Source organism: Neovison vison, chromosome 6 (genome assembly GCF_020171115.1).
Source record: "Neovison vison isolate M4711 chromosome 6, ASM_NN_V1, whole genome shotgun sequence".
NCBI classification, from domain to species: Eukaryota; Metazoa; Chordata; class Mammalia; order Carnivora; family Mustelidae; genus Neogale; species Neogale vison.
This window is the reverse complement of record NC_058096.1, coordinates 83,826,856-83,887,803: the sequence shown is the minus strand read 5'-3', so window position 1 is coordinate 83,887,803 and position 60,948 is coordinate 83,826,856. Positions and strand designations below refer to the sequence as shown.

General features: G+C 35.7%; 1 protein-coding gene across 1 annotated transcript; it reads right to left on the bottom strand.

Annotated features, from left to right (window-relative positions):
- Positions 1 to 3,448: 3,448 nt before the first annotated feature.
- On the bottom strand, positions 3,449 to 22,819 carry LOC122910088 (serine/Arginine-related protein 53-like). The gene is made up of 4 exons (XM_044254811.1): positions 22,795 to 22,819; positions 12,562 to 12,668; positions 4,664 to 4,816; positions 3,449 to 3,999 (listed from the first exon to the last, which is right to left on the bottom strand). The coding sequence occupies exons 1-4, from the start codon at positions 22,817 to 22,819 to the stop codon at positions 3,907 to 3,909; spliced, it is 378 nt and encodes a 125-aa protein (XP_044110746.1). The 3' UTR covers positions 3,449 to 3,906.
- Positions 22,820 to 60,948: the final 38,129 nt, after the last annotated feature.

Sequence of the window (60,948 nt, the reverse complement as noted above, 5' to 3'; positions counted from 1 at the left end):
TGTCACCTGTCTTGTTCCATTTCCAGCTTTTATTACTATCTTATTTGTACACTTAAAGATTTTCACTGGATGCCCAAATGAAAGGAAAATTTGGGGTAGGATCTAACCAGACAAGTGGACTCTATCTTTTAGTTCCAAATAATGCTTTCTATATCAGTACACAGTGGAAAAACAAAGCGTATCGGGGGAACGCAGAGGGATCCACATGGCTGTGCAAGGCCTTACTGCCAGACATGATGCTCTCAGAGGTACTGGAAGTCTCCTTTCAGTTTTCTTTGCATATCTCGGCTCATGTCATCTTGGTCGTAATACAAGACTGTTGATACCAGTGGCCAAATGAAGGCTTGGCTTATTTATCCAATTTTCCACTGAAAGGTAGAAATGGTCAGAAAAAGCCGAAGGGTAACCAGGAACCTCAAATTTTGCCTGGATTTTTCATAAAATTGAGAGGCAGGGCCATCTAGGTCTTTTGCAAGAGGGATTCTTCTCTGGGTTAGAACTTCCATGGGTTAGATAGTTCCCAACCTTCCAGGGCAACTATTAGGAAGATGGAGGTGGATGGCTGGCTGGGAGTCCTTGCGGCTCCAGATCCATCTTTCTTCAAGTCTTCATCAGTTGTGATTTCTTTCATGAAGACTTCCTTAATTTTCTAACTTGGAATAATTTCTCTTTTCACTGCCACTGTGTTTTCTGCTCTGCCACTAAGTATTGTATATCTTATGTCATATACATGTCTGAGCTACATAACTACACCTTTTGGAGGCAGGATCCCCACTAGACTCACCCATGTGTACTCAACTGCACTTACGGTGCCCAGGACAAACTAGGTATTGAAAAAACAATTAATGAATAAGTGGGTAAATTTGACTGAAGAAAACCTGAGATCCCTCAAGTAAGTGGATGGTATAGGTCATTAACTGCAGAGCAAATAGGGTTTCCTGTGTTCTTGGCAGGGAGGGAGATTAGGGAGAGCTGGGGACAAAGCTGGGATGGAGTCCACCGACCACGGCATTTCAAGCGCATACATAAGGAGTACACCGATGTTGGGGTGCAGCTTTTCACACCATTATCCATGCAACTATCTGTTCCATATTTCCTTAAGCTGGCTACCATGCTAAAATGTTATTTTGGCACACACAGAAAACTTTTTCTATGAAGGGCATTCTTTTATGTTACTTTGCCAAAAAATCAAAGACGGCAGGCCCACTCTTAGCATCCTCATTTTATTGGTGAGGATACTAAAGTGAAGCAGGGGAATGACGTGATGCTCTTATTCCATTTTCCCTAAGAATGTAGTCAGAAATGAAAACCCAACTTATATTACGAGCACTCATCATTCTGTATGAAATCAATGTTTCAATAAACACCAAGGTCTCATGTAAGTCCAAATTGTTATCATTACTCAAGTGACATGAAAGGGATTGTTGCGTTTTATAGACTCATTACATTAGGATATTAAAGAAGGCCAGGATGCATCACCTAGCTTGAGTATGGTGATATATTTGATAGTGTTCTCTGAAGTCTTTCTCATTAAATTTGATTTGGCTTATGTGGTAATATTGTAGTCTTCAACAGGAATGTAGGTAAATGAAGTTAATAATGCATTAAAATGAATCATACTGGAAATCAGGAAGGAGGGGAATAGTCATTGAGTTCCTGCAGGGACTAAAGTTTAGTGAATTAAAAAACAACTTGATTCTCCATGTCTTTGAAAAATTTAGCTTTAAAATACAAATCAACTGTAATTTAAACTTCTGTGTTTGGGTTACTTGCCATAAAGGAACACTGGTGTTAAATATAATTAACACAGATTACAATATTTTCACTAGTTATAAGTAAGGAGTGTTAGGCATACTGGAAAAAAATGCCTAGTCCAGGTTCTCTGGAGAATAAACTAGTGGACAAAATGACAACCCATAGTCTTGTAAAATATACTTTCCAAAGGAGTGAGAGTCCTTTTACTGTTTACAAGTTATGCAAGGAATGAACTACAAAATATTTCAAAAACTGTAATCCCTCCTTTAGTCACTAAAAATGTATTTATCTTTCCTAAAGATCACATGAACCTGAGTTTATGCTGGGCACTTTCACTTACAGCTAAAAAAAAGAAGAGAAAAGAGAAGAAAAGACCACTAGCACCTACTTAGAGTGTGAACCATGTTTATATGAAAACAAGTATTTTGTCATCACCTTATTTTCCATACCTTTTGCAACTGGGATCTTTACATTTTAAAAATCTATTTATTTATTTAAAGATTTCATTTATTTATTTGGGAGAGAGAAAGAGAGAGAGAACATGAGAGACCGGAGGGGCAAAGGGAGAAGTAGGCTCCCCACTGAGCAGGGAGCCTGATGTGGGACTCCAGGATCATGACCTGAGCTGAAGGCAGATGCTTAACCAACTGAGCCACCCAGGAACCCTTTATTTATTTTTTAAAAGACTTATTTATTTGTTTGTTTGTTTGTTTAACAGGGAGAGAAGAGACACAAGCAGGGGGAGCAGGAGAGGGAGATGTAGGCTGAGCAGGGAGCCTAATACAGGATGTGGATCCCAAGACCTTGGGATCATGACTTGAGTTGAAAGCATATGCTTAACTGAGTCATGCAGGCACCCCTATTTTTTTTTTTTTTAAAGATTTTATTTATTTACTTGACAGACAGAGATCACCAGTAGGCAGAGAGGCAGGCAGAGAGAGAGAGGAGAAAGCAGGCTCCCTGCTGAGCAGAGAGCCCGATGTGGGGCTCGATCCCAGGACCCTGGGATCATGACCTGAGCTGAAGGCAGAGGCTTTAACCCACTGAGCCACCCAGGCGCCCCGGCACCCCTATTTTTAAAATTTTTATAGGAATTAGAGTTTTAGTAGTTTCAGAAATACAACAAAGATGGCTTTAAACTGTCCTACATATTGGTAATCCTCGCCCCCAAACTTTTCAGGTTTATACTGTATTCTGAGGAACAGTCTTCACAGACACCAAATTAGAGTGAGACCAGACACAGAACAAAATAGAAGGGAAATATTCATGTCAGCTGTTGAAAACTAGTTTTGTAAGGCAAGGCCTAGAAATCCTTATCTCTGGCAGGTTTAGTATGGAAAGCATGGTTGATTTTCATTCAGCTACTGGAGAAAGGTATTCTACAATGACAAATAGCCTTATCAAAATTACAATTAGCTGGCTTTCTCTGCAGGGACTAGCAGTTGGGTAAGACTGAAGTGAGAGCTCTCACCAGTTTCCTCAGAAATGATTTCCCCATCATGGGTATTTGGTTAACTGATGAGGTCTAGTATGAACATATGGCTCTAGAAGAATGAGCCAGGACCTGCTAATATTTTTAAAAGGAACACTTAGTATATGCTGATCTCTAAGTAATAAATTTTCAATTTATTTAATTTTCAAGAAATGTTTTAAAAAATATGTTTTTCCTTTAAGATTAACATGCTCATTCTGCTTAGATTGTTTAGAGTGCTTTTTATTCTGCTTAAATTTTTACAATAATGTGAAAAAAAAGACTCAAAATGGTTTCATAATACATGGAAGATGAAATCTCACATGGATAGCATATAGTTTGATTCTTACATATGCATGATTAATCAAAATTGTGTCTTTAAATGATGACTTGATATTTTCCGATTTTACTCAAATACTACTGTGTATCATTTATTTTACCACTGATATTTTTATTAACAGTATGACATTTTCATGCATTGTTAAATTTTATACTAGTTTTAATATTCACAATGTTTGGTTAAGTTCAAATCAGCAAATATTCAAGCCTACATGAGAAATGAATGAAACAGTACCTTTTTACATTATCAGCTAACTGCTTTTTAAGAGTAAAAAGTTAATATTGGGATTTAAAAACCTAAATTTCCAATGTTACTGTTAATTCAACCATCTGTATATTATTCAGGCCACAGGACTACCCATTAGCCTTTCTTGTCGGAGGGCAATTAATCTCTTGAACCATTTTTCCTCAGCATCAGCTTTCTCAATAAATAACTGAAATAAGAAAAAGAAAAGAAAAAATGTTACTGTTTGCCAATAATTTGGATTTGCTCTTATGCAACATAAATTATCTTTATAGAATACATCTTTTAGCACAAGATTTGGATGCTATTTAAACTTTTGGTGACTTCTCAACTGAAGATAATCTATTTGGAATTAATAATGTTCAGAAAGTCCTGGAGAAAAGGACTAATATCAACATTGTCTGCTAACAATTTTATGGTGCATTTTGTGAAGTTTATTTCCTACATACTCTCTCAGAGACACAGTGGAATGCCACGATTTCAGAGCAGAGAGCAAAATACGTCGATGACAGGCTCAATTCAATGAACCAATTAGAGCTCAGGCAGAATTAGATCTTTAATGCTAGATTTAAAAAACAACCAAACTTCTTTTTTTTTTTTTTTTTTTTGCTTATTTTTGTTAAGCACAGAAAGAACACTTCTAAAAGTCAGACAAAATGATTTGGGTCATACTGGCTTCAAATCCATGTAACTGCTCTAAGGGACAGGGGTTAGCGGCCTATTTCTAGCCAATAGGAACATATGAATCCATTTCTTCCAACAGGCTTCTTGTCACCAGCACAAAATAACAACAGTTTAAACTCATTTAAGTCAACTAGACTTCAGTGGAAATTGTTCTGATCTAAAGATCTTACATTTGGATGGGCCAGAGAATTGTCATCTTGGTACTTGATGGCCGTGGGGATGCTGCTGGGATCTATTTCTTTCTCACTACTGGGTGGGTCAGCAGCTCCTGGTGCTGGTCCTGATGTCACAGCTGTGTGCTTCACCTCACCAGGTTCCACGGACTGAAACATCATACAGAAATAGTTATATCACAAGATGAATTAAAATTTTGCCTTAGCAATATTTTTTATTTTGAATAGCAATTGTTCATTTAGTCTCTTTGAGATACTGCTAATCATAAAAAGACCCTGGGTGACTGAATAAGAAACAATTCTTAAAACAAGACCACAAATACAAAAACATGGAGACAATGTTGATCATTTTTTTATAATCAGTGTATTTTTCTTGAGAAATTGGGACGTATGAGTCTATCTATAGAAAAACATATTTCATAAATCTAAATTCTATTAGTCAAAACAAGCAACAAAGCTCCAGCATTCATCTGGTCTCTTTAGAGGTGAAAAGCAAATTCAAAGGTTGTTTAGTTTTTGCTTTTTAAATAAAAGCCTCAGTGAGATATAATTCACATATCACAATTCATATAGCTTTCAGCATATCCACAAGAGTTTTGCAACCAATACCACAAGCAACTTCAGAACATTTTCATCATCCTCCCACAAAACCCCATACCCATTAGTACTCGCTAATCCCCATTTCTCCCAGCCTCCCCATCCCTACGCAACCACTCATCTCTTTTCTGTCACTATGGGTTTGCTTATTCTGGACACTTGACACAGAAGATCATACATTAGGTATTTTTTTTGTTGGTGGTGGTTTGTTTTGTTTTCTGTGACTGGCTTCTTTCATTGAGTATGCTTTCAAGGTTCATCCATGAAAGGCTGAAGCATGTATCAGTACATCATTCCATTTTATTGCTGAATGATACTCCATCATTCAGGGGCCATACAAGGGGCCAGGCACTGGGCTCAGAGCTGCAGACATGAGGACTGGTAAATCATTGCTGCTGCCTGGAAGAAACCAGCAATGTTGCGCTCTCTTGGGTTAAGTCCCATGCCTCCCCATCTGAGAAAGGAAAAGGCCAGGAAAGTGGCTAACTAGCAGCAAGGCTGCAGGGATAACATGAAATGGACTAGATGAGAAACTGAAATCGGAAGTTAAAATAACCCAAGATGACTGAGAGATTAATTCCACCTCTCAACCTTTTTTCTACACCCACTGGTTCTATATGTGTAGTTTTTGAACCACCATTTTCTTTTAATTTAGCTACTTCTGAATATCCACTTCTCGGAGTGAAGGGTAAAACATGTCACTGGGAAAAAACACCTAGAAAATGGAATCTATATGAATTAGTTAATCATTTCTTAGAATGATTTATCTTAGAACTGGATTCCATGTTTTCAGTATTTATTGAGTGTTACTAACTGCTAAGCACTGGGTACACAAGGGAGAGTAAAATAGGTATGTTCTCTGTACCACATGGAGATTACATTTTGCTAATAGAACCTACAGATTACTAACAAATAGGTATCAAAATAAAGATAATTGTAAATTTTAACAAGGGACATATAGATACTTAAAGAAATAACCGTTATATTTGGCAGTTTTCTTCTAGTATTTTGAAGCCAGTACTCCCCCACACCTCCATCACCAGGTGTCAAACTTTTCTGTCTTCAACATACTGGGCCGAGAAGGTCTACAGGCCTGTGTGATATTATACTGACCCTTTATAAAACCAAGGATGTAGATCAGTAAAGCCCAACATTCTAATGAGGTCCAGACATCATTTTTTTGGTAGTCTATGCTGCAATCAGAGAATAGAGGAGCATGTCATTCTGCCTGTCTTAGCTGTGCTTTGATGGGGCTTAGACTGGCGGTATTGAACTGCCTCGAAGAATTGTGGAGTGCTGTTATTCTTGTTGTCAAAGATGTGGATCACACATATGTAGGTGGCAGAGGTAACATTCTCTTATATCAGTGAACTGATCTCATTTTGTTTTTACCTACAGTACATTAACATTTTCTTTCAGAAGTGCTTATACACATTTCAGGTAAAGTTTTCAGAGATTAGGATCAGAGCATGGAAGTTATTATTTAAATGGGTAGTTAAAAAATATATGACAAGAATCATCAATTGCTTCTTTAAGTGAGGATAACTGCTGGAGAAATTTTGACTATAAAAAAACTCAACAACAACAACAACAACAACAACAACAACAACAAAAACCTCAACAGAGCCACTATCAAGTATCTGGCTTTGAGTAGCACTGCCACCTGGTGGTTTGGATTGGAAAACTCGTTTTAAAACAGACTTCCAAGGAAAAAAGAGTAAGTTAGACCCTGCTGCTTAAGGTTATTTACCCTCTTTCTGAACATAGGTGGATATCTGCCAGCTACAACCATTTCAGGGTTGAATAACTGGCAATAAGCTTATCTGAGACAGCAGTTTGGAAACAAACTGCATCTTGGTTCCTGAAGCTGATGATCTAGCAGAGGCTATCAGATTATCTACTCACACAAGAGAGAGATGATTGCAGAGAGTTAACCTGTTAAATCGATATGTGTTGACAGAGACACAATGTCTAGAATGTTGTTGGTAATAGCCACTTTCTGGTAACAGCTCTTTAGCTTAATTAGTGGAATTCACACTGGTGAAGACTATCAGTTGAAGAGGTTGTGAGTATAGAGAAGCCTTTTTCAGGGATACAAACTTTATGCCAATGTACGTAGAGCTATCTAGAAGAGAAAGATGTTGAAACCTGGGTCATCAGTAACTTAGTCCTCAAGAGAGTTAGACTTTGCTATGCATCAGGGATAGCCCCTATCTCCCCATGATCTGGATGAAATGGTCCTCAAGATAATTTACCTCCCTTCTAAGTAATCTCCTGATAAATAATTCAGCTTCTTGGGCATCCTGAATTGCTACCTTATATTGCAGACACAGACATTTTAGAAACTGGAAAGGGATATCATTTTCTAAACTAATAAATTGGCCTTCTGTTTTATATTACAGTTGAGTGTAAATTTATTCACTGTTGGCCCATCACTGCTTTTCTGATCATTTTGAAATGCAGTGACTAACAAAAGTCCAGTGTTGGATGGCCAATACTTTAGACTGTTGTACATTCACTAAGGTAAATGCCATTTTTTTTAAAGCATATTCCCCCATTAGTGAATGCATGCTTTCTTTATACGTAATAGGAACGTGCACTGAGTTCACAATTATGAGAGACACCGAATGACTAAAAACAAACATGGGGTCTGGGGCTGAATCAATTTTGTGTGAATGTTCTTTCTTGTCATTTATTAGTACTTTGACCATGGGTTCTAAAATTTGTTGAGCCTTAGCTTGCTTAGTTTTAAATAAAGGTTACTGGGATTTTAGATAAATATGTTAAATGTCTAGCATTAATGGTAGCCATTATTATTTTCATCACTTTAAATTATTTAAATATAAAAAACAAAGTGGGGCTATGTTACAACATTGTTTTACATCATTTGGTTAGTGTTTTAATGTTTCTGAATGCTGTGTTGAAACAAACTGGCCCAAAGCTTCTGTCTGTACACTGAACCAGTAAGCTACTACGTAAGCTGTGAAGTAAATTTTTTAATTATTTGCTTAGTAATACAATAGGTCACCAAGGCTCCATTGAGAATTTTAGGGTCCATAAGCCAAAAAAAATTACATAAAACAAGCTGTGACCCAACCAAAATGAGAATCTTTGCATCTCCAATTCCTTTTAAGAACGCCATAGCCAGGGGCACCTGGGATGGAGCCCCTGTATTGAGCTCTCTGCTCAGCGGGGAGCCTGCTTCTCCCACAGTCTCTCTCTGCCTGCCTCTCTGCCCACTGTGATCTCTGTCTGTCAAATAAATGAATAAAATCTTAAAAAAAAAAAAAAGAATGCTATAGCCAAATGCAGCCCTCAGCATTCAGGAAGAGGAAGAGGTGGAACAGAAGCAGGGAGAGAAAGAGTAATAACAGCTTTTATTTCCTGAGTGTCAGGCACTTGGCTAACTGTTTTATGTAAAGTATCTTGCTCATCCTTATAAAAACTTCTGCCAGGGCTATTACCTCCTTTTAAGATAAGAGAGCCATGGGGTTCTCATGTGGTTCAAGGACACACAGCCAGTCAATGGCAGAATCAGACCTGACCCCACATCTGTCTGACCCTACATTTCATGTTTTTGACCACTGCTTCCCAATGGCTAAACCCAAGATTTATTTTTATTTGGTTTTAATTTTAGAGGAAAGAAATAAAGATGTTGGTAAAATATTTTAATTAAATACATATTAATTAATTAATTAATTAATTTGAAAGACAGAGATCACAAGCAGGCAGAGAGACAGACAGAGGGAGAGGAAGGGAAGCAGGCTCCCTGCTGAGCAGAGCCCGATGTGGGGCTTGATCCCAGGACCCTGAGATCATGACCTGAGCCGAAGGCAGAGGCTTTAACCCACTGAGCCACCCAGGCGCCCCTAATTAAATACATTTTTAAGTGGCCCAGCTCACAGTGCTGCATTAGTATTTCTAGGCTGCTTTTGCTTCTCCATCACACTAGCCAGCTCAAGACTTTCCAGAATTGATTTTATTTCTTTGTGTGAATTATTGTTCAGGGGCACCTCTTTAAAAAGACAGCTGAAACAGTAGATGAGTTGCTCTCACACAGATTCATGAATGTTCCTTTTGAAACTGAGAGGATTTATTTATTTATTTTAGAGAGAGAGAGAGAGCGCACGTGGGAGGTGGGAGAGGCAGAGGGAAAGAGAGAGAGAATCTCAGACTCCCTGATGAGCATGGAGCCCTATGTGGGTCTTGATTTCATGACCCTGAGATCATGACCTGAGCCGAAATCAAGAGTCAGATGCTTAACCAACTGAGCCACCCAGGTGCCCCAGGAGGCCCCTATTTCATCTTAGTCTTCCCTATCCCTTATGGTGGCATCTGAATTAGAAGTGCAAGAAAAGCTGTATTGAAGGTGAGAGAAAATTCCAAATTGGCAATAAAAACTAAAACAGAAACTAATTATTAAAATAATTAATAATGATGATCCCTTTGATCAGAGATATAGGTGAAATTCCTTTATACTGGTCCCATGGAAAGCCATTTAACTATACTGGGTTTAGTTAGAGATTTAGGAAGAAGACTTTTTCCCTTGGATTTAGTCAGTTAGCTTAAGATAAGTAACCTTCAGATGTTATGGGAAATAATCTTTTAAAACTTTTCTAGTGGCTGCAGTGAGGTGAAAACATTATTAATTCTGTAATGGAAATATACAGATATTATTACATTAACACCTTTCAAAAGACTTTAAAGGTAAAATCAGATCTAAAGATTTTCTGTGTTTTTCAGCAAGAGGTCTGCCTTACTGGTGAGCATGGAAACTTGGGGAAGATTAAAAAATGTAAATGGGGTGAGGTGTTGATACTTAGGACAGAATGAGCACCTACAGCAGAAGTTTTTAAGCACTATGCTTAGTTTACAGAATGTACGTAGATATATAACAATTTAGATACTAGAGTATGTTATCTAAAAATAAGCATTTATTGGATCAAGAGCCAGGTTAGATATTTGATACTCATTATATTTATTCCTCAATAACTCCAAAAAGTAGGTGTTTTTGGTTCTATTTTATGAATTTGGAAACTGAGGACTGAAGAGATTGAGAAACTTGCTAAAGACCATAAATCATGGCAGGAAGTTTGCAAGTTAAAATTCAAACTCTCCCCTTGAGTCCTAAGTTCCACCCTCTTTCCTCTATATCAGGTACACTTCTGATCAATTTCCTTGCTCATTGCTGGTTTCGCTAGCAATTTGCTTGCTATTGGAAGAGCTGCCAGTATCTTGGAGGGAAAATAACTGAATTAAAAATAAGTTTATTATTATTTTTTAAAAAGATTTCATTTATTTGAGAGAGTATGAGAGAGATCACGAGTGGGTGGGAGGGAAGGGTAGAGGGAGAAGCAGACTCCTTGCTGAGCAAAGAGCCAGACCTGGACTCGATCCCAGGGCACTTAGATATGACCTGAGCTGGAAGCAGCCGCTTAACTGACTGAGCCACCCACGTGCCCCCAAATAAGTTTATTATTAATAATTATTATCAAAAGGGGAAAAGTTGTTTAGTGGAAAACCTGGTATAGTAACTAGAGAGGAGTAAGTATTTCCACAGAAAGAAAATGCCGTTTATCTTCAGTGAGTCCACTGAGACCTGGGAAGTCAGGGTGAACCTTAGAAAACAAATATTACGTGAGATTAAGAGTCACTTGCTGGGGGGAGGGGGGTTGGGAGAAGGGGGGTAGGGTTATGGACATTGGGGAGGGTATGTGCTTTTGGGTAAATTGGAAGGGGAGGTGAACCATGAGAGACTATGGACTCTGAAAAACAATCTGAGGGGTTTGAAGTGGCGGGAGGGTGGGAGGTTGGGGTACCAGGTGGTGGGTATTATAGAGGGCACAGCTTGCATGGAGCACTGGGTGTGGTGAAAAAATAATGAATACTGTTTTTCTGAAAATAAATAAATTGGAAAAAAAAAGAGATTAGAAATGGGTAGCAATAAATAATGACTAAAATACAAAAAAAAAAAAGAAAACAAATATTACAATTCTTCTAGGACATATGAATGACCTTTAAATATGTAAGATATTCAAGAGTAAGGTATTAAATAAAATGAGCAACTATACTTATGGATGTCCATTTTACAGTTCCACCATTTTTTAGGAGTCGTGGTGGTACACTACAAAAAGTTCAAATGAAATTGACAAATGGAGGCGGGGACCACGACTGACCAGGGCTGGCCAGTGCTGTGCACCCAGGCACGCAGCACATGCGCAAGTCACCTCTCCAGGAAGATTTAAAATGTGTATTGTAACTGAAAAGATGTTCATGTCACTAGCAATAAAAGAAATGCTAATAGAAAAACAGAAGGTCAATTTTTGCCTGGCTACCTATCAGGTCAGTAAATGGGAAAAAGGACTTGGGAGTTAACCAGGGTGTGAGAGGCAGACATCTCCTTGTACTTGTGGGCAGAATCTGTATTGGGACAATGTGGGTGGAGGATGACTTTGGGAACACGTGTGAAAAGAAATAATACGAACCTTAAGCAGATAACTCCATCTTGAAAAACTTGATCTTAAGGGGCTAAGAATGGATATTTACAAACATGTATGTCATACCTTCAGGCTTATAACTACTTAAATATCTAGTATCAGAGAAAAAAAATAGATGAATTAAGATAAATTTGTCAGCAGGATATTTTACAGTCATTAATTCATTTACAGATACAGAATATTTTTGAATAAGTGGTAATAATACCATGTCTTCATTACATGCATGTTATTAAAGAATACATGCAGATTACAGTGAAATGCCTTTTCTGACTAAAGGAACAGATTCCTAAAGGCAGCCCTGATAATAACTGAAAGAATATATGCAATATTCAACGGAAATAAAATGCCAATCAAAACTCCTTTTGAGTTTTGGAGCTGAATAAGTGATACCCATCTGGGCAAAGAGTGTAGATACGTGTTACTATTTGGGTAATAATCTGATTGTTAAAGCTCTCTTCTAACTTTTCTCTAGCAGTGTCAATTCAAAAAGTCGATGCAGACACTTGAAAAGAAAACTATATGTTCATGAAATGCATATTAGTGCTTTAGAACTGTTGACATTTTACTTTGTCTTCTTAGTGAATTTTAAAATAAAAATGGCATCAGATATATTTTTACAAGTTAAACTTGAACTGCTTCTCACTGATTCATTCTTTCTCTCTCAATAACACGCTGACACTCGCTCACCCTACTTCATCTATCTGTTAGAAGAAGCACTTACATTTAAGTAAAATCCATTAATAAAGCATCTCCTCAGTGGGAATCTAAAGGCTTATTCATAATGTCTGGATGAAAACTTACCTTTTTGACTTCTTTACTTGATCTGAATGTCTGCTGAACAAAAGAATCACTTTCAATGGCTTCAATTTCTTTTACTCTTTTTACTTGTTCAACCAGGGTGGCTTGGTCTAAAAAAAAAAAGGGGGGTATAATGTCAGTATATTTTGGTGTGTAAGCTTGTTAACAACACTATTCTAAGCAAGCTTCTTTCTTTCTATGAAGTAATTTTTATGACTTCTGGAATTTAACTGGATGAAAAGATGTTATAGTTACGCTCTAACAAAAAAACATTTTCCTCTTGAGATCCACAAATATCACATTCCTACACACCAAGGCTCTCACCTAAAACCTAATAACACATTGCTGAGAAGGCAATGCTATAATGATCCAAGCTAATCTGGGCTAATCTTGGGGGAGGGCCTTAAATATTAAAAAAAAATTATCATGGAAATACATATAAAAGGAATTAGCACAATGAATCCATTTGCACCTATCACCTGGCTTCTATAGTCAGGAACTCTGTTACTTCATATTTATTCATCCTCACTTCATTTTTTTTTTTTTAAGATTTTATTTATTTGACAAAGAGAGCGCAAGTAGAGCGGCAGGCGGAGGAAGAGGGAGAAGCGGGCTCCGCTGAGTGGGGAGCACAAGGGGCTCAATCCCAGGACCCTGGGATCATGACCTGAGCTGAAGGCAGATGCTTAACCAATGAGCCACCCAGTTGCCCCTCACTTCATTTTCTTGGGTAGACCTGGAGTACTCAAAAGTAACTTCCAGATATCATGCTGTATCACCCCTAAATATTTAGTAGGAATTTCAGATAAAGACTTAAAAAAACCAAACAGTAATATAATTACAATACCATCTTCACATCTGATAATATTATGAATAATGCCTTAATATCATCTTATACAGTTCATGTTTAATTTTCACTGATTGTCCAAAACAAAAGTCTTTTTTACAAGTAGTTTGTTTGAAACAGGATCCAAACAAGGTCCATACCTTAGACCTTGTTGATAAGTATCTTAAATCCCTTTTAATGACTGACTGTCTTCAGTTTGTTCCTTCCACTGCCATTTATTTATTGATGGGAATAGATTATTCACATTTGAAAATTTTCTACATTCTAGATCTGGCTGATTTTATTCTCATGATGTCATTTAACATGTTCCTCTATTCCTCAAATTTCGTGTAAACCAATAATTAGATCTAGAGGCTGGATTACTTCAGGTTCAATTTCTTTTGGTCAAGGATACATCATAGGTGATGTTGTGTAATTCTCATTACACTGTATTGGGATGTGTTTCTCCCAATTTTAAGGATGTTAAAATTGATCAGTGGGTCCAAGGTGATGTTGGCCTGAACTCCATTATAAAGTTCTTCACCAACCTCTCACTTATTGTTTTCAGCAGACATTAATGTTTGTTGATTAGATCCATCATTTCATGAGATGTTGCAAATGGGTGATTTTTCTAATTCTATTATTCTCTCTGCATTTATTAGCTCTGATTTCTCTGTTATGAAGAACTTCCCTTACTGACTGTGAAGTAGTCTGTACAGGAAAGGTAGAATAAATGTTTAATTTTCCCCTTTACTTGTCGATTGTGATCCAGAGGTAAGCATTATGAGTTCTTGAATATTTATATGCTTAATATATTTTATTGTATGTAATCATTTTCATATTTTGTTGCTCAGTTATTCTACCTTTGGGCAGTGGGGACCTCCTGAAGTTGGGCCTTCATCCTTTTGATATGACTGCTTATAGTAAAGGGGTGAGAAGATGTTCTAGGCTCATCTTGCACAGTTCTTGCCCGAGACCTCAACTTAGCCATTTCTCCAAAGGGCTCGGACTCCTTTGAGTGGGAAATGATATTTATTTAAAGACAGTAACTGGGGCACCAGGGGTGTTCACTGTTCCTGGATTGTCACTGCTTCTCAGCTTTTTCAGTGGGTAGGACAGGAAATGCATATTTTAAGAAAAAAAAAGTGATATGAGTTCATGCTGATACTAGCAATCAAATTAAAGATTAGAGGACTTTTAAGGTCTCCGATTTTATATATCTTTGTCTTTTCTCTCACTTTAAAACTCTTAAGTCTTGGGGCACTGAGTGGCTCAGTGGGTTGGGCCTCTGACTTCAGCTCGGGTCATGATCTCGGGGTCCTGAGATTGAGTCCCGCATCGGGCTCTCTGCTCAGCAAGGAGCCTGCTTCCCCTTCTCTCTGCCTGCTGCTCTGCCTACCTATGATCTCTCTCTGTGTCAAATAAATACATAAAATCTTTAAAAAAAACTTAAGTCTTAATGATATGATCAAAAGTATTAGTTGTTTTTTTTTTCTCTCTCTCTCTTTTTTTAAAGATTTGTCACAAAGAGAAGGAGATCATAAGTAGGCAGAGAGGCAAGCAGAGAGGGGGAAGCAGACTCCCCACTGAGCAGAGAGCCTGATGTGGGGCTCGATCCCAGGACCCTGAGATCATGACCTGAGCTGAAGGCAGACACTTAACCCACTGAGCCACTCAGGCGTTCTTAGTTGTTTCTCTTAATATGAGAGTTGAGTATGTATTAGTTTAAAAGTAAAAAGATTAATATCACTATTAACAAGATGAATTAATACAGTTTAAAATTTCTTTATGATTCTTTTTTTTTTTAAAGATTTTATTTATTTGTTTGACAGACAGAGAACACAAGTAGGCAGAGAGGCAGGCAGAGAGAGAGGAGGAAGCAGGCTCCCTGCCAAGCAGAGAGCCCAATGCGGGGCTCGATCCCAGGACCCCGAGATCATGACCTGAGCCGAAGGCAGAGGTTTTAAGCCACCCAGGCGCCCCTCTTTATGATTCTTTTTGATGTCAGGAATTATTCCACTGATGAAATGTCAAACTGTATACTCTAGAGTTACCTGAAATAATTCTCTATGTGCTTAGGCTACCAACAAGATACATAGCTAGGTTCAATTTATTTTAATTCATTTTTTATGGAGTTCTTGCTTTCTGTTTTATTGTTCTTGTGATTAATATTAATAAATTTTAAAAATATTTAACTTATTTATATGTCAGAGAGAAAGAGAGAGAGCACAAGCAGGGGGAAGCGCAGGGAGAGGGAGAAGCAGGCTCCCCACTCGGCACAGAGCCCAATGTGGGACATGATCCCATGACCCCAGGCAGACTGAAGGCAGATGCTTAACCAACTGAGCCACCTAGGTCTCCCTAATATTAGTATTTTTTATTTGAGTATAGTTGACACATAATGTTACATTAGTTTCAGATATACAACATAGTAATTCATATGTTATTATATGTTATATACTATGGTCACCACAAGTGTAGCTACTATTATAATAAAATACTATCATGATACCATTGATTATATTCTCTTTACTATACCTTTTGTTCTCAAGACTTACTCATTACATTACTGGAAGCCTGTACCTCTCATTTCCCTTCACTCATTTTGCCCATCTCCCAACCCCTCTCCCCTCTGGCAACTGGCAGTTTATTCTCTGTATTTATAGAATACAAATCTGAATCTGCTTTTTGTTATTCACTTGTTTTGTTTTTTTTAGATTCCACATATAAGTGAAATCATATGGTATTTTCCTTTTTCTGACTTATTTCCCTTAGCATAATAGTCTCTAGGTCCATCCATGTTGTTGCAAATGGCAAGATCTCTTCCTTTTAATGGCTGTGTAATATTCCAGTGTGTCTGTGTATATGTATGTACACACCCCACATCTTTGCCCATTTGCCTATCCACGTACACTGAGGTTGCTTCCATATCTTGGCTATTGTAAATAATGCTGCAAAAGACATAGGGGTGCATATTATCTTTCTGAATTTGTGTTTTTGTTTTCTTTGGGTAAATGCCTAGTAGTGGAATTATGGAATTACTGGACCATGTGGTATTTCTATTTTTAACTTTTTGAGGAACTTCATACTGTTTTCCAGAGTGGCTGCACCAGCTAACATTCCCACAGTACACAAGGGTTCCTTCATCTCCATGTCCTTGACAACAATTGTTATTTCTTGTCTTTAATATTATTTTTTAGTTGCATAAAACACATGATTCCAAAGTCAAAATGTAAAATATCATTCAGAGAAGTCTAAGTTTCCTTTCCTATCCCATTCTCTCAGGTCTTCCCCTAATCCATAGGTAACCAGTTTTATTAGATTTTGGTTTTTATCCTTCCTTTTTTTCTTTCTGAAAATATAAGTATACATATTCACTTCTTTCTTACATAAAATTAACATACTACACATTATGTCTTTAATATCATTCCACCCTAGTACAGAGACTTTCCCATTCTCTTTTACAGCTGTATAGTTATCTGTTTTATGGCTTTATGATTTTTTTTTCCCACCAATGCCCTATTGGTCGTCATTTGAGTTGTTCTCAGTCTTTTGCTTTTCCAAGTAGTGCTTTAAGAAATGTATTGTTTCATATTTTTCTTTTTTTTTTTCACAAGCTAGGCTCTGCAGGAAAAATGTAACATTATGATTCACACACTCTGTTTAAACTCTTGCTCTAAGCTGGTATGAATACATAGCTGAATTAGGAGCTCCTGTATATTCAACAAACACCTAAAAATTTGGGGGATTTTAGACTTTCTGGACAATAACTAGATTTATATCCTAAGAAACAACCATAAAAAGTGGTTTGACAATAAGGTAGTTGTTTGCATCAAAGTAATTTCTGTATCCCTACAGATCTAAACAGAAAATACTAAGTGTTACAAAGAGTATGAAAAGAAATTTGGTTTAATAATTTCAATAAAAATTAACTATTTATGAAAAATCTTTGTTTCAACTTTTGGCCAATTGTAAATTGTAGTTATACGAACTTATACAACCTCCAGTTTATTTCAGGGAAAGATAGTCTTCTGGAAGTGTGTCCCTGACAGCTCTAACCCGTCCTTTCTCCTGTGAAAAATAATGCATGGAATGTTTGGAAGTAAGAGCTGCTAAAGCCCACACTCCCAATTAAGAAGACTATATTTGCAACATAAAAGAAAGTACTGTCATTGTCATGGTTGAGCAAATAGCTCCACATGCTTTAGAATAAAAGCTCCTGTGCATTTTAATTATGCAATATACTAACTGAGCATATCAAATGAGGAGATTCTTTGCCCAGCTAATTTATTAATGTGAACATATATATTCCAGTGGATGATATTTTTATTACTTACATGTATAATAGTGTTAATATGGCAGAGAAAAGTCATAATGGATGCCATTCTATGTGATCCAACTTTAATTTGTCAATGTGAAGATACACTTGTTTGTATAGGTCTTAGTTAATCTCACTATTATTTTACCATCGTTAATTCCCAATCAAAAGACAGTATTTCAGACTTCAGGATGATGTTTCATATATATCAACTATTTGAAGCTTTGGGTTTTTTCTCTAACATATTCTCTCATTTGGATTTACAAAGCACATCATTAGTATTAAAAGTCAGAGGTGAGCTCACAAATAGTACTTGATGTCTAAAGCTTATAGTGTTTGCAGCTTCAAATATGGACGTACAACTAGCTCCTAATACAAATAAAAGTATTATCATAGAAGCTGGCCCAAGGGCCAGTATGTTTAACAAAACAGCATTGGACAAATTATAAAGGAAGGAAGGAAAAAGATTAGAGAAAACCAGAACGTTATCTTTGTGTTTCTTTAAAGATCACTTCAGGCCTAACAAAGTGACAGGGCAGATAAGAGAAAACCAGTTTGCCTGACTTACAATATGAAAATAAACCAACGTAGCTTTTACCTTTCAATGTGGGAACCATTTTACCAGTGATATTTAAATTAAAGAGTAAGAGAGAGTTATTTAACTTAAAATTTGAAGAATTCACGGGAGAGTTACATTTTTAGTCTTGTAAATAGCTAATCTTCATGCTGTTTGAAAACAGGCATAAAACATGTTTTAAAGGGCTTCGTACTCAAAATTTAAATATCAATGTCCGCAAATATAGGTCTTGAATATAATCCTGTCATTTTGGGAAGCAGAATAAAACACATCAATAAGATACAATAAATTGCTTTAAATTCAGGTTCTTAAGTTTTATATACCAATTTGTCACTGAAAAATTCTTTACCAATTTTAAGAACAGGAGATATGTGAATGAAAACTACTCATCATTTATATGCTTGGAAAGAATGCCTAGCATACAAAGTATCTTTATTCACCAGCTGTGAGGTAAAAATAAAGACAAGGAACAATGTTACGGAGAGAATCAAAATTATAGGATGTTTTAGATATTAACATGGTAAACATGAAGGAAAGATATCTATTAGCATTTCATCCTCTTTTATAAACACATTACTGGTAAATAAAATGACTTTCATAGGTAGTTTGTAAAATTTCAGTAGAAGGGATACATATTTCATGTTAAAATAAAAAATACTGGAGTCAGAAAGCAAAGTCACTACAGACTAAAGACAATCAATACTAACTCACCACACGGAAAATCATTTTGCTCCTTTTGTGATAAAAAATTAAAATCAAACATTTTATTTGTTATATGATGTTATATTATACAAATTAGGCTCACCAACCACTTCAAGTTATATTTGACAATTTTACACAATTTGACACAACTTTCACAGAATTAGAAAAAATATTATCAAATGATACACAAATTTAAGATTAGTGAGTAAAGATGGTAAGGTCCAATATAAACCTTTTATCTGAAAAGGCAAAATTTTACTCTATAGTCCATTTGTAGATTACACAAACCACTCTCTAAACTGGCAGCAATGCTAAGCTGAGGACAGCAGATGGCACTATGACTCAAGATGTAATCATGGGATAACAGCCAACAGGAGTTCCATGAAAGATATCTTACACATGAAAATCTCATCTTCAACTGACTCCTTCTGAATATTAATATTTTATGAATTTCCCCAAAGTTAAAATACATTTTCTGTTACAAAGAGTTTGGGTCAGTTGGCTTCATAGTTACTGAGGTACTCATGCTACTCTTCCAATAAAAAAAAGTTTATATACTAATAGTACTGCTAAAAATACACGAATAACACAAAAGAATAACTTATTTTCAGTTTAAATGGACTCAAATTTTAGCTAAGAATGGGTACATCTATGAAATTCGTTTATGGTAAAATGTCGATACTGAAAGCAAAACAGTCTTTGAAATGTAAAGCATTTTCAAGTTCTGTTGTAAGAATTTTTAAAAAAGCAAACAACAGACGTTGGCCAATAAACAAACAAAAAAAGGTAGTTATTCAGTAAACTCTAAACAAAACCTACCTGGAAAAAGCCACTAAGCTTACTTGAAATTCTAAAGTTATTATACCACTTTCTCATGAACAAAATTTTAACAAAATGCAGCCATTCTTTTCCCTTCAAAACAGTACATTTTAAATATTTTTTTTCATAAAACATGCAGAGCATATATTAGAAATTCATTTAACCTAAACATTTTAAGGTTGTTCATAGGACCCAGATCCTTGGGCAAAAATTCCTAGAACTGATACCCACAAATAATTAGAAAGATGAGAAAACTTTTTAAGTAGAAAGTGGTTGGTCTATTGCTCTTCTGGAAGCTGTTATATATGGGCCAGGTTATATATGTCAATGAGGCTCCTGAAGACTTCTAATAACCCTTCTCGGATAAGGTCCAAGACAGACTAATCTTATTAAACTGCTTTCTGTATCAAATTAAGTAACAGGAATAATTTTAATGTGACTGTACCAGTGAAGAGTTTCTGAGAAACATTTTAATAAGTGAAAGTGAACTGGGTATCAAACTAGGCTTTATTAAAAACAAAATGCATACAGAATACTTCATTTAGCTCCTCTCACCTAAAATGCTCTCACCTCTTCTCAATCTTCCCTATTACCTTCTTTTGCCACCAGTGAGAAAAGGGCCTCTTCCATAATTCATTTGGCTCTTAGCATATGTTGCCTTGCACTGATACTAATCTCTTCATTAGTGAAAGCTTCATTTCCCCAGCTGGAGGGAACATAACTTTTTGTGTCAACTCCAGGACTTAGTGTCATATGCTTTATTACTTAGTAAGCAGTCAATAAACTTTGGTTGAAAAACTGAAAGGATGTTAAAGTAACCATTAAAAAAAATAAAACTTCTTGGGGGGGATGTCAAATTATAAGAAGTTTTTGTAACTTAAAAAATTAAGTGTCTTTAAGCAGTTAGTTTTAATAGCTCTGGGCTCAGACTATCTGGATTAAACCCTGTCTCTGCTATTTACTCTGTAACCCTGGGCACGTGGTTCAAGTTGTAATGGTCTCAGTGTTCTTCTCTGTGCAATGGGAATAAACATCATGGAATAGCTGAGGTTGACTCTCTAGTTCCTCCCCTCCTTTCTAACTCTCCTTTCCTCCTTTCAAGTATTGGAGCACATTCAATGCACTAGGCATTGTTCTACAAACAGGGGTTTAGAAACAAGAGTTTCTTTCCTCATGGAGCTTATACCTTCATGGGAGAGACAAATAATAAACACATAAATAAACAATATAATATCAAGAAAAACAGAGCAGCATAGAGGGCTAGAAAGGAGAAAGAGAACTATTTCAGATGGGATGGGCAGGGAAATCCTCTCTGACATGGTGAATCCAGCAGAGAGTAGAAGCAGGTGAAGGAAGCCAAGAAAATGTAGGAGATATGTGTGCTAGCCCAGGGTGAGGAAACACTAAAAGCACTTAATAAATGACAGACTAGACATAGTACTTGAGTGCTAATTTAGTCAGAGTAGTAAAGACATGGAAGTTGCCTAACAAGTTTACATAAAAACTTTACAATTTCTGGCCATATGGTTTCAGGCTAGCAACCTTTTTTCAGCCCGGTATACTGGCTTTAGCTCACACACCTCATGGCATCACCTGTGGTGTGGCAGGCCTGGGAAGACGGGAAGAGATGACAGGGCTACGCACATCTTTGAGAAGGCACAAAAGGCCAAAGTTCTATCAGCTGCCAAGACACTGGATCCACCCAGATTCACTGAACACTGCAGGCTGAATGGGGGAGCAGTGTTTCCCCCAGACACATGGCCCTCAGCCTCCAATCTCAAGAGATGGGAAAGGCCCTGCCTCTTCCTAATGGTGTCTAGTAACACAAACTCCCCAAAATAGTAGTAGTGTGGTTATAAAGAAATGGGATTATAAAGCAAATGTATTTTACTTACGTGTCTGTCAATATCCTAGAATGCCTTTCCAGAGAGGAAGGTCACAAAGGCTAATTTTTCATTTAAATGGTTGTTGAAAAGGCCGGATGCGCTGTTCTGGTAGAAGGAGTAAAATCCCAGCAGTAACAGAAGCTTACATTATGGCACTCTGCACAAAGCACTACACATGGATTACCTCTGTTAACTCTCATAACTATGAGAGATAGTACTATTATTATTCTCATTGTACAGATAAGAAACTAAGGTGAAGTAACGTGGTCAAGGTCACATAACTAGCTGGTGGTAGAAATGGGGGACCTAGTAATTGTTATCAAGTCATTAATTCCTTGTCAAATAAATTCTTTACCCACACCTGCCAACAAATTATTTTTTCCCTCTTTCCCATCCATTTACTAGAAATAGTAAGTGTTCTTGGGATTGTTCTTATTCTGTATTTTAATGCTTTATTTGATGCCATAAATATTATCTCGGTTTTCTGGCATTATCTTGAGCTAGGTTACAGACAGTATTTTTAGAAGCTTACATACTTGAAAAAGTTTTGAAAGAATTATGTAAGTCACATCCTCAAAACCTTTATTAATATATTAAAAAATAAGTTTTTAGAGAACTGCATTCTTTCCCCTAAGCCTGAAAACAACCTGACTAGTAAATTACCACTTCAGAGCTGTTCTTTATTTATTGTGTAGCAACTGTTGTTGCAAAAAAAACTAGAACGGCTTCTGTACATTTGGCTAAACCAATAATCACTGTGTAACCTACTGCATAGACTATTGCCTTATGCTTTTTCAAGTGTAACAAACATGAGTAGTCAAATCTACTTTAACACAGCGGTAAGAAATAATAATGCCAACAAGGCTAAAGCTACTGGAGATTTCTTATTTTAACAGGACTGAAGAAAGGAATGTAATTCAAGGTATACCAGATCAAGAGGGCAGAATACAGAATGTGAAATTGCTGTTTGCTGTCCATTTTCATTCTAGAATTCTTATTGACTCTAATTAAAATTCTGGAGATGGAAGAGTTGTCTGTTTCCACGGAACTTGCAGTGAATGCTGTCTGCCAGCCATCTCTAAACACCCCATAACCACACACAACTTGCCTGTCAGGAGAGCTAATGCAGACATCGCGGGGCACACCACATTTGTCACTGTGGCTAATATCAGAGATACGCAGCTCTTTTTTCTTAGCACACAAAAGCAAGATATGTAATTCAATGCTCAATTTACCCTTGTCTCGCAGGAGATTTTTCCCCGCTAATTGATAGAAATTAAGCCATTAATCAAGCCACTAGCCATCATTCAAACCAGAGAAGATGAATACAAACTTTCATCATAACCACCTTCCCCATTTTAGTGTTCATTAGCATTAATTTTTAATGCAATTATGCTATTCTTTTACGCTGAGCTCATAAATTACTGCTCTTTTGTTGCTGGCTGGCCTTGTAAAATCCAAACTAATGCTTTGTGCTCTGATCTTAAAGGCAATTACTAGGTTCTTCTATCTTTTATATCTTTGCATCCAAATAACCTTTATATATAACGAACACCCAGGACTGACTATGCCTGTTTGTTTTTTTAAGGCCTCTATATAAATCTCTGTGGACATATAAATGTAGTCAAATGTATCTACAACAAATATATATATATGTATACACACACACCACATACCTTATAAAATATAAATGTTAATATAAAAATAAGATCTCACAAATTCATATGATAGTTCAGGCTCAAATGTAATAATACATGATTAAGATGTAATGCATCATTGTATTAAAGTTATAATTTTATAACAAATGAAAGACAGGACTATTAATAGCAGCTGACTATTATATGCATATTTAAGGGTCAAACAACTACTAAAAAAAGAAAGAATAACTATGGCATACCAAAACCCCTTAGTTCTTTACCTAGGGTTAATGTTTAATGTTTAAATCCTTATTTTTAAGAGAGCTGTGTTGCAACCTGGAAATGAATGAGATGAAAATGAAGAGAGTACTCAAAGAGTAAAAGAACCATTTCCCAAAAGTGTGTTTACAATTGCATTTAAGAACTCCATAGTTTTCTATTTTGCAAAGCAAATGCAACAATTGATATGAGGATGACACTAGTAAAAGGATAAATTTCCAGACACAAACACCGAACGGAGAGGCAATCTACTCCTTCCTCTAATCTGGGGAAAGTCAGAAGTTGTACTCCCCTTATGGTCCCCAAAAAGCCCTGGTTATACTCACTCCTAGGTCCAGAGGAGATTAAAAAAAAAAGTAAGACCAACAAAAACTCTGCAACTCTCTTATATCAACCCAGTAATGCCTTAGCCTTTGTTTGCAAGTTGTTGTGTTCTGGCCACCCACTAGCTAGAGAAAGCATGCATATGTGGCATTAAGATTAATGAAATAAAACTTACTGGGGGAAGAAAACAATGGGAAAATATCAGAAGCACTGGTGTTGGTGCCAGCCCAGTCACCTCTCAGAGTTGCGTAGCTGCTGCCTCCCACTAACACCAGGGTACTGGGGTAGGGAGTAGAGAGTGCACTCAGAAATCTTCCACCAAAAACAAAAACAAAAAAAAGGATTTTTTTTTTTGAATCATTAACATAAGATTATCTTCTGTCTCTTCTCATGGCTTTTTCTTTGTTTGATTTCATCTTTAATAGAAAGTTATACATGGACTAGAAGCAGTGGGGCTTAATTCTGCAAGGACGGGGATTCTTTCTACCAAGGGACTTGCTCTGCCAGGAAAAGCAGGACAGCCTCAACTCAAGTGTTTTGTGATCTGTTCCTTTATGATCTTAGAAGAAAACAGGTAACTAACATATTGTATTTGGACATTTAAGTTTTCAATACAAAGCTGTGAGTTCTAAGACCTCTTCTTATAAACATTTTGTATTAGGCTTCATAAGCTTATAGAAAATAATCTGTGGCCCCATGTGCCTTAATTTCCTTAACACATTGAAAAAAATGCTGGGGTTCAGAAACAAATTGATGTTAATTCAACCAATATGTATTTAGTGCCTTTATCTGCCAGGTGCTGGAGATTTCTGGTTGAAATGACATCTTTTTTGATTCTGAAACAGATATAATTTTTGGTAATAAATAATATCCCCATTTTTCAAATACAGCATTTGATACTCTCAACATTTAAGAGGTACCAAAAGAAGCAGAGTTGGAATATGAAACCAAGTCTTTGTACTTCATATTCCATATGGTTCTCATTGAACCAGATGCCTCCTTAGCTTTTGAATCTGATAACCTTACATGATGAATTATGATTGTTTATGCTTATTTTATATGCTTATCAAATTTATATACAATTCTGATATTTTTAAAAAAGATTTTATCTATTTTAGAGAGACAGAGAGAAGAGGGAGACGGGCAGAGGGAGAAGGAAAGAATCTTAAGCAGGCTCTATGCTGGCATGGAGCCTGGCACAGGATTCAACTCCATGACCCCAAGATCATGACCTGAGCTGAAATCAAGAGTTGGATGCTTAACAGACTGAGCCACCCAAGTGCCCCTCAATTTTGATCCTTTAAACAGAGATGAGGTAGGGAGAATGGTAGTGAACAGCAGAAGACATTAATTTCTTTTTCTTTTCTTTTCTTTATTTATTTGACAGAGAGAAAAAGATCACAAGTAGGCAGAGAGGCAGACAGAGAGAGAGGGGGAAGCAGTCTCCCCGCTGAGCAGAGAGCCTGATGTGGGGTTCAATCCCAGAACCCCGAGACCATGACCTGAGCCGAAGGCAGAGGCTTAACCCACTGAGCCACCCAGATGCCCCATTACTTTCTTTTTCTTAAAAGCAGTGTATTTTGCTATGTTAATGAAGTGTAGCATATAAAATCACTGCATTTAAAGAAACCTAGTATGGGTTAGTCTGCATTTTCTAGAATTTCATACAAATGGTATACTCTTTAATGTCTGATGTTTTTGACTCAGCTTGTTTTTTTTGCAGTATAGCTCGGTGTTGTGGGGTAGATACATTGTTTGTTCTTTTCATTACTGGTAGAATTCTATCACATGAATAATCACAATTTGTTTATCCATTCACCTGTTGATAGGCATTTGGGTTGTTTTCAATTTCTGGCTTTTGAGACTAAAGTTACTGTAACATTTACGTAAAGTCTGCATATTTTCGCTTCTCTTGGGTAAATACATAATACTGTAATGGCTGGATTATATGGTTAAGTTTGTATTTCTCTGATGACTAATGATATTGAGCATTCTGTAATACACTATCGACCATTCATTTCTTTTTTTAAAAGATTTATTTGAGAGAGAGAGAGAGAGAAAACAAGAGCTGGGGAGGGGAAGGGAAAGAGGGAGAGGGGGAGAGAGAGAGAGAGAAGCAGACCCTCGCTGAGTAGGAAGCCCAATGTGGGGCTCAATCCCAGGACCTAGAGATCATGATCTGAGCTAAAGGCAGATGCTATAACCGACTGAGCCACCCAGGCTCTGACCATTCATTTCTTTTTAAAATTGTTTCAAATCTTTCGTTTGTTACTTAACTAGGTTGTCTGTTTTCTTATTATTGAGTTACAAGAATTCTTCATCTATACTGAATATACATCCTTTGTCAATATATATCGCTAATATTTTCTTTCATTCTGTGACTTGCCTTTTTGTTCTTTATGGTGTCTACCAAAGAGTAAAACTTTTTATTTTTTAAAGATTTTATTTATTTATTTATTTGAGAGAGAGAGAGAGAGAGAGAGAGCGAGCACATGAGAGCACATGAACAGGAGGAGGGTCGGCAGGGGTGGGGGAGAGAATCCCAAGCAGAGCCAACAGTGAGCACAGAGCCCAACATTTAGCTCAATCCCAAGACCCCAAGATCATGACCTGAGCTGAAATCAAGAGTAGTCGATGCTCAACCAACTGAGCCACCCCGGCATCCTAAAGAGCAAAACTTTTTAATTAGAAAAATTCCAATTTATTATTTTAAAATTTTGTGCTTTTTGTGTCTATCAATTATTTGTCTACCTCAAGGCTGCAAAGATTTTCTCCTATACTTTCTTCTAGATCTATAATACATTTTAAGCTAATTTATTTATTTATTTGACAGAGAGAGAGAGAGAGAGAGATCACAAGTAGGCAGAGAGGCAGGCAGAGAGAAAGGGGGAAGCAGGCTCCCCACCAAACAGAGAACCTGATGTGGAGCCCTGATTTTAAGCTAATTCTTATGTATGGTATGAGGTAAGTGTCATTGTTTCTTTTCCCCAAAAGGATACACAGGTTTTCAGCAGCATTTATTAAAAAGATTTTTCCTTTCCCCACTGAATTGCCCTGGTAGTTCTGTTGAAAATTAATTGGCCATATATGTGAAGGTTAATTTCTGGTCTCTTTAGTCTGTTCCATTTATCTATATGTCTATCTTTATAGTAACCCACAGTCTTCATTACTTCATTACTATATTCATTACTTCATTACTATAATTTTATAGTAAATTTTGAAATTAGGGAGTGTAAATCATAGGACTTTGTTCTTTCAAAAAACTGCTTTAGTTATTCCTCATTTTTTGCATTTTAAATAAAATTGGTTCTTAGTAAAAAAAAAACTTTGCTCTTAACACTTTATGTGGAATTTTAACATTAGGATGCAAAATGTAATATATAATGAAATTCAGTTTCAGGAATAAGCTGAAATACAAATGATTATAATAAAATTAGACACTCCAAATATTAGTTTGTTAGGTACAAAACTTAAAATAAAATAAAGAAAACAATTGCCAATTACTTAAATCAAATGTAAAAATAGTTTTGGGATCAAGTTGTAAAAATGTTACTTATTACTAAAAGATACTGCCAAGTTAATTTTTTTAAAAGATTTTATTCATTTAGTAAACTAAATTTTTATTTCTTCTGATTTAAAGTAAAAAATTGAGCCACATTCAAATTACCTTATAAAGGAGCTGCTACATAAGAAGAAAATAGTTTAAATGACTAAATGTTGATGGTCAAGTTTTTTATTTTGTTTTTTAGTTAAAGAATGTGGCCTGGAAAATGTATTCAGGTGGAACTGATGAAAGAAAAATCAGAAGGGAGAATAAAGGATGACAGACTAATAGAAGAGGCAAGTGTTTCAGGGACTTGTAAGGAACCAAGGGCGAGAGAGTCTGAACTACTTGGAGAAATTCTACTGGTTCAGAGAAGAGAACTGGGGCATCTAGACCCAAATAAAATGGATGAATAATGTCTACTTTGCAAACTTTCATTTAAGAAGCAACATACCTACAGATCCTATCTGAACTCTGATGTCTGTAATTATAATCTTTCTGTTTGGTCCATCATTTTGAAAATACTTTCTTCTCCTTACAGTCTTGCCCTTCAAATAAATGTAAATAAGATTCTTGGCTTTTACTTAAGAAAAGCCCTAAATGCTACATTATCTATATTATTAACTATAGGTAATCATAAATCTTTATTACTACAGTTAAATCTGGTATGTTTCTGTATGTTCCAATACAGTTGGTCAAGCTGCATACAAAGAAATATATATTATTCCTATTTGGTTTAACTTATTGTAGCTAACTTTGGATAGGCTTAAAAATCTCCTTGACAATGTTATGATAATTATATGATAGTAAGTCTGAGTTATGATTTATATGCATAGCTATATATTTTTTCCAATTAAAATATGCTGGTAAGATAGCCTAATGATTTGGTTTTTTAAACTGTACTTTAAGAAAAAGAGGGCAGTAAATATTTAAGTTGAAAATCTCACATCAATAATGATCATAACCTTAATAAAAATAGAGAAAAGTTTCCACATTTTAACCTGCTTCTAATCCATTATGATTTCAATAAAGCAGACCATACCATAATTCCCACATTTGCCACATTAAATTGAGACCTATACAGAGCCATTCAGATTGATGAGGAACAGAGTATAAACAAAGAAATAAAGTAATTAACAAATGGGAAATTATTGCCCATTCCTCCATGACTATGACAGAAATCAGCTATAGAAACAAGGTAATATTAATATTAACCATTCATTTGCTTCTAATAGTAATTTCTCATGAAAAACACTATGTTTTAAGTTATCAAATTACAAAATAATGGGCAAGTCCAGCTCTACTTTCAGGTGAAGTGACTGAAAATCAGCACTCCAAGATCTAACTTCACAACAAACTATATTATCTTGAACAAGTGCTGCCATTAAATTTCCATCTTCTCTTCCAAATTAAGATATGGTATCTGCTAAAGGACAAGCATGAAGAAACACTTTAGCAGAGAGGATTTTATCATTCCATAGAAGAGAACGGTGCCCTGCAGGACTGATAAATTTGGAGAAAGGAAAAATCAGGAGATGAGGAACTGAAGGGAAAATCAGGGTTGTTTGGAAGCTAAACCTTGGGAGTAAGGTAAGATAAGGGGTTCTGAAGATGTGTGCAAAGGGGGAAGGACAAGAAAGGGAAGGGAGACAGTGAGAGAACATTTACAATAGTTCTGAGCTTCGTATGCAGAGCTTCCAATTACAGCCCAGTTTGGGAGGACAGTGGCTCTAGGACAAATCTCCAACTATAGGAACATAATTTCTGAGTATCCTATTTTTTATACATTTTAATTCTTAATCCCTAATAACTACAACAACAACAACTACCAACATATGATGAATGTTTAAAGATCTCTGATCTTTGGGAAAGGGGAGATGGCAGAGTTAGTGGCAATCATTCTATAGTATCTCACAATCTAAGCAGAAAAATCTACAGTGGGTCCACAGAAGTGGAGAAATTTATAAACCTAAGAGGTTTATAACCCTAAGAAGGTATATTTGCCAGCTTATAGCATCTGAAACTGGAATAACCAGGGGCTATTACTATTTGGATATAAGTAAACTTTAAGTAAAAAATTAAAGAATAAAATTTGAACTCATAAACACTAAGACTGGGTAAAAATATAAACTTTACATATACACATATATATATACATGCATAAACACTTCCAGGACTACTTAAACTCATTTAATAATCACAAAACTGATATTATATAACAATATTAGTACGAAAATAAACCTTTGAAAAGGAAACCACTACGAATCCACAATTAATTTAAAACATTTCAAGAAGAGTTTTTACAGGCTGACTCAGGGCTTGATCCTGGCAGCCAGATGGACATAGGAGGTCAATAATCCAGAAGCAATGAGACAGTGATTAGTCAGACAGTAAAAGCAGTCCCTGGAAGCAATTACTGTCCAACACGTCAGAAAGCTAATTGACCAACATAGTCAGAAAATGGATTTAGAAGTTTCAGTATCTCCCTGCTATCCCCATTCTAAAAAATCTTTTTTAGTGAACATTCTACAAAAGCCAGTACTACTTCAAACAATTATCACTCACTGCTTAAAGTCTTTGTTCAGAATAGACAACTGAAGAAAGGTCCCTTTAACAAGCCAAGTTTACTTGTTCCTACATTCTTTATGTCTAACCAGTCAGACATGTTACAAAGCCGTAAGCTCTAAGAAAATCTCATCTGGTCCAAAAGGTTATCAATTATCCTTAAGTTTTGCTATAAAATAGCAATGGGTCACGCCCAAACGAATTAAGGAATCAAATGTTATATTTGAAAGTCTAACAAGAATAGTGTTTAGATCACACTAAGCATTCACAAGGAATCTAGGAGGTATTTGCTGAATGGTCAACTGATCACAGAGAGGCTACTGTAGCTAAAGGATGTGGTTTTCTTATATTGGGTAAGGAAGTTCTTTAAAGAGTCTCTCTTTTTAATTTTAGGAAAATGGCAGATATTTGTTTATTGCTCTCAAGAATTTCTAGGTAGTACTTAAAAGCTAATTTTTTATTGTCCTTGAAACTACTTAATGATGACCCTTATAGGAGCAGGATTATATTTCCATTTCTACTCCTACCCATCATTCAATCTAAGTAACCACTTCCTTAGTCTTGATATATTTTTCATCTGGCTTCCATGACACCATATGCTCCTCATTTTCTTTCTCCTCACTGGGCACAATTCTTCATTTTCCTGTAATAGCTCCTCTAAATGTTACTGTGCCCCAATGTTTAGATTGGACCACTTCTTTTTTCTTTTCTTTTAATTTTAGGGATCTTATTTATTTATTTGACAGAAGGAGAGAGAGCACAAGTAGGCAAAGAGGCAGGCAGAGGGAGAGGGGGAAGCAGGCTCTCCACTGAGCAGAGAGCCCTGTGCAGAGCTTGATCCCAGGACCCCAGGATCATGACCTGAGCCAAAGGCAGACACTTAACTGACTGAGCCACCCAGGCACCTCTCACTTCCTCTTTTCTATCTTTATTTTCTCTATAGGTGACCCATAGCTATAAAAACAATTTACATGCTAATGATCCTCAAATCTTTAGGTCTAGTCTTGACATCTTTACCAACTCCAGACCTTGATTTTTCTCTTACTCTCTAAATTTAAACTATCACTTTTCATTGACTTCCTATCATATTTAGAATAAAATTCAAAGCCCATACTTTTCTTTACAAAATCCTATAAAATCCTACATAATTTGGCTCCTACTAAGATCTTCAATGAAATCTCTAACCCTTGCCCTATCCACACTGGCCTGCCTATGGTTCTTAAGCGTTCTAAACTTACTTTCACCTTAGGATATTTACAGAAGCTGTTTCCTCCATCTAGAATTCTTTTCTTTCTTTTTTTTTTTTAAAGATTTTATTTATTTATTTGACAGAGAGAGAGAGATCACAAGTAGGCAGAGAGACAGAGGAGGGAGCAGGCTCCCCGCTGAGCAGAGAGCCCGATGTGGGACTCGATCCCAGGACCCCGAGATCATGACCTGAGCTGAAGGCAGTGGCTTAAACCACTGAGCCACCCAGGCACCCTAGAATTCTCTTTTTATAGCAAGTCCCTTCTTATTCAGATTTAATTTAAATACCAGGTCTCCAGGGAGGTCTTTCCAGAGCACTCAGTTCCAGAGCAGTGACTAGTCATTTTCTAGTATATCAAAAGACAGCAGAGAAATGAGTTAATTGTGAGGCTATTGCGGGACTTTAGGCAAAAGTTGATTACTATCCCAATCAGGTGGGAACTGAGAGTTGTTTTAAACATAATGAAGTTTGATATGCTTGTATGTTAAAAAAAATTCTCCAAGTTTGGAGTTCAGAAGAAAAAGTCTGGGCTTTAGATATAAATTTGGAAGTCACAAGCATATACAAGCACTTAGTGCTTGGATGGAATGACAAATCCCATACAATGACAAATTCACCTAGGGACAAAGGTTATAAAGAGAAAATTGGGAAGAAGACAGGGCTAGCCAGGATTGGCAAGGAAACCAGGTAAGTATTATAATACCATATAAAGTAAAGTGGACATGTTTCAAGAAGACTAGTATGGTAGTTGTATTGAATGTGCTACAAGGTTGAAGATGAGAAAAATACTGCTAGATTTGGCAAATTAGAGAGTATTGGTATTTTGAAAAAAAAAAAAAGGAGTTTTAATGAAGTGATGTGGTAAATCACCTTAGAGAAAGGTGATGTTTAAATAAAAACTTCTACTTCCTACATAATGGAGGATAAAGGTTCTCTAAATGATACTTGTGCTGAACACAATAACAAATAATACTGGACAGAATATTTTAAAAAATCAAATTAAATGTATTGTTGAGATCACATGAGGCAAGGAATCAGCAAAGACCAAAAGTAAATTGTCCTAGTAGTAGTCCTCTAACTCATAAGGAAATTGAACCACTTGCAAGAAACTTCTTAATAAACACTAGGTTCAGAAAGTTTTATAGCAAAATTCTACCAAACCTTCAAGGACAAGATGATTTGATGTCACCCAAATTGATTTTCCTAACTCATTTTATTAGGATAGCACAAATTTGCTTTCAAAACTAGTTAAGAATGGTACAAAAAGGGAAACATAGAAATCATGAACACAGAAGCAAAAAGAGTAAAAGAATGAAAACAATATAACACACAAACACATACATGTTGTATATATACAACACACATACGTATATATGTATAATTCATATTTAAACAAATGAAATACAGGAATGTAAAATAAAAAAGATAATACATCATAATTGTGTTGAATTAATTCTAGGACCACAGATTTGGTTCAGCATTAGAAGATATGTTAATGTAATTCATAAAATTGTCTTATTAAAGGAGAAAAACTAAACTAAAAACCTAAAGCTTTTGACAAAAGTCAAAATTTAGGGGCACCTGGGTGGGTCAGTGGGTTAAAGCCTCCGCCTTCCGCTCAGGTCATGATCTCAGGGTCCTGGGATCGAGTCCTGCATCAGACTCTCTGCTCAGTAGGGAGTCTGCTTCCTCCTCTCTCTCTCTCTCTGCTTGCCTCTCTGCCTACTTGTGATCTTTATCTGTCAAATAAATAAATAACATCTTTAAAAAAAGAAAAAAAAAGTCAACATTTATTTGAGATCAAAAACAAGCAGGGGAAGGAAGGAAACATCTTTCGCCTGAGAAAGGGAACCTACTCCCCTGCCCCTACAAAACCAAGCCAAACTGAAAAAGGTTAAGGTTAGTATCATACTTAGTGGTGCAGTGTTAAAAAACATATTCTTATGTCCACAAACAGGATAAACATTCTAGCTATCATCATTTCTATTATGTACTAGTGGTCCTAGTCAGTGCAATAAGATTAAAACAAAGAAACAAATGATATAACAATTAGAAAGGAAGAAACATAAAAGGGACTATTAATAAATTAAAAAAATGATTGTAGAGAAAACCCAGAAGTACCTACAGATAATTTATTAGTTAAGTACAAAACTAGTATTTAAGAGTTAACTGTACTTGTGCACATCAGCCATGAACAGAAAATAAAATTTTTACAAAGATACTACTTTGATAGCATAAAAATATAATGTACAACTAAGAATAAATCCAAAGAGCGATATACAAGTCCATTAGGGACAAAACTGTGAAAGTTGACTAACACACACTAAAGATGACCTGAGTTAGAATGCAGGGCTATTCCATGTTCAAAGATAAGAAGATACAATATCATAAAGATATCATTTCTTACCAAATCTATGGATTCAACATAATTTCAATAAAAATCCCAGCATATCAAATGGTCAGTCTATTCACTTATCAATTTAGTGAATCTCAAAAAATTCATTATCAAATATATATGGAAAAGTAAAGATTAAAAATAACCAAAATATTCATATGGAGAAAAATGAACTGGCTCACTTGTCTTACTAGATATCATGACTTATTATAAAGCTAGTAATTAATACTTAACACTCTTAGTGTGGGGATAATTAATTTGATCAAGCAGGACATAAAGCAAGAGAGAGAGGCCAGAAATATTCTACACACATTGAGAAGCTTGGGTGATGAAGGTGCTGGCATCACAGTTCAGCAGGGAAAAGCAAAGCATATTCAATAAATGATGTTGGAATAACAGTTACCCACATGAGAAAAATTGGGACTCCCCTACAGTCCACTGTATACCAAAATCAATGCCTGATAGATTAAAGATTTAACTATGAAAGACAAAATTTTTAGAAGACAGTGAAGGAGAATATGTGTAAGACCCTGAATTAGGGAAGAATTTTTTATAGAATAGGACATAAAAAAATTAAAAACATAAAAGGAAGGACTGATAAACTCAAATACATAAAAACTAAGACCTAATGAGAGAAGATATCTAGAACACAATTGTTGACAAAAAATTTGAAAATGCTGAAACCAATAGAAAAATGCATTAAGAACCTGAACAGGCATGTTGCAGATGAAGAAATACCAATGACCAACACATACTTTAGAAGAAACTCAATTCTGTTAGTAATCTTGGAAATGCTCATTAAAACCAAGATTAGACACCATTTTACAGTTACCACTGTAACTGTAAAATTACCATTGTGGCAATAAGACCACATATCGCCAAAAATAAAGAAGCCTGTAAATACCAAGTTTAACAAGGATGTAAAGTGATCAGAAATGCCATGATACTTTTGTGAGTACAGACTGGCCCCAACCCCTTTGGTACCAATTGAGCACTCTCTGGTAGAACTGAAAATGTTTCTACCTTATATCTCAGAAGTTCTAGAGACACGCATGCCCTAGAAAAAGTCTTGCACATGAGCACCAGGACAGAGGAACAAGAATGTTTCTATCAGCAATGTTTGTGATCGCAAAAAATCTGAAGCAATCCAAATGTTTATCAACAGGAGAATGAATACATTTGGGTGTATTTGTAAAAGAGAATAGTTTCCAAGAGTTAAAATGAGTAAATTACAACTATAAGCACAAGGATGTGTATAATAATATTGAACAGAAAAAGAAAGCAAGTCATAAAAAAACACATACTATTTTTTCACTTATAAAAAGCTAAAAGCATCTAAAACTGAACATTACGTTATTGGGAATACACACAAAGGTAGTGAAACACACAGAACAGCAAGAGAATAACAGGCACAAAATTCAGGATAGGTAAGATTGGAGAACATTGCAAGGGGCTCCACTGTATTTCTGGTTGGGAGATGTCTGCAGGTGTCTGTGTTACTGCTGTTTTATACCTTTCATATATAATATAAATAGGTATTTGAATTTTTTTCATACTTTTTTAAAAGATTTTTTTATTTATCAGGGAGAGAGAGAGAGGGACAGAGCACAAGCAGGGGGAGCGGCAGGCAGAAGGAGAAGCAGATTCCTGCTGAGCAAGGAGGCCGATTTGGGACTGGATCCCAGAACCCTGGGATCATGACCTGAGTCAAAGGCAAACGCTTGACTAACTGAGCCACACAGGCGTCCCTAAATGTATTTCATACTTAATAAAAATAGTTTAAAAGTGAATGAACTCTGGGGGCGGTGTAGGGAGAGGGTGGTTGGGTTATGGACATCAGGGAAGTGCTATGGTGAGTGCTGTGAAATGTGTAAGCCTGATGATTCACAGACTCCTACACCTGGGGTAAATAATACATTATATGTTAATAATAAATTTTTTTTAAAAGTGCATGAGCTCAACAAATGGTACTGGGACAATGGGATAAGCACACACAAAAGAATGAAGTTGAACTCTTTCCTCACACCCACACAAAAATGAACTCAAAATGGATCCCAAAGCTACATGTAAGAGCTAAAACTGTAAAGGTCTTAGAGTAAAATATAAGCCCTTGAGACCCTGGGATAGGCAAAGTCTTCTCAGATGTGACACCAAAAACACAAGTGACATAAGATAAAGGAGATAACTGTGCTTCATCAAAAAGAAAAACTTCAGTGCTTCCAAGAACGCCATCAAGAAAGTGAAGAGACAATTAACAAAATAGGAGAAAATATGTGCAAGTCATATACCTATTAAAGGCCAATATCCAGAAAATAAAAAAAAAGAACCCTTATACTAAGTAAGAATAAGACAAATAACACAATTAAAAAGTGGGCAAAGGACCTGAATAGACAAACATTGTTTTCAAAGAATATATACAAATGCTCATAAGTCCATAAACAAGATGTTCACTATCATTAGCCATCAGGGAAATGAAAATTAAAAATCTGATATATCTCTTCATATCCACTAGGACTGCTATAATAAAAAAGACAGACAATAACACATGTTGGTGAGGATGTGGAGAAACTGGAACCCTCAGACACTGCTGCTGGTAATATAAAATGGTGCAGCTACTTTAAAAAAAACATTTTTTTAAATAAATTCCTGTATAGTTGATGAAGAGTTGTATCAGTTTCAGGTGTAAAATACAGTGATTCAGGATTCCCATATATTACTCAGCACCCATCAAGATAAGTACTTTAATCCCTTTTACCTCTTTCACCCATTCCACCCCCCACCACGCCTCTGGTAACCATCTGTTTGTTCTCTATAGTTAAGTGGTTTTTTGTTTTTTTTTTTTTAATTTTGTTTTGTTTCTGTCTTTTCCCCCACTTTGTTTGTTTGTTTTGTTTCTTAAATTCCACATATGAGTGAAATCATATGGTATTTGTTTTTCTCTGACTGGCTTATTTCACTTAGCATTATACTCTGTAGATCTATTTAAAACAGAAAAGAGTCTGGCAGTTCACATTGAGTTACCACATAATCTAGCAATTCTACTCTAAGGTATATACTCAGGAGAAGTGAAAATATATCCAACTGCACATAAACTTAGAGATGAATGCTCACAGAAGCCTTATTCATAATAAGCAAAAGGAGACACAACTTCAAATGTCTATTAAATGAACAGTGTAGTAAATTCATTCAATGGGATATTATTCAGCCACAAAAGGGATGAAGAACTGATACATGCTACAACATGGCTGAATCTTGAAAATATTATGCTAAGTGAAAGAAGCCAGTCACAAAACACCATATATTGACTTCATTTGTACATAATGTCCAGCATAGGCAAATTACACAGGTAGAAAGGAGTGACTGCTAATGGGTACAGGGTTTCTTTATGACAAGCTGAAAATGGTTTAAAAATTGGGTAATGGTTAAGCAACCCTTTCAATATAATATAGCTACTGAATTATATCCTTTAAATGAATTAATTGCATGGTACCTGAATTATATTTCAGTAAAGCTGGTAGATCTTTTAGAGTGAATGAGAGGTAAAGTAGTGGAAACTATGAGTGTAGAAGGAATCTGGCTATGAAGGGAAACAGAGAAAGAGGATGATGACTGTGGGTTTAAGGGAGGTTACTTTAGATGGGGGATCACAGGACATGCTTGTTTCCTTTTTTTTTTTTTTTTTGGTAAGATTTTATTTATTTATTGGGATGCCTGGGTGGCTCAGTCAGTTAAGCCTTTGGCTCAGGTCATGATCCCTGGGATGGAGCCCCCATGTCAGGGAACCTCCTTCTCCTTTTCCTTTTCCTTCCTACTCATGGTCTCTCTCACTATCTCTCTCTCTCAAATAAATAAATAAATAAAATCTTTTAAAAAGTTTTTTTTTTTTTTTTGAGAGAAAGAGTGTGAGCGAGTGTGAAGGGAGGAGGGCAGAGGGAGAGAGCAAATCTCAAGGAGACTCCATGCGGGCTCCATGCAGGGCTTGATCTCACCACCCTGAGATCATGACCTGAGCCAAAATCAAGAGTCGGATGCTTAACCTACTGAGCTACCCACGGGCCTCACGGATGGGTTTGTAAATCTGCATGGTAAGGCCTCTACTTGGAGACTATCAATTCCCTACATGAATCACTTGATGTCAGCCATACTAAGCTTCATTCAGTTCTCAGTTATTTGAGGAACTATGTCGCCTTATCTCTAGGTTTCACAAATGCCATGTCCTCTCTCTAGTACATTTCTATCCTTTCCTCCTTTCATCGGGATCACTCTTACTTGTTCCCTAACCTTCAATCCCTTACAATTTACCTTCTCCAGAAATCTTCCCTAGACCTGTAAGTCTGATTGGGAACTCTTCTCTGAACTTCTATAGCATGTAACACTTCTTTTCAAGTTCTTCCCTCAGGCTGTCTAATACTCTAGTCTTCACAAAGTGAATTTTACTTCTGCAAAAGTAGATCATATCAAATGCCGCTCCCTATAAAGTCTTCCCAAATCCTAGTGATTAGAGTTTACTGTTGCTGGAACCCCCCCAGCATGGCATTTATTTTATTCTTATATTATAGTTTAATGTATTCCTCCCCCTAATAGCTGATATGCTACAAAAAAGCCCAGATATATGTACTCTCATTGTACTTAGCACACAGGAGAAATTCCTGAAGTATAAACTGGCTGAGTGAATGGACTAGATGGAATTAATGCTAGGGCAGAAGCTCATCTGAGAGCTACAGCCCTACTTACACCAAGAGAGGGCTATTCTAGGAACAGTAACTCCTAGCTGGTAGGTGCTTCCAACTCGGCATGAAGAGACCACAAATGATAAGCAGTAGGAGTCCCATAAGACTAAAGACTGTTTCATAAAAAAGTGCTGTGGTAGCTATATAAAGTCATAAATAAAACAGTATATTATAAAAAACTTCTGGCAGTGATCTGGTAATAGATTTTGACTGAATTGATTACTCACTGACAGTACTCAACATAGTCCTGCAAATGCATCAACTATGTAATGAACAGCTATTAAGTTCATTGATTTTCTGATTTCCATTGATAGCTAACAGGCCAAAGCTACACATCAATATTTGTGTTAGTAGTACCCATGAGCTAACAGTTTTGACAAATGAAAATCTCCGAAGTCCAAACAGTCCAAATTGATGGAAATTTGAATGCTGAGCCTCAGAATTTAAATGAAATACATAACAAACGAATCTAATAAATGAATAACTCAGTGAAGTCAGTGTTCATCATTGTCTTCTTCTATTCTAAAGATGGGATCATTTCCTATTGGATAGGCTCTTTATTTCTTTCCCCAATCAAGATTTTAAACCACATACCCCCCAGATAACACTTGCATAAACTTTACAAGATGCTTTCATATAGTTAGTCCTTAGAAAATTCCTGTGAGATAGGCATTGTTTTCTTCATTTGTACACAAAGAACTAAAGTTCACGGGCACCTGGGTGGTGCGGTCAGTTAGTGTCTGACTCTTGGTTTCAGCTTAGGTCCTGATCTCAGGGTTGTGATATCGAGCCCCGCACTGGGGTCCATACTTAGCATGGTCTGCTTGAGTTTCTTTCTCCCTCTGCCCCTCCTGCTCATGTTCTCTCTCTCTCTCAAATAAATAAATAAATAAATAAAATGAACTAAGTTCAGTGTGATTAAGTGATACAGTCAATGAGCAAAGTTCACACAAACAGTAAGTACAAAGGCCAGCATGTGAATGTAGGTCTTTCAATTAAAAAATAATATAGAGTAGTTCTTCCATTCTTAACACTTTTTTCCTGGATGTTACCTTACATTTGTTGACTATACCATTACAAATTTCTACAGTATATACTATTTTGTATTTTGCTTTTTTATCCCTACTTATCAAATCCTTTTAACGCCACAGACCCTCTCTTAGAAAGTATGGTTAAGTTTTCAGAAGACTCATGCTGTCTCAGTGAATGCATTCATGGGTCCCTGCTACCCTTGGTTTTTTTTTAACCGTCTTCAAGGTTTGTTCCAGTGGTTCTCAGAGTGTGGTTCCCAGACCAGCATCATCACCAGCTGGATATTTGTTAGAAATAATTATTAGTCCTCATCCCAGACCTACTGAATCAGACACACTGGGAGTGGTGCTGCCAAATTCCAGGTGATTCTGAGGCACACCACAGTCTGAGAACCATTCTATTCAAAGAGAAACCCGAACTCTCCTCTCCTCCCTGCTTGTGCTCTCTCTTGCTCTCTCTCTGTCTCTGTCTCTCTCTCTCAAATAAATCAAATCTTAAAAAAAAAAAAAGAAACCTGGACCCCCTCAAGTATACAAAAATGTGATAGATACATAAAATCAAAGTTCTTATTCATAGGAAGAATAAGTACTCATAAAATAAAATTTAAGTCTCAATTGTATCCTCTAGATATGTATTATTAGGAATGTAATACTAGTATTTAATAACCGGGGCAAAGTAGTTAGGTGAAGGAGTACAGGGGTACAGATACCACATAAGAACAGATAATTTCCAGATAATTTTTCTTTTATGTATACTTTGTCAATACACATATGTGTGTGAAGATACAGTGTATGCTATATATATGGATATTTTATTTATTTTATAGTATTTATAAATTATAAATTTATATTATTTGTAATATTTATATTATATTAATAATTATCACAATTATTTTGATAAATATCAAAAATATATTTTGATATTAGAAATAGTATGATATTGGTTTCGGCCAGGGGTCAGCAAACTTTTCCCATAAAGGGCGAGACAGTAAATATGTTGGGCTTTGCAGGCCATTCCGTCTCTGTCGTAACTAATAGATTCTGCTGTTATAGCACAAAAGCAGCCACAGACAATATGCAAACGCTGAGTGTGGCTTTTGTTCCAATAGTACTTTATTTACAAAATCAGGTGGTGGGCTGGATTTGGCAGGTTGGCTGTAGTATACTGACCCCCGATTTAAGCTGTCATTAAAACAAATTTCCATTACCTGAGCTTCCTGAGTGACTGAGGGCAGTGTGTGCATAATCAGGGACCAAACGTTGCATGAATAATTCACAGTGGAGGTACTGCTTTATAAAAAGAAAGTACACATAATGTGATTAATTAAGATTATGTATATACCTTTAGAAGTATCTACAGAATCAGAATCAAATTTTTAAAAGGGAAGAGGGGGAACATTTTAGAAGTACTTGTTCGTATCTTATAAGGTATAACGTACTTAATAAGTATTCACCGCTATCTGAGGATTAAATGATTAGTGGGCTCTGTGACAACAAAAATATTCTACTTTGTGAACTGTTGTTTAGAACCAAGTTTATTCTTTTTTTTTTTTTTTTAAATGGGTACTGAGACAACATATAAAAACAAATAAAAAATTGGGATATAAGAACCAAGTTTGAATTCTGGCTCTGGTCCTATTAACAGCATGATTACAAAAATTTTTTCAATTTTTCTAAGGCTCAATTTCTTTACTTGTAAAATGTTATCTACCAGAGCAGATTCTTGTGAGCATAAAATTAAATGAGAGAGAAGGCACCTGGATGTCTCAGTAGATTGAGCACCCGATTTTTGATTTGGGCTTAGGTCATGATCTTAGGGTCCTGGGACTGAGCTCCCAGTTTGGCTTCATGCTCAGCAGGGAGTCTGCCTGAGGATTTTTTTCTCTCCCTTTCCCGCTGCCCCTTCCCCCCTCTCTGTGCTCTCTCTCTAAAATTAATAAATAAATCTTAAAAAAAAACTACAGTGAAGTAAGAAAGTACAAATAGGATTAAGTGATTATTATTAATACATTATAGGTTTCTTTGCTCTGATTGGGCCACCTTGATCCTCTGCTTGCTAAGTAAGCCCTGAGAATATACAATATTTCACTGCATTCAAGATAAAAGATAGAATATTATAATACTGAAGTAATAAAAAATGTCAAGAACTCATTGCTAAACCTTTAACCAACCCCCCCTTTTCTTAAAACAAATTCAAATATAATTTTCATTCTAGCCTCACATCTTTCCTAATATAACTTCTTTGAATATAACCAAAAATCTGTTTTCTCTAGTTTGGCTCCTCTGTGGAGCAGGAGCAAGTTGTTATTGAAGCAACTCCAAAAGGAAGGTATAGGACAAAAAATATTTCTTATTCTCTGCTTAGACTCTTCTTGTCATGTTTATCCCTCAACAGAAAACAAATTAAAAGTCCAAACCTCACAACATGAATATGGGACCTGACTAAAATTGCTTCAAAAGCCTCTACTCCCAAGTTGAGAGAATAAGTTACTGACGCCTCCAAGGCAAGTTACTCACTCAGCAATTGCTTAGTTGTGAACAGCGACCTACTGCTTCAGCTCAGTAGGGGATGATTAGGGCTTCTTGTAGCATTTGTTATAAGGGATTTAACAAGTCTTATTCTACTTCAATCTGCTTCCTAGAATTCCCTGACTCTTGTTGAGGAAAAATGAAGGTATAGGCCATCCTGAAAGTCAGGTCAGGAACCACTGAGTAGAGCTAGTTAACAGAAGATACTAGACTGCCTCTTTCTACCTCTTGCTGCAGTAAGGACTGTCCCCCCCACAGCAAGTTTTCCTGAGAGAAATGACTGCTTTTTCAAGCAAGATGACATTTAGATCTTTCTCTGAACCACAGTCACTTTGCTCCCCTTGGCTTGGTTTTGCTTTTTCCTCTTTACCACAGCGCATTTCTGGTGAGCAGGGAGTAGGCGTGCTATTTGAGGTGGGGAGTGGAGGAGTTGAGGGAAAATGAATTCTTAGTTATAAAGTAAGACAGCAATGAGACAGCTGAACTGGATATGATCTTTAAGATTCCTCACAGCTCTATTATTTTATGACTTCACTTATTTCTAATGGAACAGAGAAGAACAAAATGGCACTTAGAAATGAAATGTTAACTTGAAAAGTATCAGAGAACAGAAGTCATTTAACCAGAACTTACTGGCAATTTATTTATAGGAAAAAAAGAAAGGGCAAATAAGTTCAAAGGGAAAAAAGGTTCAAGAGAACCTCCCCACCTCCTGCCTACTTCTGGGTGTGTCCTGGAGCAGAGCACATTTAGATCAATTTTCCACACCATCTGCAGCTATCTAGAGAGTGTTCTGTAGTGAAAATAGCCTATGAGTAGCTTTGGCAGATTTGTTCGAAACTATCCGATCAGAATGAGAGTACTATTTGATTGAAAATACATTATGGGGGCGCCTGGGTGGCTCAGTGGGTTAAGCCGCTGCCTTTGGCTCAGGTCATGATCTCAGGGTCCTGGGATCGAGTCCCGCATCGGGCTCTCTGCTCGGCAGGGAGCCTGCTTCCTCCTCTCTCTCTCTGCCTGCTTCTCTGCCTACTTGTAATCTCTCTCTGTCAAATAAATAAATAAAATCTTTATAAAAAAAAAAAAAGAAAATACATTATGACTTTAGCCACTGTCGTCTTATTTAACATTGTTAGGAAAGGCTTATATCAAATAATACATGTCAGAAGTTAAAAAAAAAACTTTATAAACAAACACTATTGAGATAAGAAAAATTCTCTTCAATCTATCAAAATAGAAGGTAAACCTTTACTACCAGTGTCAAAAGTACTAAAAGTACTGATGATTTTGACTGTTGATACGTGCTGTGATCATGCATGAATATTACATGGATGCACCTTCATTTTCACTATTTCAGCATATAATTTGATAACTGAAGGCAATGGTATTTGTCCAATAAATATTATGTTGCTATACACTTTAAATGGTAAATCAAATCTATCTAAAATTTTAGGTCCACTTTTAGGAACTGCCAGTTAGTTAAAAACAATATAATTTTAACAAGATCAGTTATATCATTTGGGGCCTAAAGAGCCTACACTTACTCAGGAAAACAGTCAAACAAGGAAACAAACCCAAGAGCCAAAATCCTGGTATTCCCATAATCCTGAATAATTTAGAATTTGGCTCAATTATCTGACTATGAATGCCAGTTTAAGTTTTACATCTTTCCACAAATAAGGTACTAGACATCTTATACACTACATATCCACTTAATGTAGGGATCTACATTAAGAATATTTACCAATTTTTTTCTATCTGTCAAATTTTTAAAAATGTCTTCCACGAAGCAGAGACGTTTTCAGTGAAAGTACTGCAATTGCTATTATTTTACTTCCTCTAGAGTTCTTTCTTCTGGTCTATTTCCTAGTTGACAACAGGAAATGAGGTATCTATTATATAAATCACATTAACCAGGAAAACCATGATAAAATGACCAGTTTCAGTTGACCTCAAAATAGGGGAGAAAAGGATATTTGAAAAGCAAAAGTTTTATACAGTTTAACGTACTGATCTCACTTGAGTATCAGAATAGTAAATGATGTCTTCACTCCCCACCTCAATTATTAGAGAGGTTTGTCTTCAACTGCTAAAATTACACTTAGTGAATCTGTTATATTAAATTAGTGCTCAATGCTGCTGTTAATCTTTGTCCCATTAAATTATAAAAGTAATGCATTTAATAGCTGCACAGTCTTCACAATCTTAGCTGCACATGTATAATATGAACACTGATCAAGATCACTCAGCAGGTCAGCAGATTAAGATCAGAGTGAGTCTCCATCTTCTGGGCTCCAGGCAGAAATTTCTCTCTGTTCACCCACAGATCTCTTACATATGATCTTAACACTGTCCCAGACAGTAAGTAAACCTACATGCTATGGAGTCTAATGTTCACCTTATCTAAATTAAATAGATACAAATGACAGCTATACTTTATTTGATAATTCATTCATAATTCGCTTCTAATAAAAATATTACATACTACTACATGGAATGACTCCATCTATAAAAACATACAAAACATTGCTTTTATTTTCTGCCCATGGTGTCTGTTTGCTTCATTTTAAGGACACAGGATAATTTAAAGAATTACACTAAAAGTAATCACTTTGTTTTTATTTAAAAATTCTTTAAGGTAACAAGGAAATAGATTTTCAATTAAAAACCAGCCATAGGGGGCGCCTGGGTGGCTCAGTGGGTTAAGCCGCTGCCTTCGGCTCAGGTCAGGATCTCAGGGTCCTGGGATCGAGTCCCGCATCGGGTTCTCTGCTCAGCAGGGAGCCTGCTTCCTCCTCTCTCTGCCTGCCTCTCTGCCTACTCGTGATCTCTCTCTGTCAAATAAATAAATAAAATTAAAAAAAAAAAACAACCAGCCATAGTATTTTTGTTTCCATTGTAACCAGTTCAGTTATAGTTATCCGATACCCTCTTTTACTTTTTTTTCAGGACATATGGATGATGTTCTTTGGTTGTCCTGTGATAAGAAAACATTCACTTCCATACATGATCTCAATATTCCCCAGCTCAGAAATTCAACTACATAATCTTTCAGGAAGTTAATAAAATAGCAATTCCTTTTTCTGTTTTACTATCAAATCATCCTATATTTTTAATCTATTAAAAATGATACTAAAAAGATACAACTAAGGTTTAATAGCAGATTGAAATATATAACTTCTTTTTAAGGATAACTGGATTTTGGCCCTAGATGAATAACTCAATCAATAATATTCCATATAAAATAAATGTATCTTTTATATATATCACACTAAGCTCTAAAATAATTTGATATACTTATTAATCTTCTGTTTACTAGTTTGTTTCTTCTATCTGCTGTAATGTAAAATATGACATATCAGATCCACCGTAGCTTTATTTTATATATTGTCCTATATATAATTTCTTAATTCATCCCACATTCTTTTTCTTTATAAAATGTCAATAGAGGCACTAAGCATACATATAAAGATCATAGCTAATGCCAGATGTTGGCAGAGTCTCTTGAGACCAAAGATTCCACACCAGGTGGTTGAGCCAGCCTAATGAAGCAACACATGCTCATAAGGGATACAAAGGGTGGACTTGGAGGGACCCGCTCTCATTTGGTTATTTATGAAAGTATAGAGAAGGATTTGAAATCAAAGTAAAAATGAAATGAAATCAAAGCCTTCCCATTTATACAGCAGAATTTTTTTGTTAAAGGTTTTAAAATTTATCTTCAAAATTAAGGCTGAAGAAAAAATCTTTTATGTATTTTTTAGTGACAGGATATCACTAAACATATTTCCAACTCTTCTACTCTTCTCTTTCTAGTGGGAAAAATGAAAATAAATAACTTTAAGTGGATTAGAATACAAACATAATTTCTTATTATATTAGCTTAATATGTTTCTTATATCGAAAGACTTAAAAATGTGAGTTCAGGTCAGTGCTATTACAACAAACTTTGGTAAATGGACTGACCATAAAGCATGACCTTAGGCAATAACTAATGAACCTGAGAGCATTTTAATATATTTTCTTATCACCGAGTGCAGCACTTTAAGTTATTACAGCTAGGCTGCATGACCTCATGCAATTGAATCACGCTACAGCCAGATAGGCTAATGTCTTTGATAGCAATTAGATAAAGGCAGGATGTTAACTTTTACTTTAAGAAGTGTTAAACAAAGAGACTCATCTCCTGGCTTAACTTAGTTAGAAATAAGCTACTCATTTAACTGTAGAGGTTAATGTGGGAATGGCCTCTTTCACCTGTCAAAGGAAAATTTTATTTTAAAAACTATCAGGGAGGAGTGCCTGAGTGGTTCAATTGGTTAAGCACCTGCCTTGAGCTCAGGTCATGATCTCAGGGTCCTGGGATCAAGCCCCAAATCAGGTTCTCTGCTCAGCGGGGAGCCTGCTTCTCCCTCCCCTCTGACACTTTGCCTGCTTGTGTTTCCTCTCTCTCTCGTGCACACACGCTCTTTCTCTTTCTCTTAAATAAAATCAAACCAACCAAACAAAAACCTATCAGGGAATTTTATTTTTATAATAGACACTTTGCTAGTGTTTCTAAAGTTTCTAATAACATCTTGATATATGCTAATATCTAAGTACCTCCTCTTGAATATATAAAATTTCGAATATTCTCAGCATGGGTTGAGAAACATATTCTGGCCAGTCATCACAAAGAATTGTTTGTCTGAGTTGAACATGGCAGGTCACAACAGAGAAATTAAATGACAAAACAGGACAACAAAAATAATATAACAGAGGTACTAATATTTCAATAAACTTTTTTTTTAAGATTTTTATTTATTTATTTGACAGACAGAGATCACAAGTAGGCAGAGAGGCAGGCAGAGAGAGAGAGAGGAGGAAGCAGGCTCCCTGCTGAGAAGAGAGCCCGATGCGGGCCTCGATCCCAGGACCCTGAGATCATGACCTGAGCTGAAGGCAGAGGCTTTAACCCACTGAGCCACCCAGGTACCCATATTTCAACAAACTTAAGGTGCCACTGATTGTAAAACACAATTCTTTCACCTATCAGTAAGAAAGAAAAAGCTGTCACACCACGGCACAGTGCTTTCTTACCACTTAGAATTTTTTTTTAATAATTACTGAAAGAGCTTTTTTAGATTGGAAATAGAGTTTAAAAAGTTACGTATCACTCTTGCATATATATAAAAAGACTGAGATAAAGAAACAGATTGCCTATGGTATTCCTAAAACTTTTTCATGTTCAAAATACAATTTTTCTGAATCTTTCAACTCAGGGTTGTTGGTGTTTATAGGTTTCTGCTCTCAGTAATGTCTCTGCCATTATGAGTATCTGTGTTCTGAGACAGGAAACAACGTGTGTTGGAGAGGATGTGGAGAAAGGGGAACACTCTTACACTGTTGGTGGGAATGCAAATTGGTGCAGCCACTTTGGAGAACAGTGTGGAGAGTCCTTCAGAAATTAAAAATAGAGCTTCCCTATGATCCTGCAATTGCACTACTGGGTATTTACCCAAAGATACAGATGAAAAGAAGAGCCACCTGTACCCCAATATTCATAGCAATGGCCACAGTCCCCAAACTGTGGAAAGAACCAAGATACTCTTCAATGGACAAATGGATAAGGAAAATGTGGTCCATATACACTATGGAGTATTATGCCTCTATCAGAAAGGATGAATACCCAACTTTTGCAGCAACATGGACGGGACTGGAAGAGATTATGCTGCGTGAAATAAGTCGAGCAGAGAGAGTCAATTATCATATGGTTTCACTTATTTGTGGAGCATAACAAATAACATGGAGGACAAGGGGAGATGGAGAGGAGAAGGGAGTTGAGGGAAATTGGAGGGGGAGATGAACCATGAGAGACTATGGACTCTGAAAAACAATCTGAGGGTTTTAAAGGGGTGGGGGGTGGAAAGTTGGGTGAGCCTGGTGGTGGGTATTATGGAGGGCACGCATTGCATGGAGCACTGGGTGTGGTGCATAAAAAAATTCTGGAACACTGAATAGAAATTTAAAAAAAATTAAAAAAAAAAGGGCATCTGTGTTCTGAAACACTTAAAAGAAATTAAAAAAAAAAGTATCTGTGAAGCAGGTGTTCTTAAAAGCGTGCTCCACTATTGTCTGTAGGGTTTTCTGGACAGCTATTCTGCAAGTTTTATTTGGAAATTTTGATACTTTCAACATTGTGCCATTAAATATTTAAATAATTATGACTGGTTACCAAAAGAAATAGGATTAAATATGCATACATGACTATATATTCATTCTTGTCACTATGTGGTAAATTATAGTTGTAACCGGGCTAGTTCAACTATATAGAGATGTTTGTGTAGCAGTGCTGGCTAAAAAGTCAGAATCACCTCAGAAGCCTGAAGAATATATATAGGTCCTTCAGTTGATGCCTTCAAAATTCCAAAAAGACATAAGGTGTTTGGAATCTAAATAACTTAAAAACCACCCTCAGATGATTCTGATGCATACCAGGTCTGGGAAGCACTGGGACAGTTCAGAGCACGTTGCTGTGAAATTCAAGATCAAGGTCCAATTGCTGTGTAGGCTACCTGGCTGTTAACATTGTTCCAAGGATGAAGTGTAAAGTTAAAGTAGAAAGTTAAAATGTGAATTTCCAAGTTCCAGCTCTACTGCTTACTAGGTGTATGACCTTGAGCAAGTCACTTAAATTGTTGAGTTTCCCTGCTTACGAAATGAGAACACATAATTCACAGGGCTATTGTAGGGCTGAAATTAAGTAAGCTATGCTTAGGTACAGGCACTGGTAAAAGCACTCAAAAGCCATTCCCTCACCTCCCCCCCCCCCACCTACATGTTTACTCCAGCTTGTTCATACTGACAGATTTGAAAAATGTAAGCAATTTCTTCATGGCATTCCCCAATTCTCTCTGTTGCAAGTAATCTCCCCCTTCTCACAGGCAGTCTACCTGTATTTCTTTACTGGAGCTTATTTCTACTTTGTTTTATACTTATTTATTTTGCTTTATACATTTCACGACATATCTCCCCAATAGGCTGCAAACTTTTTTAGAGCAAGAACCTTGCCTTATTTATCTTCAGAGCCCTCACATGTAACATGGTGTTTGGAAGAGATTTGGAGTTTTGCTAACAGAAGGATATGAATGAAATAGCAAGGCAGTGATGCAGTTTCCATACTGGCCTTCTCCTTTGAACAACCATTAACTTTAAGAGGTCACTGTTGCTCAGCCAACACTAGAAGTCAGGTAAAGGGTTAATTATCTCTTAGTCATTATATTAACTAACATTCAGTTAAAGGCTGGTAGAGAGAAGGACATTTAAAGAAAGAGTAGTATATTTCCATTTTCTTAGTCTGCAAATATCTGGAATGGTCCTGGGGAAGGGATGAGGATGTGTGGTACAGTACTGTTTAATACCTGGAGAAATGAGAATTACTGTGGTTGCTGAACAAATAAGCACACTTGCTGAACCAAACATTAATTTTGTTTCTGATGCTCACAAATAGCCTTTCAAATCCTGTCCTAAATTCTTTTAAGTACTGTATGGGTGTTTCACATACATGTGAATGTCACATCAACCCAGGTAGAAAACTTTTTAATTAAAGGTAGAAGTTTTTTTTCCTGCAATTTTTATTGGTTTAGGGGAAAATGTCTTTAAATCACAGCTTCAGGTCAGTGAAAATCATATTCGTGTAATTTAGGAGTCAACCTGTACTGGAAAATAAGCTCATGTAAATCTGCCACGTGACTAAAAATAATTCACAAATCTTTCAAAATATAACTCTGAGGTGGCAGATTCATCAATTTCAAAAAGTAGCCAGATAGTTACTGTTAGATGTGAGAAAAAAAATAAAAACCACAACACTTCAGAGCTCATCCACTGATGAAGTAGAAAAGGGGTTCCTGAATGGAACGTGCAATCTAATTCTAGCCACATGGGTTTTAATTCATAGGCCAGTACTTGATCAGAGGCAGAACTCTGGGGCTGTACATGGCTTTGGTGCTTAGAGAGAGAACAGATGCTATTAATGATCTTAATATATTTATATTATATCCTTTGTGCAAGATATAAAGAGATGTATTAGAATCAGAACTAAGCTTGGCTTAATGTACGTAATAAAACATTTGCTTTTAGCACCAGTTTCAAAGGGATTTAAATGTTTATCTTTTTGAAGAAATAAAAACATTTGAATATTAAAAATGTGGCATTATTTCAGTTCTTCACCAAAAGTACAATCTACAATTAACGTAACGTAATGACTGATGATACAACGAGGTAGACTTTTTAGTAAGCCAGATACATAAAGCAGCCTACAATCTTCATTCTTAGGTTACCAGGGGAAGACAATTAGAATATTTCTGAATCAGACTGATAAAAGTTTAATTATGTGGATTGCTAATGAGTAATGAGTAAATCATACTGAAAAATATAAAACCAGCTGAAAACAGGTTCTGCAGATTTAGGACTGGGTTAAATTTACTCAACATTTCAGTAAAATATTTAGCTTTCAAATAACAGATTAAGAAAAATGATCACAGAAAATTACATCTTCTTTTATATTCTAGCAAATATATTTGCTTGCTATAACTAGAAAAGCTAAAATGAGAACACTTCTATTTTATATAAGAATTATGGTAAATATTCAATCAAATTATTGATGAGCCTTCTTACTGTTCTTAGATTTAAAGCTTCCCACAATAATGTCCATTTTTCTCTACTCCTATTTACAAACAGTAATTAGTAACTTCTATGAAATAATATGATTTCCAAATACTGATCAAAGCACTTTATAAATTATTTTAGTCAAGAATTGAGTATTTGATTAAAAAGTTTCTACCTCCGAAAAGCACAAAAATATACCACTGCTGAGGAACTGCCTGAAGAGATTAGAATGTATATATTTTTTATACTAGTATGCACAGCTTAATCATAATTTGCTTACAGGACAGGTGATTTATTTTTACATTTTACAGAGCAGAAAATCTTCATAATGGCATGTGTGGATTTCCCTCTATGTTTTGAACATCTTAGATACCAATAGTTTACTTATTTTCATTTAAAAATGATAGTGGAATTCCCTTAATAACTAATAACATCTTTCTTGTTTGTACTCACTCATTCTGCCCACGTGGGCCTCACTTCTAAGCCCATTCAAAATGATGTTTTCCAAGCATGTGCCACATGACTTGTTCATATAAATGGAGCAAATTAAACTGTCTCCACATATATCCTATCACATTTGTAGCCCTGATTTCTCTCTTTAACACGTGGCCAAGACACCGTATTATCTGCCTGCAGAGGTTGACCTCAGGATATTAGATTCTGCCACATAGTTCTCTTGTACTAAACCGAGGGGAAACACTTAATCACCCCTGCCTTTTCAGGAAAAAATCAACTTTAAATTTGCCATGATGAAAAATCAATAAACCAGTAATTGCTTGGCTTATCATTGCATGGAAGAACAAATTGGGAAGCGAAGCTTAGCGTCCACACAGATTTCAGTGAGACACATGGAGTTTCAGGATCACTAAGCTAGAAAAGGAAAAGGTCTCAGAGTGATAATTAAATCTACTCATGCTGATTTTCTGCCAAATTTATTTCCCAAGAGTATATAAAAATGTTTCACTGCTTACTAGTCAGGCATAACTAATCAAATCAACGTTACACAAACATATACAAGAAACAAAAAATGCAAATTCAAGACTGTAGGCATCAGAATAATATATTCTTGAAAATGAATATTAATGAAAGTTACTTTAAAAAAAAATCTTAAATTTATCTTTTTAAAGAATAAAAGTTTATCTCCTTCCTTTGTAAATGCCCATAAACATTTTATTTCATTTGCCAATACAACATTCTACTTATTAATTACTTCATACCCTTTTAACTCTCTATTTTCAATTGAGCAGCAATATAGAAAAATAAATCTCAAACTATGAAGCATTCAGTATTTTTCATTCCCAGAATGATCTTTCTAGCTCATTTTACTTGGGGTCTCTACATTTTGCTGATGCAAATACATGCTATCACATTTAAAATAGTTTATTATTCCCATATATTTTCACCACATTGAATGTGAAAAATCAGACCTGTTGTCTAAATTAGGCTTTATAAGTAAATACGCATCTATAGCTTATGAACTAAAATGGGGAATATGTATCATCTTTCCTACAATGAAAACATACAACAGAAAATACTACTATAAGTGTTTAGTGGTTTAAAAATTATTACTACTAATAGACCTAATTTCATGCAGCAAATTAGCATAGTTCCAATGGAAGTGCAAATGTAATCACACTCCAACATTCACATTAAGAAGAAAAAGGAAGATGAAGCTTTTTCTTTTTCTTTTGTTAAAAAATGAATTTATGTGTGTCCTTCAACTGGCTACTGGGACTATGATAATTAAAACATTTAAAACAGCACAAGCCCCCCAGTCTCTAATCTGAAGCTCAGGTCAGCTGTCTGTAGATTCTAATTTGTCCTCCATTTGTATTCATGACAAGAAAATACTGAATATTTAACAGCAAACCAGCAGGAGGGGTATTGTGGGCTTAGAGGTTAAATAATTTGATTTCTGTGCAGATTACATGTAACATCCAACATCTAATCTCACACCTGATTTGGCAATACAATTACAATAAAAATAATGTAGGGATACTATAACTGTAAAGTGCAGAAATAAGAACTTTTTCCAATGGGTCGAGAAACAATAATTTTATTTAAAGTATTACAATTGTTTACTATATTTCTGAGGCCCAACTTTTCAATAATAAAGGTGAAAATGACTTTACAAAGCATGAAAGTTGATGAGAAAAGTACATGATTTCTTCTTTTATGGGTATTATAGGGTCCATCTATTTAGGAAAACTTCCCAACAAAATATATGGAGGATATGGAGGGGACTTTAAGGAGTCTTCTAGTCTATTCTCCTGCCTTTAGGCAGAACTACACTGAAACAAAAGCTTTGTTTTGATCTAAGATAAACTTCCATCTGTTGAAAAATCCAAGAACTGTTTCAGGAGAACTGCTGCTTCTTAATGCTAGATAAGAGAACAATAATTAAATGAAAAACTAGAAGTTTAAAAAAAACTACAATTTCTTTATAACATCATGCATTTGATTACAAATGTTACATAAAAAATTGAGTTAAAGAATAATAATTTGCTGGATTAAGACTTATGTTACATAGGTAAAACATAAAAAATTAGTAGGCTTACTCATCATACAAAAATACACAGACATGCAAATACATTTTGAATTTATAGTTTTAATCTTTTGTTTTAATTAATTATTTGGATGAGATCCTCAGCAACTATACTTATCTATTCATTTTTTCTTTACTGACTGGTAGCTTTGTCTTCATAAATGTGAATTTTATAACTCTAACTTGTTAATTCACTATTAAAAAAGAATTTATTAATTTTAGTACTGAGGACAAAAATAGACAAGCAGAGTCAAACAATAAATAAGAAATATAACACTAAAGGATTTTACTATTTAGTTGACTTTCTATACTGGTAAGGTTTAATGTCATATTTAAAAATGAACTCTTTACTGTCTAATTTTTTTGGAATTCCTTGAGGCGTCATCATTTTTAATTATTACATTACTTGCTCTTTGCTGGGTGCTGGGCATACCAGGTCAGGACACACACACAGGGTCTCTGATGTCTTTTAGCTCACATTCTAGTGGAACAAATATTATCATTACTATTACTTTAAAAAAGCAGGGGAGTTGATCCAATTATAAAATGGAAAGGAATACTGGGCATGATTCATAATTTTAAGAAGCTTCCAACAGTTGTTTGTATACAGATTCATATTTAAGATAATCTGTTAGTTTCTTTAAATATTTTTGCTTGATTCCTGTCTTTAGTGTGCGACAAAGCAGTTCTATGGGCTATTTTACTCTGCCTCCTTTAGGGACTGGCAAATTCACTGCAGCTGACATAATGAAGAAAAACAAACTCCAATGCTATCGACCAACCTAAATTCCAAACTCAGACTTTTCCCAGTCATGTGAGCTAGTTTGTTCTCTTGTGTGACTTGGATAAATAACCACTTGTAACTCAATTTCCCAATGTGTGAGATGGGTGGGAGGGGTGAACTAGAAAGTCATTAAGGTTTATTTATTCAATAAGCAAGTTTTTAATGAGTGTCTATGATTTGTCTTTTAGTACTTAGCCATGTGAACGGAGCAGAAAGAGTGACATGGACATAAAGGAGGATCACTGGTTCTGTCTGATGGGGATTAGGGAGTGAATAAAGGAGGAAACCAATAAGAGGGTTTTATCTGGTACTTAACATGACTTACATATATGGTAAACAAAAAGCAATCTATGATGATCAAGGAAGTTGTGAACACTTTCTCTGGGGCTGAGTGAGAGGGCAATATAAATACTATTTCCTGGCAGCCCACAAACCAACCTATAAGACTAAAGCTCAAATTCCTTCAAATAGCAAAGTGGTTTTCTGTTTCTGTAGGCCATTTCTAAAAGCTCAGAGCTGTCCTTCCTTCTAAATTTTTTTTGTTTAGAAATCTTAATTCTGTTGAGTTAGAATTAAATTAGTGGTTTTGAAGGTCTCTGGTCTGTTTCCCCAGAGATTCACAGAGTTCCTGTGTAAAATATACCTGTGATGATGTGCTCTAGACTATGTAGGTTACAATACCCCTGGATAGGCACTTCATGATAATGAATTAAACCACATTTAAGGGCATAATGATAAGGCTCTGTAATCAGTCACAGACTATAAATATAACCTAACAGAATTTAGAAAAGTGCATAAAAAAATTTAACTTTGCAGTAGAAGTGGTGGTAAAGTGGCATTCTTCTAAAAAAACCCCAAACTAATACATTTGCGTTTATATTTTTCTGATAGTCACCTTTCAAGGAAAAATAGTTCACAGACAATTCATGTAAAATGTAAACTGAATCTAGTTTTAGTATGCCCAAATGTCAGTTACTGATAAGCAGGCCATGGTGTTTATAATTTGTCTTATTTCTAAGAGACTATAATATAAAAATCAGAAAACCCTCCACAATTTTCTCATTTAGAGGACTTTCAAGTCCAATGTATAACTTTTTTTCTCTAAAAATCTCCTCAGATAAATGTAAATATATTTTTAACTTTAAATACATTAAATTCTAGATTAATTAAATACCAGGCTTAAAAGGCTAAATGATTCGTGAGATTAAGAGTCACTTATGGTTTGTCTCCCTCCCTATCCCATCTTGTTTCATGGATTCTTCTCCCACCCACTTAAGTAAGCCCCCAGGTTGCTGGGGGGAGGGGGGGTGGGAGAAGGGGGGTAGGGTTATGGACATTGGAAAGGGCATGTGCTTTTGGGTAAATTAGAACGGGAGGCGAACCATGAGAGACTATGGACTCTGAAAAACAATCTGAGGGGTTTGAAGTGGTGGGGGGGTGGGAGGTTGGGGTACCAGGTGGTGGGTATTCTAGAGGACATGGCTTGCATGGAGCACTGGGTGTGGTGAAAAAATAATGAATACTGTTTTTCTGAAAATAAATAAATTGGAAAAAATTAAAAAAAAAGGCTAAATGATAAATCTAGAAAAAGAATAAAACACTTTTGATATTTACAATTGGTTCATCTCTCAACTTTAGTGCTTTTTATTCTTTGAAAGAAATAAAAAATAATGTAAATTAATTTATCTTTCTTTTTTTCCAAATTAATTGGTTAAAAAACTTCTAAAAACAGTAGTCCTGCTGCCCCCAACCCCTTATCAGCAGATGATATGTTTTATATATACATACAATAGAGTATGTACATACTCTATTAGAGTACTAATACAATACTCTAATAGAGTATATACTCTAATAGAGTAAAACATACAAGTATGTTTTATATATATACACACATATGATTAAGTTAATTTATAAATTAGACATAGTAAGAGATTAATAATAACTGATAATAAAATAGAATAATTGTAATAATGCACTATAATAAAAGTTATGTGAATGGGGCCTCTCTCCCTGTCTCTCTCAAAGTATCTTATTATACTATACTTGCCCCTTTTCTTGTGATGATGTGGTGTGATCAATGCTGAGATGAAGTGAGGTGAATAACATAGGCACTGTGATGTAGTGCTAGGCTATGCTCTGTCAGAAGGAAGATAACTGACTCCAGACCATGGTTGACCATGGGTAACTGAAACTGTAGACATGGGGGACTAAAGTTACATAGATTTCTTTGAATTACAGCCAGATTTTACTATATCCAGATAAACTAACGGATGAAGAGCTTTTAATTCTTAGTGGGGAAAACCCCTCATTTCCTCTTTGTATGGTTTTTAAAATTTTTTTTAATTTTTTTAATTTTTAATTTAATTTTTTTAATTTTTTAATTTAAAATTTTTTTTAATTTATTTGAGATATATATATATATATATATATATATATAGAGAGAGAGAGAGAGAGAGAGAGAGAGAGAGAGAGAGAACACAAGCAGGGGTGAGAGGAGCAGAGGGAGAGGGAGAAGCAAACTCTTCACTGAGCAGGGAGCCCAAAGCAGGGGTTGATCCCAGGACCCTGGGATCATGACTTGAACTGAAGACTAATGAACTGATCCACCCAGGTGACCCCTCTTTGTACGGTTTCTAATCTTTTTTCCCCCATGTAGTTTTGCATGCTGTGAGAATTCTGCCTGGTTCCAGAGGTGAACACTGAGCAAATACATGTGAAAGATGAACTTGAAGCACTGAACAGTTAGCCTTGACTTTTGCTAAGGAAAACATTCTTCTGAATAAAAACACTGAAAGGGTGAAAGCAAGATCTGTAATTTTAAAAATGAAGAGAAAATGAGGGGTAATCAAGATTTCTAGACTGTACTGGATACCCATTGGTGCAAAATCTGTTAGTAATAAGGCCAATGTTAAGGGTTTGATGGATCAGTTAACTAAGTCATTTTACAGTTACTGGCAATATCACAAACATGACTGCCCTAACAAGTCTGTGTTGTTTATCACAAAGTATTACAGGTAAAAGACTCATTAGTTCAGTGTAGAGACATCATTAGTTAGAAAATATTATCATCAGGTATGAAGTGACTATTCTGAGTAAGGTACCATGCAAGTACTGAGATTACAGAGAAGTATGAAACATTTGGTTTCCACATCCAAGATGCTATAATTCAGTTGAGGAGATGAGGCTTAAGATAATGAGATTGATATAAAAAAAAATCTAGAACATGTAAGTGTTTTCCCTCACACATCACTTATTCAAATGATGGAGACACTGCTTTAACATTTGGATTTTCACAGCCTACCCAGCAATCTTTTGAATAATCTCAACGTTGTCAAATATTCAATTCTTGGAAAATGGATTATATTTCTGCCAGTATTGCTGGACATTTGAAGTCATATCTGGTGAACAAAGTGGGGTATCAAGCTTGGTTAAACTGTTTTTAGTAAGGCAAAAACAAAAACAAAATTGAGTGTTGCCATACAGTCACAAGGCTTAGTTCACTGAATGTCTTAAAAATGGATTCCTTTGAAGGAGATAGTAATAGTTTTTTAAAATATTTTTATTTATTTATTTGACAGAGAGAGAGACACAGTGAGAGAGTGAACAGAAGCAGGGGAAGTAGGAGAGGGAGAAGCAGGCTTCCTGCTGCTTCTGGATGTAGGGCTCCATCCCAGAACCCTGGGACCATGACCTGAGCTGAAGGCAGATGCCTACCACCCAGGTGCTCCTGAAGGAGACAGTAATTTGTATGCATTAAAGCCAACTTCACTTGTAAAAAATATAATGGACCATTTCATATGATTAGCTACAAAATGAATGGTTTTAGAGCGATGGTTCAAAAATGCCAATCCATGGCTTGGAATTGGTTCATTAAATAATAATCACTAGGCTGGTACTGATTCTTCTGGCCTGGAGTGAGGCCTAGAAATCCACATACTGTATTTTAAAAACTCTCAAAGATATTCTGACTATTGTACCCAGAATCATTGTATTAATCCAATGGATTTTTATTTTTTAAAAAGATTTTATTTATTTATTTGACAGACAAAGATCACAAGTAGACAGAGAGGCAGAGAGAGAGGGGGAAGCAGGCTCCCCGCTGAGCAGAGAGCCCAATGTGGAGCTCGATCCCAGGACCCTGAGATCATGACCAGAGCCGAAAGCAGTGGGTTAACCAATCCACTGAGCCACCCAGGTGCCCCCAATGGATTTTTAACATCTATTATAATTAGTAGATTTAAAAAAAATGCAAAACTAATCTACAATGGTAAAATGCCATATGATGCTGATATCTTCCATGATTTTTCTTTTTGTTAACAAGTTTCTTCTATTTAATTTTTCCTTTTTTTAGTCAATTACCTTCTACACACATTAAATAATGAAAAGAATAGCATTCTCCATTTTTTAGCCTCTTTCCCTAGATATGTTTCTTTCAGAAAAAACCTGATTGATAAGCCATTACTGAGGACTTCACATGTAATATGTATTTTTTCTTTTTTCAGAACCTCATATATTAAAATTGATAAGAAAAGAAAAGAATTTCTAGGACAAAACAGACCAGATTTCTGATTCACAATAACTTCTACTAACTAGATTTTATTGTCTATTTCAGAAATTTAACCAGGTTTTGACTCTATTACTTTAAGGTACTGCTGAAAAAGAAAGAAATAATTGGTGGAAAGACAGGCGTAGGTTATAAAAGTGATGTTCTATCTCTGTAGATATTCAAGACTATCCTTGCCAATTAAAAAAAAAAAACTCTCAATAGGTAATATATAGCTCTCTACAGATATAAAAAATAAATGTCAAAACAAAGAAACCATAAAGAATCTAGGAAAAGGGGACTAACAGTCAGAATTGTGCCTTTGTACAATGGCCTTTGTACAATGTTTAAGACTGTCTCAGTTTCATTATGTCTGGAAGTTTAATTTTCCTAGTTTTACTAAGTTACGCTCTTTTCTTACTCTCTGTCATGTTTACAAAAGAAATTACTATTGTTTGTTTTTTTACATATGTTTAGAGATGTAGATAGATTTCAGTAGTAATGTAAAATGATTCCGACATTCTGGAGAAAATGTTAATGTATTTTAACTTGCCAAAGTGTCTGCAGTGATAAAATGCTATGTAATACAAATTCACATACATTAGCTGGCAAGAGATAGAATTATACTATTTGCATTTTCTATATCTCTTATTTTGAAGAATTATCAAAAAGACAAAATACCAATCAATATAAATTTTAAGAATACAGATTTATTGAAGTGGGATTTATCAAGAAAAACAGGAAACCAAGAAAATATTAACTTTGAAAGATATGTATATTCTTCATTCAAAACTCTGCTCAGATGTCATCTTATTATAGAAAGACCTTTTTTTCTTTTTTTAAAATTTAAATTCAACAGGCAATACAATGGCACTAAATTCATATCTCTCAATAATACCCTGAATGTTAATGGGCTAAATGCCCCAATCAAGAGACACAGGGTATCAGAATGGATAAAAAAACAAAACCCATCTATATGTTGCCTCCAAGAAACTCATTTTAAGCCCGAAGACACCTCCAGATTTAAAGTGAGGGGGTGGAAAAGAATTTACCATTTTAATGGACATCAGAAGAAAGCAGGATTGGCAATCCTTATATCAGATCAATTAGATTTTAAGCCAAAGACTATAATAAGAGATGAGGAAGGACACTATATAATACTCAAAGGGTCTGTCCAACAAGAAGATCTAACAATTTTAAATGTCTATGCCCCCAACGTGGGAGCAGCCAACTATATAAACCAATTAATAACAAAATCAAAGAAACACATCAACAATAATACAATAATAGTAGGGGACTTTAACACTCCCCTCACTGAAATGGACAGATCGTCCAAGCAAAAGATCAACAAGGAAATAAAGGCCTTAAACGACACACTGGACCAGATGGACATCACAGATATATTCAGAACATTTCATCCCAAAACGACAGAATATACATTCTTCTCTAGTGCACATGGAACATTCTCCAGAATAGATCACATCCTCGGTCCTAAATCAGGACTCAACTGGTATCAAAAGATTGGGATCATTCCCTGCACATTTTCAGACCACAATGCTCTGAAGCTAGAACTCAACCACAAGACAAGTTTGGAAAGAACCCAAATACATGGAGACTAAACAGCATCCTTCTAAAGAATGAATGGGTCAACCGGGAAATTAAAGAAGAATTGAAAAAAATCATGGAAACAAATGATAATGAAAACACAACAGTTCAAAATCTGTGGGACACAACAAAGGCAGTCCTGAGTGGAAAATATATAGCGGTACAAGCCTTTCTCAGAAACATGAAAGGTCTCAGGTTCATAACCTAACCCTACACCTAAAGGAGCTGGAGAAAGAACAAGAAAGAAACCCTAAGCCCAGCAGGAGAAGAGAAATCATAAAGATCAGAGCAGAAATCAGTGAAATAGAAACAAAAAAAACCAGTAGAACAAATCAACGAAACTAGGAGCTGGTTCTTTGAAAGAATTAATACAATTGATAAACCCCTGGCCAGACTTATCAAAAAGAAAAGAGAAAGGACCCAAATAAATAAAATCATGAGTGAAAGAGGAGAGATCACAACCAACACCAAAGAAATACAAATATTATAAGAACATACTATGAGCAACTCTACGCCAACAAATTTGACAATCTGGAAGAAATGGATGCATTCCTAGAAACATATAAACTACCACAACTGAACCGGGAAGAAATAGAAAGCCTTAACAGACCCATAACCAGTAAGGAGATTGAAACAGTCATTAAAAATCTCCAAACAAACAAAAGCCCAGGGCCAGACGGCTTCCCAGGGGAATTCTACCAAACATTTAAAGAAGAATTAATTCCTATTCTCCTGAAACTGTTCCAAAAAATAGAAATGGAAGGAAAACTTCCAAACTCATTTTATGAGGCCAACATCACCGTGATCCCAAAACCAGACAAGGATCCCATCAAAAAAGAGAACTATAGACCAATAT

What these genes read in the sequence shown, in the direction of transcription:
- LOC122910088 (XM_044254811.1), bottom strand. Translation starts at nt 22,819, where the DNA reads ATGTCTGCATTAGCTCTCCTGACAG. An exon ending in TGCATTAGCTCTCCTGACAG is followed by an intron (nt 12,669 to 22,794) that starts GCAAGTTGTGTG and finishes TTTTTTTTTTAG; the next exon opens with ACCAAGCCACCCTGGTTGAA. An exon ending in CAAGTAAAGAAGTCAAAAAG is followed by an intron (nt 4,817 to 12,561) that starts GTAAGTTTTCAT and finishes ATGATGTTTCAG; the next exon opens with TCCGTGGAACCTGGTGAGGT.